At 42.6% G+C, this 72,089-nt stretch overlaps 1 protein-coding gene across 3 annotated transcripts; it reads left to right on the forward strand.

Annotated features, from left to right (window-relative positions):
• Positions 1 to 18,351: 18,351 nt before the first annotated feature.
• Positions 18,352 to 51,061, forward strand: LOC147603691 (uncharacterized). 3 transcript variants are annotated; one of them, XM_086796494.1, is made up of 9 exons: positions 18,352 to 19,398; positions 25,703 to 26,440; positions 26,827 to 26,922; positions 27,005 to 27,085; positions 27,182 to 27,416; positions 35,326 to 35,486; positions 35,607 to 35,891; positions 35,983 to 36,236; positions 50,604 to 51,061. In XM_086796494.1, the coding sequence occupies exons 1-8, from the start codon at positions 19,075 to 19,077 to the stop codon at positions 36,031 to 36,033; spliced, it is 1,971 nt and encodes a 656-aa protein (XP_086652620.1). In that variant the 5' UTR covers positions 18,352 to 19,074; the 3' UTR covers positions 36,034 to 36,236; positions 50,604 to 51,061. The 3 variants fall into 3 exon arrangements, with proteins under 3 accessions (XP_086652620.1, XP_086652622.1, XP_086652621.1); XM_086796496.1 differs by having other exon boundaries at positions 27,269 to 27,416; XM_086796495.1 differs by having other exon boundaries at positions 18,361 to 19,398; positions 25,706 to 26,440.
• The last annotated feature ends 21,028 nt before the right edge of the window (positions 51,062 to 72,089 follow it).

Below are 72,089 nucleotides of genomic sequence, written 5' to 3' on the forward strand. Positions count from 1 at the left end.
CAATGGAATATGTCAAACATTGCGATGCGTGCCAACACTTCACCATTTCCTAACAAAAGACAAACAAAATAATAGAATACCTATCAAGGCAACCCATGGGCAACTTGATTATTGGAAATGCAAATGAAGGTGGCCATGCCAATAAGGAGAATCATCCACCATCGTCATCTCATGAACCGTGGGAGGAAATCATTATCAAATGCCTCCTTCATTTTATGGAATCGAGACAAAGGAAAATGTGTGACTTATGATTTCACATGCATGGATAGCACTCAAAATGATAGAAGACCTTCTACAAGGATGCATTTGGATAACACTAATGAAGAGAGAGATGAATTCAAAGGGTTAGACAAAGTATTTCTTACCAAATTCAAAGGACAGAGCAATTCCAATGAAGAGATGGGTCAACAAAGTGTACATGTTTTTTTAGCTCAATTCAAGGAGTGGTTCTTACTCATAATTGGCAATACAAAGGAACTCAAAAGAGAGTTTCAACTCCTACCTTACATGTGAAGGCTCCATATGGTGGTTTAACAATGGGACCTACTATTTTGAGATACCCTATGGTCTATAGAAGAGATGAGAAACTAAATTTTAGATTTAGGAATACTTATAGGGGTCCAAATGGTGATGGAAAGCCTTTAAATGGTTTGACCAAGTTGACCAAGTGCAATGTAATTAAGAAGGGTCACATTAATGAGCTCAAGAGCAAAGGTTTATGTTTCAAATGTGGGGAGAAACGGAGCAAGGATCACTATAAAGCATGCAAAGCAAAGAAGTTATCTTTGAGCACGATTCTCATTGAACAAGATAATGAAGGACTTGAGGATGAAATTTTGTGGATTACAACGAGCGTAAAGATGATGATCATGACCATGAGCTTAATGGGGAGTTTCCTTTTGATGCCAGTAATATTCATGATGGGGATTATGATGATGGATTACCCACTACCGTATCCTTCAAGGGATAATGCTACCTTTTGTTCACTCTCCTATGATGGATATGTCAGTTGCAAAGGGACAAATACCTTGAGACTCGAAGCTTTGATAAATGGAAGAGTGGCACATATATTGGTGGATAGTGGTAGCATACATAGCTTTGTGAACCAAAAGTCATTATACAATCTCAAGTTGTATCCTATGGCCTTGTCTTCTTTGTATATGGTTCAAGTGGAAAATGGAGCAAAGGAGAGTTGTATAATGGTTTAAATGATGTGGGTGGCATACGCTCTAATGAGTACACATGCAAAGTTGATATACTAGTGTTGGACATGGGGTTAATAGGAATTGTGTTGGGTTATAATTAGCTATCCACACTTGGGACTTTTAACATGAATGCGTAGCAAGGTTTATGAACTTTATCCATAAAGAAGGGTGTGTTACATTGAAGGGATATTTCTCATCTAAGTTGACATTGATCAATGGCATGAAACTCAAGAGAGAGCTCATGAAAACACAGTGTGTTTATGCATTACAACTTTACAAAGAAGAGGCTATGGATGGGGATAAGGAAGTAATGCATGAGGGTATGGCTAAACTCTTAAATGAGGGTATGGCTAAACTCTTAAATGAGTACAAAGACGTGTTTCAAATGCCCCAAAGTTTACCACAAAAGAGAGATGTTGATCATCGTATTGAGCTTGAACCGAATGGATGATTACCATAAAGCAAGCGACAGATAGCAAGCAAAACTTTATAAGTGAGCATTCATAATAATTATTGTTAATATGTGTAAAGAAAGTCGGTTCATTTGCACTATCTAACTTCACAAGGTTCTAAATATGTTTGATCTATCTCAAAAACTAATGTTTATCTTCACTATGGGACAAGTATCAACCAAGTAGAAAGTATGCAAAGAAGGTGTATGGTTCCCTTAAAAAGTTTAAAGAAGTAATTAAGAACCACCATAAGGTCTATATGCATGCTTTCTCCAAAAAGATTACAGCAAAACAGAACCATAATTTTCTCATTTCATCCATGGTTATTCCAATGTAGCAAATGCACATATTTCACCATAGTAGCATCTTCCAAGAGTCAACCAAATAGACAACATGCAAAGAAGATGTATGCGTCTGCTAGAGGGGTTATATGCATCCTTTCTCCAAAAATATTACAACAAAACAAAACCAAAATTTTATACTTTAATCCATGGTTATTCCAACATAGCAAATGCACATATGTCACTATAGTAGCATCTTCCATGGCTATACCATACTATGGTAGGTTTCCTGGACTACATATAGCTTGATGCAACTCAAGCTTAGTGAGAGCAGCTTGGTACATAAACTGATGAACCACATCGCTCAACCCATGCACAACAATATAATACATATGTTTACAAGGCATATAAACAAAATACATATACTTGCAAGGTATATGGAGATCCTTTTTTGCTTTTCTCCCCTCATGAAGCCCGTAAAGTGAGGACATGTGCATCATGGATACTCTGAGATGGTGATAGAGTACATGAGGCCTCTTGCAATTGATCTTGGAGTTTTGACATGAAATGCATGCAACTCATTTCCCATTGTCACATCTTCATTGACCACATGCGCATCCGACACCTTTGCCTTCTCTATTCTTTGTTTGAATTCCTTATTCAACTGCCCGCAACCTCCACTTGACAACTCTTCCTCAAAGGGTCTAACTTGGCTCTACTTGATGATCTAACATGGCTAGGCATTACACTCTCATTGTCTTGCACATTGCCTCTTGTACATTCATTTCTTTCATGCATAAACCCCCTCCATAAATAAATATACCCTTCCATAGTAACACATGTACCAATTCTCATGTAAGAATTATAATGGCCACATTGCAACACACTCAATGCAAGGTCTATTGCAATTTCTTTGTACAAGGAAATATATTTGCATGTGTAGCCCTTAGAGCATAGTGCGTTACATATAATGATTCATAGTAGGAACAAAATCTGTATCATCATGTTGCACCATAAACATTTATCCCCATTGGCTAACATGTATATCCAAGAAGGGTAACCATGTTTGAAGTGAGGACAACTCACCATCCTTTACATGCTCTATAGTCCAAAACTCCATAAATTTTTTATTATAACTCTCAACATCAGCATTAGTCATTGCATTCTTCCAATTATGACACAAAAGCTTATGCTCCTCATGAAAATGTGACTTGATGCATCGACAAGTATGCTCTACCATACTCATTTCCTAGTGGAAGTTGCATGTTCTTTCTTTATCCCACATATTTTTTGGGCCCCCGTTAAATACCCTGCGCAAAGCTAACCAGTTTAATCCTACTATGTCACCTAAATGAAACCATGAAATTATGGTTTAGGATGTTTATTTCTTACCATAGTGTCATTCATTGTCAACCAGAATTGCACGTGAGCTTTTGCATCCTTGCCCTTAAACTTTCATGTAGTTATTGCTAATAGCTCATAGATGTAAGGATTATACACATGATCACCCATAGTGGCCCAACCTTTCACACCATGTACATTATCAAAATGCACCCACATAGATCCAAGACTTCCACCTGGCCGCATTTTATTTACAAGGTCAACCCCAGATCCTGGTCCAATTGTAGACATCTTAATACATATGGTTGACTATTACTAACCTGGAAACAATATACTTTGCAAAAATGGAAATTGTGGCCTCTACGCTTTAAATCAAATAATTGTCCATCCCACATCACCCACATGGCACTCTTTCTTGGCATTATTTATAGCCCTTTTTGTATTCATCTTCTTTCAGTCAATGGAGTTGTTGTTTCAAGCTCTTCTTGTTGGAACATAGTGTCATTCATAGCTTCTGTAGAAACACCTTCTTGGAATTATTTATAGCCCTTTACAGTCATCTTCTTTGAGTCATTGGAGCTATTGTTTCAAGCACTTCTTGGAACCTAATATCATTCACATAACATTTGTAGAAACATCTTCTTTAACTCATTAACATGTTCATGACAAGGTCTTGTGCCACTACAATTTCAATATTCTTACATGATGTGTTTCCACCCAACTAGCTCTCATGGCGGCCATTTCTTTCACAAGCATATTTGAGGCACGACTATGTCCCCTTTCAACAGGATGATCATGCACACCTAATTTTATACTACAATGGGTTATACTAGCCCTTTCATGTGGCAATCAATAGTAAATAAGAGAAGCACACATTTTGGAATCTCTAAATAGTTCTTACATTGCGAAGTTCCCAAGCTTGGATCAATGAGACCAGACAAAGGGGACTTTTGAAGTTTTCCTTTCCACTATGTATCATTAACAAGACCCGTACAGTCTAGGTAGGGGTAGTCCAAATTATTACATCTCAAGTAACCAACACATCTGCTCATCCTCACAACACTACGGAAAAAAATCTACAAGGCACGTTGAATATTTCACCCAAGTATGACCATCTAAGGTTTGGTCCATTCCAAACATTAGGCTAAAGGTTTTCTTGAGGTGATAACTCGAAAGCAACATACCCATTGTATGATGGGGGTAATTAAGATACCCTCTCCATGCTCACGACAGAACTTAATACTATATGCAATGAACTATGCAAAGGTAATTATTGTATCAAGGAAATCACACTCACCTCTTTGATCAACTCCTTATATCAAGAGGATCATCTCTCCCTACGTTCATCCCGACCTTGGGTACTATATATATACTAGTTTGGCAGCCTTAGTTTATCATTTAGTTCATTGTGATCAAGTACTCTTGCAATTAAGACATTATCCTTCTAGAGTCTTTCTAGATTGCCATCAAAGCTCCTTACTCAGAGCACATGAGTGGGTAGACGCCACCATTTTGTAATCAAGTTTTGTACATAGTAATATTGTTTACTCTCCACTTATTTATGTTATTCAGTGCTTTGTATAGTGTTGATCCAGTTGTCGCTATTGTGTGTTCTTACATGGTATTATTGTGTAGTCTCTAGGTAAAGCTTGTTACTAGCAGTTTGTGTTAAATTAGTCTCCAGGTAGATTTAGAGAGATGGCCTAACCTGTAAATAATGCAGCCGCTCATGCCCACCCTCCATCTTTTGATGCTAGGAAGTTAGATGTGATAAATTACACTCTTTAAAAGTCGTGTGTGTATGCTAAGAAATAGCTTTTAACCACTACTCTACAAAGTTTGGGAGCTATCACTTCCAAACAAGAGCTACAAGTAAGCAGAGATGTTGTCTTTGAGATCAGTAGTTGGTATACACCAGTGAAGGCAACAAAAGATGAAGATGTAAGAATTAATGATGCTACCCCACATGTAATCATAATTGCTTAGTGAACCTAGAGAGCCCTCTAGCAATGCTAGTCCACGGTTAGGTAGGTTGAGGATAGGTACACATGTATCATGCAAAGAGAAGGAAAAGGTAGATCAACCTTTTATGCATAATCTATCAGCAAGTCACTCATATGTTAACATACTGATAGATTAATGATCCAATGCTAGGTTAGGTAGGTTAAGGATAGGTACACATGTATCAGCAAAGGGAAGGAAAAGGTAGATCAACCTTTTGTGCGTAATCTATCAGCCCAACAAGTCATTTGTATGTGCATATGTGGATGGTGACTCTAGTGGCTCCAAGCTTAGCCTTGATGAGGAGCTTGGCATTCTATTAGGGGTTACTCCTAGTGCAAGGAGAACCAGGGCTATTTTAAGGACACGTAGTAGTGATCTGGGTGTACGTAGGTGTAGGAGGGTTAGATACCCTATTGACAAGTTAAGATATGATGGATATATAGCCCATCATTATGATTGCATGGTTACAGCAATACAAGAGTTGAGCCCACTTATTTTTAGCAAGCACTTGAAAATAAAAAAAATGGAAAGATTTCATAAATGAGGAGATGGCATCATTGGATACAAATGCAACATGAAAGTTAGTGCCTTTGCTTAAGGAAAAGAAGGCAATTGGATGTAAGTGGGTGTATAAGATCAAGCATAACTTAGATGGATCAGTATAAGGCAAGATTGGTTGTTATGGGTTATACGCAAACCTATGGCATTGGCCATAAGGAGACATTCAACCTAGTTACAAGAATAGCAACAATCGTGAGAGCTATCATTGCTATGGTTGCAATAACAAAGGGTTGGTATTTACATTAGATGGATGTGAATAATGTTTTTTTACGTGGTGATTTGCAAGAAGAAGTATACATGATGCAACCACCAGGTTATGTGATAGTGATGCACACCTAGATTTTGTGTACAAGTTACGCAAAGCCTTGTATGGCTTGAAGCAACATCCAGAGCATGGTCAAACAATATCAAGGAGCATCTTGTTACCATTAGATTTTAGATATCCAATGTAGATTTTTAACTTTATGTAAAAAAGACAGATAGAGGGATCATACTGTTAGTCATTTATGTGGATGACCTGATTATCACTCTAATGATAATGATGCTGACATACATGATGTTAGAAGGCTTTTAAAGCTGAAGTTTGAGATGAAGGTTTGGATTAGCTACGATATTTCTTGGGTATAGTTGTGGTGAGATCATCTCATGGCATTTTATTGTTAACAGAGACAATATATGGCTTGGACATGTTGTCTAAGTATGGTATGATAGACTGTAAGCGTATTTCAGTGCCATTAGAGTAGAACACAAAGCTTTTTGCAAATACAAGTGAGCTTTTGGAGGACCCCACTATATATAGGCGCATAGTGGGTAGCTTAATTGACATGACCATTACTCTTGAGCTATGTTGTTGGGCTTGTGAGTCAATTTATGAAAGACCCTAAGAAGCCACACTTGGATGTGGCTAGATGGATTCTCAAGTATAAAGTCCACAGTTAATTATGGACTTTTCTATGAGCTTGGCACAGAGATATAGCTACATGGGTATATAGATACAAATTGGGCTAATAGTGTCATATATAAGAGATCTACTAGTGGGTTTTATATTTTCTTTTGGGAGTGCTATTATGAGTTGGAGTAGTAAGAAACAACTGATGATTTCCTTATTAAGTACAGAGGCAGACTATAGGGGCGCTACTATGGCAGCTTGTGAGGTAGCTTGGTTTTTCAGAAGCTACTTAGTGATATGGGTGAGCCCACCATGGATAGGGTTATTATCATTATAATGACACCATCAAGGCACATTGAGGTGCATTATCACTTTATTAGGAAAAATAGAGGAGGTCGTGGACGTGGTCAAGGAGGTGGCCGAACAGGTAATCAGAATTATGGCCAGCAGCAGCAACAACAACAGTCCCAGAATAAACAACAACAACAACAACACGCAGGTGGAAGAGGCAAATTCAGAGGCAGGGGGAGTCAAAGAGGCCGTGAAAATTGGCAAAGGCAGTATAATGATGCACGTGAATGCTATTATTGTGGTAAGCCTAGACATGTGCAGGCAGAATGTTATAAGAAGCAGGCTGACATGCAAAATGGGAAAGTGCAGCAAAACAACTATGCATCCAAATAATGAGGATAATGAAAGGTTGTTTGTTATGCAGCATGTCGTAAATGCCATGTTTGAAAATGTTGAAGCAGCACAAAAAGATGATGTGTGGTATGTGGATTCAGGTGCTTCGAACCCCATGACAAGTCATGGGGAGTGGTTCAAGGAGATGAAAAACCTTGAAAGACCAGGTTTTGTGGAAACAAGGGATGACACTGCTCATCCAATTTCCCATGTTGGAGATGTGCCATTGTCTATGCAGGATCGGGTGGCTAGCATCTTCATGAAGACACTTGGTACAGAGAAGCTCCACAAAGGTTAAGGATCTTACTTAGAGTATAAAGTGTAGAGTTAAGCTTGAGGGGAAGTGTTAAGATATCATGCTCAACTAGTGCTATTATGGACATTGATGACCCGTCTAGGTGATAACATCCGCACTTACATCAGTGGCATGGTTGGTGAGATTATGGTTGATATGCTGCCAGTGGTGTATGATGGCAAGTTGTGTGAAAGTCATATTTGGAGTACTCGAGTTATAGCATAGTTATAGTACCAGCTCATATAGTCGAGTTTACACTTATGGACTGACTATGTATGTTAAAGTAGGAGAGTACTTTCCCTTATAATATAAACTCTTTTAGGTTAATAATTGTAGAGAAGGGAAGAAGATAGAAGAAAATTTAGCCCCATCCATCTTTATCTTGTGTCTTACTCTCAGTTGTGTGTGTTTGTTTGCTAACAAGGAACTCAAGCTCTCCCTCTTCCTTGCATTATCTTTAATTCCCAGTATGGCAACCCACATTATTTTCCTCTTGCAAGGTCTCCTTAACAGTACTTGCCTTTCTACCATGACCTTTGTGTAGTCTTCATTATTACCTTCTTAACCAATGTAGAAGTACTTGCCTTTCTACCATGACCTTTGTGTAGTCTTCATTATTACCTTCTTAACCAATGTAGAAGTACGACTTTATTTTTCATTCTCTTTCTTGAACAAAATCAATGAAGCAACACATACATGAATTTCTTAAGAAATCAAACATAGGAATAAATATTGTAATGAAAATTGGCCAAAATCAATGAAGCAACACATACATGAATTTCGTAACAAATCAAACATAGGAATAAATATTGCAAATAAAATTGGCCAAAATAAATTCGAAAAAAATCAAATACTTTGTTGTGAGGATCATAGTATGCCCAAGGGAAGGCCACATTGATGCACGGCCTTCCACTTCGCATTTTTCCTAGCTTAAAGTCAAACTCTTTTGGCAAATGGAAGATGTGGATGAGATTGGTGAGATGTATAATGGCAATGCTCAAAAGTGTTATTATCATTCCCCCAAAGTTTTGAATAGAAGTCATGTCATTGCTCTACAAAGCATTGGAAAGGAGCACAATAAAGAAACCAACAAGGTCATTTCCATCCCAAAAGAGACATAGCAACGGCATATGGTATAATGTTAAAATAATACAAGCATATAATGCATACCCACATTTGAGGCAAGACCTCTCATATAGTTTATGTGTTGCCAACATTACCATAGCCATAAATCTTCCTAGTGCTTTAGCCAATATAATCTTCATGTGATGTGTACAACATGAAGTACTGCCTTCTACTTTTATCAAAGTTAACACTTAGTGCTACCTTCTGCTTCACGTGATGTGTACAACATGAAGTACTAGCTTATGCTTTTATCAAATTGAACAGTTAGTGCTACCTACACAATAAGTAACACAACCACAAGTTGAAAATGTCAAAGTGCATAGCATGACACTAAGGGGTATCCTAGGTCCTTATTGACCCTGGCAAGCTATAGGGCATCATAATAGTGCCCATGTAGGGATACCATACAATCATTACATTTCAGGACACCACATCGCAATAGTTCCCATGTAGGGATACCCTACACTCTCATTGCATGTCACACCACCATGTCTTCACCCAACATTTCATGTAGGGATACCCTGCAATCTCATTGCATGTCAAACCACCATGACTTCACTTAGCATTTCACTTAGGGTAAAGATTGCATCAACTTCATCTTTTGTTGCCTATGTACCATCCTCCTTATTTCATGCACTAGCGAAGGCTAAGTGATTGGGCATGCAATTCAGTCATATGCTTTGCTTGGCTTCGATTGAACACTCGAAAGAGAAGTTCAACACATGGAAAATATTATTGGTGACATCCTTCTTTGGCTTCTGAAAGGCCTCCATGAGACCTCCATGAACCTGCTAGAAGAGAATAGGGTAACTCTCCAATCGACCGCCGGATATAGGAACCCTAGAGCCGACTAAATAGCCCTGGCCGTCCACACATGTCTGGACTCCCCTGAACCGCCCGACTCCCGCCTAGTACTACCGGTGTCCTAACGCTACTTCCCCCTTTTGGAAGAGTTTTCATCTTCGAAAACAAAGGTAGGATATCGAGTCTTAAGAGTACTAACGTCCTCCCAAGTTGAACCATCTTCCGGTCTATCCTTCCACTTAATTAGAACACTATTGTCTAATTATGTGACGAGTTCGCTTCTCTTGAAAATCCAAGATGCGCTCTGGCTCTTGTGGTAGCACCGGAGATTCAATTAAATCTACAAGAACACCCATATCCACCACATTGGCATCTTCGTTTTCGTAGTAGACGACTAACATGAAAAACTAGGTAAACCTTGGAATGTTCTGGCAGAGCTAACTTGTAACTTCACCTACACGCTTAAGTATTGTGAAAGGTCCACAATACCTAGACGAAAACTTTAGCACTTTTCCCGTCTTCAATGCTTGTAATGATCTTGGGCGCGTTTAACATTTTCCTTAGTGAATTTTCAGCATATCATGATGATCTAGTAGAAAATCTTTCACTTTTTGAATTCTCAATAGCTAAGCCTACAGTGGAGAGACCGGGGCTGAAACCCATACATAAGCATGAAAGGACTAAATCTTATAGCGACATGCTTCACAGTATTGTAGATAAATTCTAAAATTGGTAAGTAATCTTTCCAATTTGTTTGCCTTTTACTCACATATGCTCTTAGCATGTCCTTGAGTACTTGGTTGACCCTTTCTGTCTCTGTCTGACCATCACTCGTCGGGGGGTGAGCAATGCTCATACTGAGCATTGTGTGTCCAACCTTTTGAACATTGCTCGACAGAAGTGATTATTAAACTTCTGGTCTCTATCACTGACTATATTGGCTATGGCAATCCATAAAGTCGATAGATATTCTTAATGAAAAGCCGAGCTAGCTCTAGCGTTTTCACCATTGTTTTAGAAGTCAGAATAAACTGGACATCTTGGTCAACCTATCCACTACAATCCAGATGGCATCATGACCTTAGCTAGTTGTAGGTAGACCTACAATTCAATCCATAGAGATGCTTTCCCACTTACCATCAAGGATATCGAATGGTTGTAATAGCCCACCTATCTTAAGACGCTCAACCTTATTGACCTGACATTTTTGACAATGCAAAACATATTCTTGGATGTCCTTATGAAGTCCAAGCCAATAAAATTGCCTTCTCACTAAGGCATAGGTCTTCTTAATTCCAGGGTGACCTGCACTTGGACTATCATGACACTCATAAAGTATTTGGTATCTAGTGTCGGAGTTCGAGGGTACACACACTCTTTCTTTGTGTAACAAGTACCAATTATTGATGGAAAAATGCTTCCAACGATAAAGCTCATCCCTAGAAAGAGAAGAGTTGGGTGTGGAACTATCATCTACACTCGCTACTACGGACTGGGAGGGATCCCTGTGTGTAACAATTGTCCACACCTTTGCATATCATTAATCATGTTCGCACTTGCATGTGAGTGAATCTAAAAATTCACTTTTCAACTCCTTGAAACTCAACGAGTTAACTTAAGCGTGCGACTTAATGCATCAACCACGACATTGTTTTGACCTTTGCGATACCTTAGTTGAAAGTTGAATTCTTGGAGGATTTTTGCCCAACTGAGCTTTACGACCTTTCAAATCAGTTTGAGTTGTCAACCATTTGATACTCTCATGATCAAAGACAATCTCAAACTTAGCACCATAGAGATAATGTCTCCACTTGCCTAGAGCATGAATGATTGCATAAAGCTCATGCTCATATGCATAATAATTTTGTTGAGCTCTATCCAACTTCTTGCTCTCAAAAGCTACCGGTCTTCCTCCTTGTTGAAGAAGCACAACACCCACTGCATGGTCACTAGCATTTGTTTCAGCCACAAATGGTCGATTAGGATCTACTATTGCTAACACAAGTGCGATAGCTATGGCAACCTTAAGGTGATCAAAACTTTATTATTGGGTAGCACCCCAAACAAATTTGTGACCCTTAGTCTTTAATCGGTCCGTCATAGGAACCGCTAAGTTAGCATAATCTTGGATGAATTTGCGATGGAACCCTGCCAATCCAAGGAATATTTGTAATTCCTCCAAATTGGTTGGATGAGGCTACTTAAGGATTGCCTCTACTTTCGCAGGATCCATTTGAATTCCCTCTGCTGTAAAATTATGTGACCCAAATAATGGATCTCTGAGGCAAAAAAAACTCGCACTTGCTCTCTTTAGCATAAAGTGCATTTTGCCTTAGCAATTCAAACACTAATCTTAAGTGTTGCAAATGCTCTTCCTCTGTGCGACTAAAGATCAAAATATCATCAAGTAAGACAACGAATCGACCAAGATACAGGCATAAGACGCTATCCATAAGTGTCATAAACATAGCTGGAGCATTAGTTAGACCAAAAGGCATAACTAAAAACTCATAATGCCCAAATCTGGTACAAAAAACTGTCTTAGGCATATCCTCCATGTGGATGCAAACTCGATGATAGCTTGACCTTAAGTCAATCTTGCTAAAGTATCGCACACCTTGCACTTGATCAAAAAGCTCATCAACTCGTGGTAATGGATACTTATTCTTTATTGTGATTGCATTCAAACCATGATAGTCCACACATAAATGTATAGACCCATCTTTCTTTTCACCAATAAAATTCGTGATGCCCATGGCAAATTGCTAAGCCTAATGAAGCCCTTGGCGAGGTAGTCAGCAAGTTGACGCTCTACCTCACTGGTTTCACTAGCGCTAAGCCTATACGGAGGCTTGCAGACTGGCTTTGCATCCTTGAACACTTCAATGGTATGCTGGAAATTGCGCTCAGGGGACAAATGAGACGGCAAGCCACTTGGAAATACATCATGAAATTCATGCAAAAGATTTTGCAAAGAATTAGAAACTTGTTAAGTGAGCTTAGGAAAAATTTTAGTTTGTTCTTTATTATGCATAACACTAACATGTTGTTTACATATGACAGAATTGAGAGATTCAATACTCAAACTGGACTTAAAATCACCACCACTAGCATCATCGTGAGACAAAACTGAAGGAGACATGTAACACAAAAAGAGATTTTCTATTTCATGAGCATGTACAAGGCGGTCCACTTCAGCAGAACAAATGAGTGGAGATGGAGGCACATCACGTTCACCTTGCAAAAACGAACTTGTTTACCATTGACCTCAAAACCAAAAGTATTATCTAAATAACTATGAGAAAAAGATAGCCCTAAATGAAACAACCATTCACGATCCAAAATAACATTAGCTCTCGTAATATGCATAACTTGAAAATCTAAGTACATTTCATGTTCCTAAAATACTAAGTGGTACTTGCTTAACCACTATGTCCCATACATGCTTATCATGCCCATTAGCAAGAGATACCATGTATTTATGATTACTAGGGCTTTGTGGTAATTTTAATTTTTTAACCAAATGATAATTCAAAAAGTTATGTGTAGCCCCATTGTTAATCATGACATGAACTCTTCGTTTGTCGATGTGTCCATGCATCCGAACCAAGTCATAAGGCTCGAAAGAGGGTACCCACATCGTAGAGGTTAAAAAACACTCATGCGTGGCATCGGTATGGCATACTTGAACTTCAGAAAACTTCTGAGAAGCTTCAAGTGGCAAGACTTGCACCGTGTACACCGCCTTACTACTTCCCTTATCAACATCTTTGCCACGGTTCTTTTGACAATTATGTTTATCATGATCAGCAGCCATGCAAATAAAACATAATTTTTCCTTTTTAGCAGTGATAAGGGACCCCTTGGCCCCTTGGTCTTCTTACCCGCATCATTACCTTGTTTGGTCCCCTTCCGTTTGTTCCCCTTAGAACTACAGAAGTCGGATGCTCCAACCCAAGGTGTCTTGGTCATGTGTTTCATCTCAATATTATCATCAAAGATTTGTGCACTTTTAATGGCCTCTTCCAAAGTTTTAGGATATTGAGTTTTCACCTTAGTTTTATATTCATTATCTAAACCACGTAGAAAACCTCATACTTTCTGTAAATCATCCAAACCTTCAAGCTTGAGAATTATCTTGCGATACTTGGAAATATATTGGGTCAACGTAAGACCTTCCATCTTACAATTGTCCCAAGCATCTTAGTTGCGATCTTCTCGTTATCAGGTAAGAATTCTTTCTCAAAGAGTGCCTCAAAAGTAGCCCATGTCGTAGGTCGATCGCTCTTACCAGACTTATCCACCACTTGTAGGCCTTGCCCTCAAGCGTGAGACTTGCCTCAAGTGCACGAACAGCATCATCAGGAGAACATTTCAAAAGATACAAGTCCGTCCACTTTTGTAAAAAAGTGTTCACTGCATCTTTATTATGCTCTTTCTCTTCCCCGCGAAACACAGGAGGCTTTATGCTCTTGAGCATAGCTACCAGTTCCTTATTCCCGAGCGTTTCGGTGTCTTGAGTTGACCCCCCAGGAGTAGATGCCCCTGGAGTATTAACTGGGACACTCCAAAACCCTGAACTAGCACCAACTGCCTAAGAGTCTCTTGCATGGTTTGTAAACTTTAAGAAAGAACAAGTAAACTTTGCTCAATATGCTGTGTGCGTAATTCTAATAAAGTATGTGCATGTAAATCCACAAATCCATGATCACCCGCATCCAAATCAGCCATATTGGTATCCAAAGATGGATGATCGCCATGCTGCTAACCCTCGGAGTGCTCGGAGTCTTCTGAGATCATGGTAACAAATCAAATTCAAGTGCAATCAATTTCAAGTGCAAGATGAAAATGAATACCTGACCAAAACCGGCTCTTGATTGCTCTTGTGGACACCCCTCTATGCTGGAGTTGCGGTGATGCTTCTCCTTCCACCCGCCGATACGAGAGAGATGCGTCTCTCCTTCCGCCGATAAGAGAGATACTTCTCTCCTTACGCCTGTGAGAGCACAGAGAGATGTTGGCTTTCTCTCCACGGCATTGCTGTGGACGCTAACAGGAGAGAGAGAGAGAGAGAGAGAGTGAAAAAAAAAAACTGGCCGCTGCTCTCTGTTATTTCTCTCCACGAATGGATACAACAGCCTCTGTTTTTTTTTAATAAAGATTTTTTCTCAAAAAACCTTGGCTGCCGTGCGCTTTAACAGCACTGTTGTTGTGTGAAGCTTGTGTTGGCCAGCTATGCAACCCGTTGGCTGGCCACTGCTTTTCGTTCCTCTCTTTAAAAAAGAAGAAGAAGAAGCTTGGCCGGCTCTGTTATCGTGGCTGCCTCTACAACACTTCGTTGGGGTCGGCTATTGCAAAGGCTGAAAGCAGCCGTGGACTCTGTCAAAGAAAGAGAGAGAGTTTACTCTCACACGACTGCGTGTGATAAAAATTATGTCCACTCTAGGTGCTACGAATTAAAGAGAAAAGCTCTTCGCATAGTGCTGCTGGCTGTATGCACCTTCTATGAGTTTTCGCAGAGAAAACGGAAGATGAGGAAGAACCATGCTGTGATGTGATACCAGTGAAAGGCCTCCATGGGACCTCTATAGTGAACGTGGGACCTCCATGAACATGTTAGAAGGAATAGGGCAACTCTCCACCCGACCGCTTGATATAAGAACCCTAGCTTGAACTTTTGACGATTACACTCTATGACGAGATCAGAGTGGTAAACAATTCAACTTCATCGGTCTCATCAATAGTCCTCGGGTGTGACTGATGACTGGACTGTAGTGATCGGGGATCAAGCAATGACTAGTCATGCACGATCAGTCGTACTGAGATGACTGGTATATGCATCCGATTGTAGGATTTAGTAGGTGCGAATGATCAGACTTCTATAGTTGCTCGTACACGATTGATCGTACTAACGACTACACTTATTGCATTGTCAGTACCCACGCATTGACTACCAGTCTAACATATTTCCTATATTTTTGTGCATTCAATGTGCACGCCCCTCAATATTCTCTGTTAGATGTAACATCATAATTCCCCATTTAGTTGATTCTTTTACCATTTATAGCTCTGCAAACCAGAACCACCCCATGATTTGAAATTTCACTCCACACTTGCTCATTTCTGGGCAATCGGACCTCATGATTAAACTCTAGACCTAATGATTGGACTTTACAGTCCAATGATCATACTTTCCAATGAGCCAATTTTGCCTGTTTTTTTCTGTATGGTTTTGCCTTTACCCCCTCTTTTGGGCTAGATTTATCACCTAGACCCCGTGTTGAATAGTTTGAGGCTTGACTTGACGGCACAATATCATCAATTAAGCATCAAAATCCAAAAAAAGCAAGAATTTCTTACAAAATTTAAAAGTACTGAAGTAGCCTTATTAAGCAAAAATTGGACAAAATTGAAACAATTAATGATGAAATTGGTACCTAGGGAGGTCGTTGGATTTCAACCTAAGCGCATGGAGGGTTGCCCATCCTTCTTCCATCACCCATTGATAACAATCAAGAAAACAAAGGACACCAAAGAAGAGTAAGTTCCATTACATCATCCCACTGATATTATACAAGAGGTGCCGATGTCCAAGGGGGAGTAGAATGCGAGTGGTAGAGTGGAATAGAACCACTTTATTGATCCATTGTTTGTTTTGGTTTGCCCATGAGTTGCAAAACTTGTGGTTGATTGACTTAATGTTGAGATTTGGAGTGATTAGTGTGGTGAAAGTGTGATTAGAGTAGGAATTTGAGTGCATTTTGCTAACTTTCTTGCTTGTGATTAACTAGATGTGGAGTGTGATTGAGAGAGAGAGAGAGAGAGAGAGAGAGAGAGACATGAGAAGAGAGGAAGATTACTTCGAGTATACACACATACAGAAGCATTCACACATGCAAGTAAGCAACTCATCAACTCATGAAAACATGTTCCAGATACAACTCAAGCCTTATATGAGTTAGCTTTTAACACAATGGTAGCTATGCCTTTGGTAATGTATAATGTGAAACACCTACGCTAGAGCGAAAAGGTGCATAAAACAGTGGCATTCATTATCTCTTGGGTATTGGTTGCTGGTTTTTTTTACGATCTCTATCCACTTGTTTGTTTCCTCTAATTCAACCGAGCTTTCTTGGCGATTTCAAACCATGTGAGTATCTCATGTTTCTCTTTCTCCTGTGCCTTTTGGATGTTTTTAACTTTTGCTTGGACCTCCTTTGTTTGCATGAGGAATTGGGCTTATAAATCCACCACTTTGGATTTCTAGCTTTCCTCTTGTTGAGTGAGCTTTGTTTCAAGCTATCTAATGTGGGTGTTCTTGCCATCTAGTTTAGTCCTCAGGGCTTCAATTATTTTCCTAAGTGTTGCAATCTCTGCATGATGCAATGCATCAATGCATTCCTTCAATTATTTTTTGATGTTATTCGGGGCTTGATCCCATATGTTTTTATATGAGAGAGGTACTCTCTCATATAAAAGCAAGAAAAGGTACTCTCAAGAAAAGCAAGAAAATTAAGAAGGAAGAGAGAGAGAGAGAGAGAGAGAGAGAGAGAGAGAGAGAGAGAGAGAGAGAGAGAGAGAGAACCTATACAATGGTTACCGTATGTATTTATAAATTAGCATTAGCATATATATATATATATATATATATATATATATATAGAGAGAGAGAGAGAGAGAGAGAGAGAGAGAGAGAGAGAGAGAGAGAGAGAGAGAGAGAGAGAGAGAGCCTATACAATGGTTGGCGTGTGTATAAACTAGCACACACACATATATATATGCTAGTTTATACACACGCCAATATATATGCTAGTTTAGTATATATATTCGAGCCGACGCCTGATTATGGGTAGGGCAATTCCTCTCCGAAAACCCGCTGGGTTTGCAGAGTTTTTAGTGGGTGAGCCCAAAGGCAAGTCCCATAGTACCTGGGCCGGAAACCCGCCGGGTTTGCAGAGTTTTTAGTGGGTGAGCCCAAAGGCAAGTCCCATAGTACTTGGGCTCTTTCGGGAGTTCTTGGTTGCTGTCGTGCCCAGTTATTGGGTCTTCCAAAGTCATGCCTTAAGGAAGTAACGAAACCGTTCTCACGACCGAGACGACAAAGCTAATGACAAAAGCGTTTCTCTGCTCGAGTCTTAGAGATCTGACCCCGGCTCGAAAAATAAAATTTAGTATATATAATATATAGCCTATACTAAACTAGCATATATATTGGCATGTGTATAAACTAACATAATTATCTCTCTCTCTCTCTCTCTCTCTCTATATATATATATATATATATATATATATATGCTAGTTTAGTATAGGCTCATATATGCTAGTTTATACACACGCTTACCATTGTATAGGCTAGCATATATATATATATAATTATTGGTAAAAAAAGAGAGAGTTTAAAAAAAGTTTTTAATTTCGTTTTTAAACCGAAAAAACCGAGCCTTGAAAATGAGAGGAAAGGGAAATCTACCGGTCTAGCTAGGCCCATCAAATGAAATAGGAATTAGAAACATATGAAGGGCAATCTACCCGTGGGAGAATGAAATAGGAATTAGAAACATATGAAGGGCAATCTACCCGTGGGAGAAGGGAAATCTACCGGTCTAGCTAGGCCCATCAAATGAAATAGGAATTAGAAACATATGAAGGGCAATCTACCCGTGGGTCTAGGCCCACGATCCATCCTTACACATATGAAGTGAAATCTCGTCAAGGGGCGCAACTGTTGAGATTAGTGTAGAAGATATAGATACCCTAGGGCCTAAGGTCAACAGGAAAGCAGGCTTTCATAAGCGCGACTCTCCTCCTCTTTCGCTTTCCACTGTCCTGTACTTCCATTAGCTGTCGTCGTCATCATCATCGCCAGTGCTCCTTCTAGGGTTTCCCTTCACCCCTGTGCAAACCCCAGCAGAGTTCCTGCCCAGTACCCAGAGCTTCGCCTGCAGTGCTCTCCATCAGCAGACATACTGCAGTGCCCGTACCATTCCTTGCCTCTCCAGTACGTGCAGATTCTCACATTCGAGTTTTCTTGGTTTTCCCAGGGCCTTTCATCTGCTTTTGTATCCAGTTAACTGCCATCCTTAGGGTTTTTCTTCTGACGCCATCGCTGCTACGCGGATCGTCATCGTCAGGTTTTTTCTTCTCACGCCATCGCCTGCTACACTGATCTTTATCGCTAGGGTCTTCAATGTGTTGCCTTTCGACCAGAAGGATGCCGTGCGCTCACTCACGTCTGCAGACCCCCGCGCTGGAGGGAGCTCTGCACATCCAGAAGAAGGGCGGCTGCATTAAAATTTCGCTTCTCCAGATCGCGCTCCTGGTCTACGCAGCAGAGCGAAAAGCTCAAGATTTTTCTGCATCGAGGGTTTCTTGATAAGTTTCATTCGATCTCGTTTCATTTCATCGCAAAGCTTTTGCTCCACAGGAAGTGGAGATGCCGGCTTCTACAGGGTGGGGTAAACCTGAGGATCTGGTGGAAAATCTGAGCTCACTGGACACCACAGCGAGGTTGAAAGCTCTTCGGGATGTGAAGAATCAGATAATTGGCAACAAGACCAAGAAGCTTTCTTACATAAAGCTAGGAGCGGTACCTCGTGTGGTGGAGATTCTGGCCAGTGACACTGAAACCCCGCTGTTGGTGCAGTCTGCGGCTGCAGTAGGTAGCTTTGCATGTGGAAATGAAGCAGGTGTCAAAGCAGTGCTAGACAGTGGAGTCCTCCCGCACCTTCTCAAAATGCTATCCTTTGGGGACAACAAGGTAAGGTTTACTATTTTGAAATTTTTGATGTTACTGACATTCGATTCTTGTATCAGCTGAAAATCAGGTGTCTGTACAAAGCAGATTGTAATCCTTAAAAGGGGGAAAAGGTACAATAAAACCCTCATGTGATATGAACAACGAAGAAAAAAGGGGGGCTTCCTTTCTGGCTGGCCACTCTCAGATGGAGGCTACATTGGAGAGGAGGGGGACTGGCTGTACGGCGGAGTCCCCTCGAGTGAAAAAGGGGCCCAGGCTGCAAATGTGCAAGAAGAGGGCTCAACTCTGCTGCTTTTGGTCCCTAGGTGCTCCCAATGTCTCCGGAGGGTGTGACTTGAGGTTTGTCCAAATAAATTAGCTAAGAAAGGCACGGTTTAGAGCTTCAAAAGAAGCTTTGCCTTTTGAACAAGGGAAACTTACACAGGTTTGGAGCCTTCAGGGCATGAATTGCAGAAAACGCTCTAGACTCTCCATGCCTTGAAAGGTATCAAGATGGGCTTGGTTGTGTACTCGTAGGCTTGCGGGGATTTGGAAAGTTGCTTGGAATGAAGGGCATTGAGGTAGAATGCCTGTAGAGAAATTGTGCATGCTGTGGGAGCTTTTTTCCTTGGGATGCCTTTTTGGTTTGAACTTGAGGATTTCTAAAAGTATATACGCTTCTTAAGGAGTAGCCGTATGATGTTTCAAATTTTGTAGAAGCTTGGTTTTTTACATTTTGGCACTCTCACTTGCAAAGCTGCATACCATCATGTGCTCCATTGTTATGAGTAAGGGTGTCCAGTGTTTCTTGACCCTCCCCACTATGTCTGTGATCATGCTGCTATGCAATAGCCAAGCCGCTGGATGTTATTTGACCATGAGTTTGTCTATGTTGCTCATGTTCACTCGCTTCTTATATACACCTGAGCATTGCTTGAAGGTTCCCTTACCTTGTTAGCTTAACCTTTTCGAAGATGGTCGGTTGGTTTGCCCATGTCATGTGCATGCGGAGGTAGGGTGTCACATGTGTTAGAATAGTGTGCATCTCTGTGTTATGGGGCTGTGCCTATTTATTAGGCTTTATTCATTTTTTCTCCTCTTTAGTAGGTCGTGGGCTGTTGGCCAGCTCTATGAGCAGTTGGCAAGTTCCTTTGCATCACTATAAAAGGGGTCTTCCATTATTCACTTCATGTAATCCAATCCAAGCACTTTGTACAGCTCCCCTTGCTGGCTATTGCCATTGTAAAGCTTCATGCTATAATAAAAGGTGATCTTGTCAACAAGCTCTCTCTCTCTCTCTCTCTCTCTCTCTCTCTCTCTCTCTCTCTCTTTTCTTGTCTATGCTTCTGCCTGTGCATACTCCAACATGGTATCAGGTTGCTTAGGATCCCGGCTGCCCTCATCTGCATTTCAACTGCCTCTCGTGCGTTTTCTGGCTTCTGAAGGTGGCTGTGTTTCTGGCTCCAAAAGGTGGTTGTGTCTTCTTCTCTGCTGGCTGCGTTTTTGCTGCTGCACCTGCATTTTCAGCATCTTCACACCAGCGTTTTTCTATTGGAGGTGCTCCTGCCCTGTGCAACCCCTGCAAGGTGACAAGGTGCAAGCCCAAGTGGCTGGTGGTGTAGTGGCTGCTCCTGTGTTTACAGTCAGGATAGCTTTTCTGGTGAGGCTCATAAGACCCTTCAGGTGCCCTAACAGCCCCAAAATCTTATATATTTATATATATCTTATAATAGCCTTAAAATCTTATAATATCTTATGTCTTATATATATATATATATCCTATATATCTTATATATATATATATATTATATATATATATATATATCTTTCAATAGCCCCAGAATCTTATATATATATATATAGGTACACACACACACACACACATATATATATATGTATATATATACATATATGTACATATATATATACGGTGCCAGGGGGGGCTGCGGGGGCGTCACGGCACGGCACCGGGGGGGCTGGGGGGCGTCACGGCACCGCACCCGGGGGGGCTGGGGGGCGTCGTCTACTCGCGCGTGGTGCAGCCTGACAAGTGGCCCCGGGCCCCGGCATCTCTGCTTCTTCCCTGACTTCCCCTCCCGCTGATTGGTCCTGGTGCCTTGCTTCGTTGAAAAGTGCTTGAGAGGAGTCTTGGAGTGTTGAGATTTGTGTACTTTGGTACTGTGGATATGGATCCTCCCTTACGAACAAGGATGACAAGTTGGATGGAACCAACTATGCCCGTTGGAAGCTGAATATGCAGATCTGGTTCATCCATAAGGGTTTGTGGGAGATTGTTTAGGGCAGTGAGAAGAAGCCCGAGCATCCTCAGACCCCGAGGCGTTGGACCTAGGTTCAAGAGGATGAATTCCTTGCGGAATTACAAGATTGGGAGGATTGTGATTCGAAGGTGCATTTAGTGCTTGTGCAGACCATTACAAAGGAGGTCCCACCGGCCGTGCAAACTCTTACTAGTTCACATCAAGTATGGGCCAAGTTGGAGGATCTCTTTGCTCGAGATTCATCGATGCGGGCAGTTACTTTGCAAGGTAAACTCTACAGTTTGTTATTTCCTGTTGGCAGTTCTATGCAATTGTTCCACATGAAGGGCAAGGCTATCCATGACCAATTACTGGCAATGGGTGTTGCTTTGTCCTTTGCTCAATTGGTTGCACTTATTCTCACCAAGCTTCCCCCAGAGTATGATGTGGTTTCTCGAGCTTTGCGGTACCATGTCACAACCACTTAATTGGATTTTGATGACCTTAGCTCTCTTCTCTTTCGTTTCTCAAGGTAAGATCAAGGTATATTAACAGTTCAGATTAGGCACTTACTTCAGTTCAGAAGAAAGGTCGGAGTCGTTGCTTCTCGTGTGAGAAGAGAGGACATCTGACTAAGGATTGTTTGTCCAAGAAGAAGGACAAAACCCAAGGCAAGTCTTCATCTCAGAAGAAGGGCAAAGACAGGCCATAGGCCAATGATTCAGATACTTCTAGTAACTCATCTAGGGCCAATGATTCAGATACTTCTGGTAACTCATCTAGGGCTCCCAAGGTGATTCCGGCTCGGGAGGACCAAGATGGTGTACTTCTCTAGTAAACATGTAGTTTTCCCCATGTGCTTCCAGCCAAAAGTGGCTTGTGGGTGGGAGATGGGTTGGTAGCAGCTCCATTTTTTGGTGCATGGGAACAGTGAGTCGGAGTTCCAAGCATTAAAAATCTGGCAGTACAAGGTCATCTTTGGTGTAGCAGAGACTATGGACATTCATTGTTCGAGGCTTTTGGGACGTGATGTGTTCACAATCCACTGTTGGGAGATAATGGGTGTGGTATGTCCAGCAGCTCATCATTCTATTCTTGGAGTTCACTGCACACTTGTGTGGGAATTCGGAGCCAAGCAAAGTTCTTTTCTATTCGTAGTGGCATTGTGTTTCGAGGAAACAGGTTGACGGGTGCTCTCTTCAAGGTAATTTCAGTGCAGTACTGGAGGGTCCATGGTTGCATCTTCATCAACTTATCTTCTTCAGACTCTTGCACACATTGAGCTGCAGAGGGGGTGTTAGAATATTGTGCATCTTTGTGTTATGGGGTTGTGCCTATTTGTTAGGCTTTATTCATTTTTTCTCCTCTTTAGTAGGTCGTGGGCTGTGGGCCAGCTCTATTAGCAGTCGGCTAGTTCCTTTACATTACTATAAAAGGGGTCTCCCATTATTCACTTCATGTAATCCAATGCAAGCACTTTGTACAGCTCCCCTTGTTGGCTATTGCCATTGTAAAGCTTCATGCTATAATAAAACGTGATCTTGTCAACAAGCTCTCTCTCTCTCTCTCTCTCTCTCTCTCTCTCTCTCTTTTCTTGTCTATGCTTCCGCCTGTGCATACTCCAACAACATGGACGTGCATTTACTTTGCAGTCATCCAAGGGGCAAGTTTCGGGGGCAGGTTCGGATCAGATGGGCAGTGTTTGGGCAGCCGGACAGTGGGCAGCCAGGCGCCCATGGACCAGCTATGTGTGGACAGCAAACAGATGCATTGTATGTAGTCATGGGGCTGTCTAACTGGAAGAACAGCCTACCAACCCTGAAATCACCTATAAATACGCAGGTCGAATGTCATTCTCAAGTGTGAGAGATAGGTTTGTAGACCAGAGTCTTAGGCAGCAACAAAGGCAGCTCATCAGCACTTTGCATAGTCTTGCATAGACAGATCTCAGTTTATGATTTGTGACATCATTGTACATATTCATGTTTTGGCAATATACAATAGTTTAGGTCTACATGGTCTTCTCTATTGTGTGTGTGTTAAGTTTGATTAGCGTTAATCTATCTGCATTCCTCAGATTAATCTTATCAATTTCTGTAGTCAGGTTACATTAGGGAGTCCTACATCAAGTTTGTGTTAAGAGTTTGCATGCAACTAGGGGCAATCTAGGTCCTTTTTTGCATGTAGGACCTTGCATTAGGTTTCTTGCATAGCAATCTTGCATGTAGATTGTAGGTCTCAGCCATAGGTGCCAGGTCTTGCATGTAGATCTTCTTAGGCAGCAAACCTTCAGATTCTCTCTGTTTTGGGGGAGAAGTATGTGTTTTTCTTCAAGAGAGCAGATTTGTGTATTCTTTAGGTGAGGGAGAATCTACAAGAGGTCAGTGTCTTTCTTCACGCAGGAGGGAGCGGGCAGAGAGTTGTTTTCAAGGAGCAGCAGCTGTGGTTTTCCTTCAAGAAGGGGGATTTGTGTATATTGTGATGGCAAGCTGGGCAGCCTATTACAAGGCTATGGCCAAGGATGAGTCCAAGATTCAAGAACAAAATGTCAAGAATCAGAGTTCTTCATGAGACAGAAAAGTAAGGAATCAAGTGGCTTGACATTTTTTGGAAGTTTTGGGAAGACCATTTGGTGGCATGTCACATAGAGATCCAAACACGAGTTTCTGAGGATGCTGGAGAGCTTTCGGGACCGGAGGAGTAAGGAGTGTAGACCGGTGGAGGATCCTGAAGAGGTCCCAATGTTAGTGGCAGTGGAGTCAAAGCAAAGCACAAAAATTACTCTCAAAGGACTAGTAGAAGCTAGAATTTGTGGTTACCCACTCTAGTGTCTGACAGACCAGTGCTAGGAGGCCATCATTGGGGAGTAAGAAATCCGGGCAGAAGTGGAGCAAAGGTGCATCATGTGCCCCAGTTCTCCCAAGTTTAGCAAAAGGGGATGCTTGTGCCCAGGTATGGTGGCACATGGACATGTGTTTACCCTGCAGGCAAGTTCCACGATTTCTGAAGTGTATGAACCTGGATGTAGGAGTATTAACCATGGACGTGTGCTTACTTTTACTTATGTATCTGTTTGGAAGACAGACCCCATTTTCATAAAAGCTGACCATTTCCATCCTAGCTCAGCTTGATGCTATTGTTGTCTACATCTTCTTTCTTGTCCCTCTCTGTTTTATTCTCCCTTCGTCTGTGGGAAAACCTCAAGTCTCTTGCATCAACTTTAAGAGCATCTAATGATTGTAGCAAAAGACTGACAAGCCAAACTCTTACAATCCAACCTGATAAGATTAATAAAGTAAATTCTTGGGAGGGTAACAATGAATAAGATGGCTCTGTTTTTGTTGTAATGTTTTTGATATACGAATTTGCCATATCAGCAGACATGTGATCTTTTGCACATTGTGGCATGCTGACTTTTTATGTACCATTTTTTTCCTGTTTGGTTTGGTTTGAAGTTTTTCCAGTAGACTGTCGCAAAGTCAAGGTAGCACTTCTACCTTCTTAAGTGTGGTAACTTGAAACTTCCTTCCACATGCGTAATTCTTTGATATTCCAGTAGTTTTTAAGTGTTGTATGATGGTTGCCATGGAAGGTCACATTCTCTGTTTTCTTCCAGACCAGCTTTAAATTGTGATTAGCTTGTGACTGTTGAGTGTGACATCGTCTATTGCAGTATTATTAATTATCTCTTTTGAAAAAGTCCGTTATGAAAATATAGGCAGAGTGATTAAAAGGTTGTATTGTTGTGCGGTTTTGCCATTTTGTGACTCTACAAGCTACAAACAGCCTGCTGTGTTTGTCCAAGCATGGAAGTCGAGCTGTTAGTAGGTCCTTAGTAGTAAAGAATTGTGACCTCTTTAGTCCTCTGAGGAAGAGCGGCAGATTTCTATGTTGGTCAAATAAGTATATGTAAAACTCTTCTGTTATTTTCTATCTATTTATGCATCACTCTTTTTTTGGCATTTATGCAGTTCTGTAAGTTTTGCGCTGACAGACTAAACAATCAGAACCTGTTTGCATGCATTAAGTTTGCCTTGGAAGCTCTAATTCAAGTTGTCTGTCTGCAGCAGGTAGTCGAGGCTTGTGCTCGCACCTTAAAAATGATATTTCAGTCTACTCTTGCTCCAAGGAATGATATGTTAGCAGGGCAACAGATGGAGCTACTATTAGCTCTTCTTAGTAGTGGAAATGAAAACGTAGCAGAAGTTGCAGCTCATGTTCTTGCAAGGTGTTGTGAAACCCCAGATCATCAGCAGGCGATTGTTGAGGCCGGTGGTATGCAGAGTTTGGTAAGCCTTCTTTCTGGATCTACAAAGAGGAGGGAAGCTGCTCTGGATGGGCTCGCTGCTTTAGTGAGGAACAATCCCCAGATTTCACTGAGGCTTGTAGCTATGGATCGAGGAATAGCGTTGGCCTCCATTATCAAACTTGTCAAAGATAAGGCACCAAAAACACGGCTTCTTGCTTGTATGTGCCTGGCAAATGTCAGCAGATCGTGTCCTTCCTGCTACCCACAGGAGTGGGAAATTCGGGGAAGCATGCTGGCTGTCGTTGTGAAGCTGCTTGAAGAGTCAGGGCAAGTAGGAGAAGATTCTCCTATTGTGCTAGCAGACATTGTTGCTAACAACGAGGAACTACAAAGGGCAGCATACAAGTTTGATGCTATTGTAAAGCTTGGTGCTTTGTTGCAAAAAGGCTTTCTTCCAACAAAGCAGCTGGAGGGTGTACTGATGGCGCTTGCAGAGCTCTGCTCACGGTTGGAAGATAGCCGGAGGCAACTGCTTGATCAGGAATCTGGGAAGAATGTATGCTACCTTTGGCCATCTCCGTGTTTTTCCAAGTTATTTGATACTTTCCACTTTCCAAGTTATTTGATACTTTCCACTTTCTACCTTTGGCCATCTCAGTGTTTTTCCAGGTTATATGATACTTCCCACTTTCTAACAATGCTTTTCATGAAGAGTGATCAAGTGGTCTGATGCTTCATTTTAATTAGCATAGCCAGAGGGGTTTTTCTATTCAATCCTGCAAGAAGTTCTGTCAATTAATGGGCAGCTATTTGCCCTTCTTTATGATAGACAGCATGGCTTCACATTATTAGATCATCATTGCTATCGTGACAAGTTTTTTGCGGGGAACGCTTTACTTTACTGGGCCGGATAACCCAACTATTACCTTGTTCTCTCAACAGGTGCAAGCTGCAATCATATCTGCTTTGTCCCATCCATGTGAGGGTGTGAGAGTCGCGGCATGTACCTGTATTAAGAGTATATCCAGATCTGTGAAGGTTGGGCAGTCTTATTTTAGATCTTAGTATGTGCAGTTGGCAACCTTTTTCCCTCCCTTTACTCATTTGATTTTTAAAACAGAACCTTCGAACAAGCTTATCTGATGAGCGGCTTGTGTTTCCTCTTTTCAATCTGCTGGATGACCCTTATCCTGTGGTTCAGGTCAGTTTCCAAAAGCTGTGGAGTATAGTATATGCTTACCATTCAACTGTCTTCTTTCAAGCGACTGGTTTATCTATTTAAATATGAATATTGCAGGTTGTGGCTTTAAGTGCAGTCAGTAATGTTGTACTCGACTTTACTCCTCATAAATCGGTATTTTTTCAATGTGGAGGTGTAAGCCAGCTTATTCAACTGGCTCGCTCAATGGATTCGATGTTACGGTTGAATGCAGTTTGGGCTTTGAGAAATCTTCTCTATTTAGCAGACATGTCAGTGAAAGAAAAAGTAATGGCAGAGTTGACTGTATCCACACTGACCAGTCTGATTCACGGTAAGCTATTTGTTTTGCTATCACTGAATTTTCACTGGTTCATTTATTGTTGAAAGAAGAGGGTCTGTTGACCAGCTCTACTCTAAAGGTGTATTCAAGTGCTTCATACCATTTTGTTGGTCATGAGTTTTGGCAATGAATGTCCCAGTAGCAAACAGAGGAGATTATGTTCGATGGTATGTTGTGTCAGTATACTTTAAAGACAAAGGATGCTGAACAATGTCTAGAGTGTCATGATGGGTTTTGTAGTGTCCAAGAACCGGGATCATGAATGAGGACCTTTCTGTCTTTGTTGAAGGGCCTTTAGCTAACAGTGTGAGGATACATTGAAGATGTAAATGGAATAATTGCGGTGCTACTGAGAGACGCCACCTCTTTCCTCAACCAACACTTCTTGAGAATCTCTGATAATGTGAACTTTGAAAGAGGGTCCAGCCTCCATACACAATTGTACACAGCCTTGTGTGGTCAAAAATCAAAAGCTGGGGAAATCAATTTTTTTTCTTCTAGGAAAAAGATCCTTCTATTAGTTACTGAGAAAACCGCCAAAATGGCTACAAACAAACTCGTCCTCGAATGTGAAACGAGAGTCAAGATGCATAAAAGGGGAGGATGCTCTTCTCCTCCTCTTGGAGGAGAAGGCTATCTCATACAATGGGGGAGGTGGTCTGTAATGCCAAGTGGGCTCGGCCCTGCTGTCAGTGAGAAAGGGACCATGACGTTAGATCCTTAGGAAGGCCTCTCGGCGCTTCCGCATGCGGTCCGAGCCACCCTGAAGCTGCCCCCACTAACCACGGAGGGTATGAATGATATCGATCCAAATGCTTCGGATGGACTCCACTGGCGGGGTTGGATGGAATCCACTGATGGGTGCCTTCGATGGCTTCGTTGCATCGAGCTCTCCATATGTGCCACGCCATAATACTACTGCAAATCTCCCATCTCTGGCAAGAACCTGGTGACCAACGACTTGCGGATGGAGCTGGTGCTTGGGACCGGCATTGTACAAATGTGAAGGTGAGAGACCTAAAGGGCTAGTCCCCCACCTTCCTCCTTATATGGCGTGACAACCATGGCCTCAATGGTGCAAGCAACTGTGCCCCACGTAACAATACGGGCGGGGCCCCGATCCATACTGCTGAGCCTTTTGGCAATCCCAAAGACAATGACACTGAGGCTCTTGGGGATGGACGAATCTCGGACATAATGCTGGTCTATCCCCAATGGCCAACCATGTGCCAAGTGCCAAGCCCCTATGTGCCAATTGCCACATGAAAAGGGTAATCTTCCGCGGTCGAAAACTATCCCACACCGCTTCCAAAAATTTCAGAGAAAGTGTAGGGGGAGGTCCTGGGATTGCCAATGTCTTCTTGTTTGCTGGAGTACCCTCTACCTCTGACATATGAATCCTGCGACCTAGTTGTGCAGTGTAAGCAAAAAAGGGGGTGGCAGGCGTCTCCTCACTATCCTCTGGATCTTGCCATGTCCACTCTCCTGGGTCCCATTGGAGACTTGTGAGAGGCCGGCCCTCCCAAATCCATGACCATCAAAGTCTCTCTCTGGCATAGTCACATGGAACGTTGTTCCGGAATGCAGGGAACGTGGGAATGCCATGTAGCTTGCATAGGGAGCGTGGGAACGCTTGGGAACGTTTGAGTCGGCTAGTCACATAGCGGCGTTCCGGGAGCGCTTGGAACACGTTTTGGGAACGCCTAGACTACGTTTCGGGAACGCCTGAAACACGTTCCATGACGGCTGGTTTGAATGGAGCGCTCAGCGGACGCGCACGAACAAAAAGTTAAAGCCACGTCATTCGTAGTTTTTTTGCCGTTTTTTGTTATTGCCACCTCTTCCTAGCCACGTCACTCATTAATGAGCGCCTAACCAGCCTGCAAGCGGCGGCTAGCGGCCACCCACACAATTGGAAACGTGCCGCACGCCCGCACAATTGGAAACGTGCCGCACGCAAGTCATTGGCCAACCACACAAACTCGAAACGGCGCACAAGAAATACAGCCACACAAAGTTTGAAATGGCCTACACAAGAAATACTTCAAAACGGCCTGCGCGTTGCCATGGAGAAGAAGCGAAGGCTTGCACTTGGTTAAAGGGGATTTTTATTAATAAAAAAAAGAAAAAAGAAAAAAGAAACGTCTTGCCACCTTGCGTAATGACTTCTCTAAGCTCTCTCTCTCTTTCTCTCTATTTAAGCTTGCCTTGTGCAGTGCATCAGGCAAGTCTAGAACTTGAAGCCTTCTCTCATTCCTATAGCTATGAAGTTACATAATGTCCACATTTTCTATCTTGCAATCTCTCTCTCTCTCTCTATTAACTCACTCTACTCTTTAGAGTTTAGAGTCTAGACTCTCTCTCTCTCTCTCTCGTACAACTATCTAGTATCTACACTATAATCTCTCTCTCTCTCTCTCTCTCTCTCTCATAATGCCTCCCAAGGGTACCAAAAAAATTAAGAAGGTGAACTCTTGGTCACGGTGGGATGAAGTGGATGTCCTTGAACAGGGTGTTGGAGGGGGAGCTAGGAGATGGAAATGTCGCTATTGCAATATTACCAAAATCGTGGGAGCTAACCGGGTACGAGGACATCTTCTTCATGAAGCTGGCCAAGGAATACAGCCTTGTGGAGCCATCCTTGCGGAGAAAAAAAGGGAGCTTGAAGCCAAGCATAATGCTGTCCTTTTTCATCCTCTCCCTCGAAGGTCTATGGCTGCAAACCCTTCACTCTTTACTACTCCTTCCAATCCCTCTCAACCCATGAGCTTCTCTACATCGATTGGTTGCAGTTGTTGCGAGGGTTTTTTACCATGACCATATTGCATTCAATGTAGGAAGGTCTCCCTACTTCTTGGAAATGGTTCGCCTCATTGTTGAGTTTGGGCCTACCTATACTCTCCCCTCCTCGGAGCGCCCTTTTATGAAAGGAGAAAGAGCCATTGATCTTGCCATGCAAAATGTCAAAGAAGGTTGGCAAAAGAATGGTGTCTCTGTCAATCAGTGATGGATGGAGTGATAGCCGTTCTCGTTCTATCCATGGCATTATGGCCTACTTTTGGGGCAATGCTTTCTTTTTGTCTTCCCATGATGCCTCTCCAATAGGCAAATCTTCTGATGCCATTGTGGAGGAGTGGGCAGAAGCAATCGAGCAAGTTGGTGCTACGGACATCATCCAAGTCATCGGCGATGGAGAGAACTCAAATCGAGCAGCAGGTGAAAAGCTTTTGACAAGGTACCTGCACATCACACTCACTCCATGCATTGCACATGGATTGAATAATCTCTTGAAGGACATTGATGCCCTTCCTTGGGACTCCTTGTAGCATTTGATGGAGTTAGAAGATGGTTGCTTCTTTAAGTGCTAACCTCCCTACCTTGGTCCAAAACCGTGATTAGAGAGACTTTGTGACTATGGCACAGGAGCTGACGGTGGTGAGTCTTGCTGCAGCGTGGATGGCACTTGTGTGAGTAAGTGTGTGAACAACCTCTTGTAGCCGTTTATGTGTGTATGTGATAAGCAGTGATGTCATGGGCACTTGCCATGTGTCATTGCCCGAGTGTATGTTGTGTCAAAAGATAAGGCTCTAAAGCATATAAAATCATTGTACTCTTTGAAGCTTTCAACATCATTAAAAAAGTATCTTTGAGTCTGTTCCTCTCTTCTTTCAGTTTGTTACATCTCTCACTCTCTCTTTACTACTACAGATTTCAGTCTAATGCCACCAAGGAAGACTTATTGAAACCATAGTTGCCCATAGTTCATGAGCACCGAAGACTTGGCTTATCTCATTCTGAATGACTTCATGGTAGGAGGGAGAAAAAGCCCCTTGCTTGCAGAAATAGATCTATTCACAGAAGCACTATAAATGATATAAATATTTGGTATTCTGGGCTTATGATTGATAAACTCAACAGCTAGGTGGGATGTTTTTCCTGGAAACATGGACAAAACTATGTTGCTTCATTGAGCACACTATTTCAGGGTAATACATGCCTCCTTTGCAAACATCTTTAGAAGCAGCGTGTACTCACCAACGAAGCAGTGTGTACACAGCAATTGTGCATGTTAAGGCAAATTGTAGACATTGGAACTGATCCCTCATGTGGACCTATCATTTTAATCGTGGTTGTGGCATGCGCTCTGAAATTGATCTTCCTCTATTTGGAAGAGCGTGAAGTGAAGACATTCTAGTGGATCAAGGCCAAGCTAGTCATTGAAAAGTGATCCCTTGATGAAATCTTTTTTTTTTTTCTAGACTGATTTCTGTCTTGCCTTCAATGACCATTTAATTTATGTTACCTTGAGTTTTTTGGGATATAAGAAATATTTTTCTACCTCCAATCTGAACATACAAAGAGATAAACTTGATGGTCTGATAATCTTGTTGCTCCATCGACGGGCTGTGCTGTATAGTGCTATGGCTTAGTCTACTCATCTCATGTTGCATATTGAAATCATCTTGACATGCTGGACCTTGAAAATACATGATTACCAGTTTGAACACACAATATGAGGCATGATGAATTTGATAATGCATGGATTTGCTATTAGACAGTCTTTTTTAAGTTTGATAACAGGCTGTGTTGTCAAGTGCTATGGCTTAGTCTACTGATCCCAATGCCCATGTTGAATATTAACATCATCTTGATATGCTGGACCTTGCAAACATATGACTACCAGTTTGAACACAGTATGAGGCTGTTAGCATTATTCATCTCATGGTAGTGTGCCCAAGTTGTGTATCAGGGGTGCCCAGATTTATCCCGGGCAGCACTTTATTTTTTTCTCATGTTCAGGCCCTTGGTTGTAGGGTTGGCGACCCATTATCACATGTTTCTTTTTGTCCAGTCGGGGGTCTTTTTCTAGAGCCAATCAGCTGGATCCACAAGGAGCTATATAAGGCCATGCTCTTATTCACTTGGAGATACCTTGACAGGGGCTTCCAAGCCCGGGTCCTCCCTTAGGGGAGTTGCTCATCATGCCCGCACTTACGGGGACCACCCCTTGCACAGGGCTGATTGTATCATTGCTTCTTCTTCTTTATGCAGATTTGTTTTCTTTCTCTCTGTGCCTATGTCTCACGCTTTCCGCTCCGCACTTTTGACATGGTATCAGAGCACCGGGTTGAGGCTCTTCTACAGAAGGTGTTTTGGTGTTTTTTTTGAGAGAGAAGGATTTCTGCGTTTTCTGATACTGCTGGTTGCAGAGGAGGGAGTGTTTTGGTCTTGTCTGGGGCGGCTGAAGGAGGTACAGGGCAGCCCCTACTTGCTGTGTTTTGCAGGTCTGGGGCAGCAAGCAGGGGAGATACCAATGGCTGCGTTTTCTGCAGAGTTGGGGCAGCAGGCAGGGGAGATACCTATGGCTGCGTTTTCCCCCCAGAGGAGGTGCTGAAGGTGCTGTGCTTTCCTCTTCCCTCTCTTCTTCTTGGTACACGTGCTGCCGACTGTTTGCAGCAGTGTTTTTTGCATTATCTCATCTGCGTTTCTGGAGGCAGTGGAGGCAGGTGTTCTTTTCAGGACTAGTGCCTTCCCACATGGCCTTGAGCCCTTGCTCGGCCAATCTTTGCTTTGTCAGAGTTTTAGACTCATGGGTGCACACTTGGATTCACATCCTGGAGGTGTGTGTGGAAGACAGTTAGTCCTTTCTCGACAGCAGAGGGGGTCTATGAGTGTGCCAGTTCAGCGTAGTTTTGCTGGTGTACAGGTGTTTCCTTTAGGTTCTCAAGGTGTTCACCTTGAGAGGGGGATGTGGTTACTTGAGCCACGCCTATTCCCCAGGCTGGATTACAAGGTACAGGCACAGGAGTCTTCAGCGGTAGGATGAGCATTGATTTGGGAGCTTGGTGTACAGGTTGATATCGGCATTCATGCAGAGGTAGGCTAGGTCACTTGGTGACGAGAGCTGTTGTCGAGGTTCACAGGTACTTGCTCAGTTGTTGCAGGATGGGAACAGGATGCATGGAAGGTGTACAGGTTCATTGGGTACAAGTAGGTACCAGTGGAGCAGCAGTTTGGAGCAGATGATTGACATCAGATTGTGCTTTGGGATGAAGAGTTGTGAATGTTTGGTTCCACATGGACACGTGACTAGTTGGTTGGGAGCTTGCCAGCTCGGGGTGTTAGGTTTTGGCAGGAGAGCTTTCTTGAGCTCAATGCCATAGTTAACACCAAAGAGCTCAGGGGGTGTTGCCATGTGATTGGGTGACTCATAGGGGTGTGTGAGTAGTAGTCCCATCACGCGACGGCGAGTTATGGATACAGGTTTTAAAGGTTAAGTGCCAACAGGATTGTTAGCTACAGTGCTGGAGGTATGTTTCTTCCACTTGGAGTGTTAGCAGGACAGAGAGGTATCTTGGACAGAGGGATACATGGAGATCCGGAAACCTAGTATCTGGAGATTGGTGCTCAACAAGCTCAGAGTTGGAGGCTTGAGTACCAGGGTTGATGTAGACATTGTGGGCCTCTAGGGTGTCTAGAGGGGGTGCCAACAAGGAGACAGTTTGGCGGTGTTCTCTAAGGAGCAAATTTTTTCTTGGAGGTAGAGAGTCAGACGACATCCTTTCTTGGGCTGAAGAGGGAGCACATTGTGTGGATTGGTGTGGTACAGATTGGGTTGGAGATATGGACATCTGGTGGTTCATTTTTTGGATTTTGCTGGACTTCTGGATCGGGAGCAGTTTCTTGGAGTACGTGGCAGAGGCGGGAGCAGATCGACTTCTCGACTTGCTCTGGAGGTTTTCCTTTTCCAGCTACTTGGGCCGGTTTCTCTCCCAGTATCTGAGAGGGGGTTTTAGCATTATTCATCTCCTGGTAGTGTGCCCAAGATGTGTATCAGGGGTGCCCAGATTTATCCCGAGCAGCACCTTATTTTATCCTCATGTTTAGGCCCTTGGTTGTAGGGTTGGCCACCCATTATCACATGTTTCTTTTTGTCCAGTTGTGGGTCTTTTTCTAGAGCCAATCGGCCAGCTCCACAAGGAGCTATATAAGGCCATGGTCTTATTCACTTGGAGATACCTTGACGGCATAGTCACAAGGGAACGTCGTTCCAAGCTCTTGGAACGGGGGAACGCGTTCCATAGAGATAGCCGTTCCCGTTCCCGTTCCAAAATGGCACCGCAGACCATGTAAGAAATATAAGTGAACTATGTATCATGTAGAACACATCTATGCATTATCATGGCCACTACTGAGATGGTTTGAGGTTCTTTCTTTACTATGCCTCTTTCCAAAGCATTTACAGATACATAAAGTAAATTTATAAACACATTTATGCAATGATGTGGCGTTCCTGATTCCGTTCCCTTTTATTCAAGCTTTTCGTTCCCGTTCCAAACAGTCATCCGTTCCCCAAAACGTTCCCGTTCCCTTGTGACTATGCTTGACGGGGGATTCCAGGCCCGGGTCCTCCCTCAGGGGAGTTGCTCATCATGCCCGCACTTACAGGGACCACCCCTTGCACAGGGCTGATTGTATCATTGCTTCTTCTTCTTTATGCAGATTTGTTTTCTTTCTCTCTGTGCCTATGTCTCACGCTTTTCGCAGCGCACTTTTGACAGAGGCCTGGATGAATTGTATAATGCATGGATTTGCTATTAGACATTTAAAAAGACAAGCTTGGATGTCTCCTCTTACAACTTACCTGGGCTTTCCATAGAATAGTAGTGCTTGATATCATACATCAATCTGTGCTTTTTTGCATCCTATCTGTGCTAGTGTGTTGCTGGAAGTCTGGCTATGTCTAGACATTGCTCGTTTGAATTTCCATGTTGTTGGGGTTTGAGTGTATTTATCAACATGGTAGGAAAGCTTTAAAAACTAAGATATTTGAAGCTTTGTAATGCTTTAATGGGAATGGTAGCTGGCACATCTGACACCAAGTGTGCATTGTAATTAGATTCGGAAGAGATGGTTGAAGAGCAAGCTTTGGCTTTTGTGCGGAATCTTGTGTACGGCAGCGTGGACTCAGTGCAGCAGGTGTTTCTGGAAGATAGTGCTATTCTGACTGCAGTGGAAAGGCAGCTTTGTCTTGCCACAAGACCAGAAGTCTGCACTCAGGTTTTCAACTTGCCTCTGCTCTGCTGCATTATCATCATGTAAACTTGGAAGCCACAGCAGATTTTCTTCAATTGACTCGTGGATTGTTTCTTATAAATTTTTGGTTGGATGCCGAGCCAGGGGGTTTATGTCTTGAGCAATATTGCTGCTGGTAATGAGTTCCACAAGGAAGCTGTTACAAGTTTTGTGGCACCTATTTCTCCTGGAGGCTGCAGTGCGTCCCCTATTTTGAGATTTTTGCAGGACATGGGCAATCCCCAGCTTCGTGTTGCAGCAGTTTGGTGCGTCATGAATCTAATCTATCCTGATAGTTCGGGTGCTGCGATTCGTTTAGCGAGGCTCCGAGATACTGGTATAGAGCAACAACTGCTGAAAATGGTGGATGATCCTTGCGTTGATGTGAAGGTTAGCAACTGTGTGCACTGTGATGCTCGTGACGGATCATCCTTTTCTCCCCCAAAGAATGCTTGAAACAGAGCTGTGCTGTGGGCTGCAGGGTCGTGTGAAGACAGCTTTAGAGCATTTTACAGGCATGGCCAATGTCTGAAAGTTTATCCTCTGTTCAGGCTGGTGATGTCACCTCCAAATTTCAACTGAATTTCCAGAGTTGAGGTGCATGTATAATTTATATCTCATGGAGAGGAGGCAATGCTTTAGCCAGTTAGAAACACACACCTGATGTCTGCTGCCATATCTTTTGCGGTTGATCAATCGTGGCTGGCCTTGAAAGTCTGTGATAGTACCTAATTGGTAAGCCAAGCTTCTTTTTCTTCCCTAGAAAGCTTTCCACATGATTAATTCTCAAAGGGGACGGAAATAAACCTCTATTTGCTAATACAAACATTATACAACAAGAGTAAGAACTTTATAGAGGCATGGTTAAGCAGATTAATTGCATGTGTAGTCAGTTGCTGTATGCTGTACCTCACCCTTTCAAGGGTGATGCAGTTTTAAGTACACAGTTAGAAGCATGCGTGTGCATACAGTGTTCTTTGTGGGGTATCTAGGTGGACAATGGATAGACCAATTATAATAGATTAGCTTGAATGTAACACCACGGCGAGGTATCCACTCTCTCAATTTGAGTTTAGTCTTTGCGTGTGTGAAAGCCCCTGGTTCAAAGTATGCCAAGAAGAGATTCTTTGAGCTGGCAGTTTTGATTTTTAAATTTTTAATGGTGCAGAAGCCTCTTCTAATTTGATCTAGAAAGACGTCTTTTTAATTTTTAATTTTTTGCAAAAAGGAGACTTCCATGAAGCTTGAATAAACCTAACAAAATAACGGCTGGAAGCTGGAGCAAAACAAAAACTGCTTTTTAAAATGATGTAGGTTGATCTCAACCAATATGGGCACAAAGGTCCTAAGAGAGTCCTGTGGGGGTCGTTGAGAAAAAGATCCCTTGATCTGAGTCCCTCATGAAAACAGTGTGCTTTGTATACGCAAATCTGGAAGGTCCCTGTATACAATTCCATGTGGCCATAAGAGTGAATAATATCACCCCATATAGTACAAATGCACTGAGTGTTGTATATTGAGTGCCCTCAATGGCCTTTGTGCAGCTGGCCTTCCAAATCTGCCAAGCTGTGATACTAGCAATGAGCTCTCAAGTAGTATCAGTTCTCTGCAAAGGTGGTCTATACAGGGTATGAGGAATATCCTGTAGCATGCAATGTTGGGCCACACCTCTGCATATATCATTATGGCTGTGTCCTGATTCGTGCCCTCAAAAAATATTGTGGACCAGACCGAGCGAGCCAAGCAATAGTAACATAAATGGTCTCTCTCCTCAATCTGCACATAAGTTGAGCCATAGAGCCCCAAATCTTCTGAGCAGCTCTACACCCACAAATACAATGTTGCACCGTCTCAGAAGCTACTTGGCATATGGGCACGTGGGGTCTACTCCAAAAATAGCCCTTCACTGATTAGTAGGAAGGCCACCATGTAAGAATAACCGAAAGAAGTGAAAGATCTGGCTCTTTCTATATGAGTGCCAAAGTCTGTGGCAAAATCTCCTTTGAATCAATGGAGTGATGTTATAACTTTCCGAGTGTGGCCTAAGAGCAGGAGTCCTTTGAATTTGCCCAAGTAAAAGGACCCTAGCATTACGAACGGTGCAGCTGAAAAAAGGCTTACTCTTCATAAAATTGACTTCATCAATCCACTCCCACTCATGAGGATCCCAATGAAGATATCTGATAGGCAAACTACTCTCACTGGACGAAGGGCAGTGCTAGGAATAATCTCTAGCATGTCACATTTCAACAATCTCCATCCTAGCTTGATTTTATAAAAAACATGATCTCCCTCCTCATCTTGATCCAGCAAGGCTAACACTTGTAATGGCACTCCTGCCCTAGAGAAAACTCCTAGCCACCTAGGATGATGTTGATCGTGAAATGTGCCAGTAATCCACTCATGAGGTATAGCTGCATCAATTTGATTGATTCGTCTAAGACTCCCTTTGAGGTGCTCGGTAGATACAAGTCTCCATTCCATAGGGAGACTTAAAAGTTTTCCAGGCAGTAACTGTCGATGCACGTCTCTCTGTTAGCATATTCATCCCAAGATTCTACTCTTTTATGGTGCCCATTTGGTCCCTTTTGCATGGCCCTTGCTTGTGGGCTGGCCACCCCTTTTTCTAGTATTTTTCTGGGATTTTTCCCAGCCTTTCTGGCATTTTCCAGTCGGCCATGTCCAGTAGCTCTAGTCGGCCTGTTTTGTAGCTCCAGTCGGCCAGCGTTCCCCTACTATAAATAGTGGGTGCTGGCCTCTCTTTTCTCATTCAGTCTTGTACATATTTTGCTCCCTCACTTATGAGACTTGTAGTGTCTCTTGCTTGGGATTGTTTTGCTTCAGTATATTCAGCATAGTTTTCTCCATCTCTCTCTCTCTCTCTCTCTCTCTCTCTCTTGCACTCTCTGTTCAGCACATTCTAGTGCCACTCTGCTTCCACTCTGTGCACTCTTTCATGGTATCATCGCTCCAGATTTAGCAACCTCCTTGCTGCCCCAGTTTCAGCACTGTTTTCAGCACCCTCTCCTCTGCGCTTTCTCTCAGATTTGCAGCCCTTTGCTGCTGCGTTTTCTGGACAGTACCTGCTGGTCACTTCTCTTCCAGATTGGCTTCACCAATTGCAGCCATCATGTATTTTCTGATCAGCGTTTTCTTTCCACGTGGAGATTGGACATAGGCAGCATGTTTTTCTTCAAGAGGACAGCAGCCTTTTGTGCTGTGTTTTCCTCTCCAGTGTGCTTTCCCCTTTGCAGAGGGGGTCTCTGGTGTTGCAGGCTTTGGTGGCACTCTTGGTACCTGTGGAGGACACTTCTTCTTCAGAGTCTGTGCATTTTTTTTTTGAGATTGAGCCCAAGCTTTTGTGATGGCTGCATCGACTTCTCTACATATGTTTGTTGAGTCTGCCAAGTTGAATGGTTCCAACTACACCCTATGGAAGGTGAAGGTGAAATCGGCCTTGCGTGGCGTGGATCTTTGGGATTGGCTTGTTACACCGGCCAATGCCACCCCTCCCACCCTTACTTCCGGTGGTGCGACTCAGGCACAGATTGATATTTGGCAGTCGAATGATCGACGCGTTTTCTCCTTTCTGATGTTGAACTGTCAGGATTCTGTTCCCTCTCATGTGCGTACATCAGATGCTGCACATGAAGTTTGGAAGGCTTCTGACAAGAACTCCAAGGATAAAGACAACAAATCTTCAAAGAATAAGGACATTGAATGTCATTATTTTGCAAGAAGGGTCACAAGTCACCCCAATGTCACAAGAAGAAGCGTGATGAAGCAGCAAAGAACTCTTCCTCAACGGCGGTGTCTCAACCCAAGAAGGATGATGGCATTCTTCTCTTAGGAGGTACTCGGCGTATACTTGCTCTTGTGACTTCTCAGTCACGGTCTTGGATTGTTGATAGTGGTGCTACTGCTCATATGACACCCCATCGAGATTGGTTCGAGGACTTCACTGCTAGATCAGGTGAGATCACTCTGGATGATTCTTCTTCTGTGCCAGCGCATGGTCATGGCAGTATCCCCATCTTCCGTTCTGACGAGGACAAGAGGTACTTCTTTGACGTTCTATATATTCCAGATTTGGCTTTTAACCTTTTGTCAATAAGTGCTCTTACAGCTCAGGGTGTGGAGGTGATCTTTTCTTGTTATGAGATTACCATTCGTGATAAGGCGACTGGTAGCATCTTGGCTCAGGGAGTCCAAGATAGTGGTCTCTACAAGTTGACCGCTCTGCTTTCTTCTGGTGCTTCTTCTGCTCTTTGGCATGCTGGGTTTGGCCATTTGAGCTATCAACTTCTGCAGCGAGCTTCGAAGGATGGGTTGGTTGAGGGATTACCGATCATCAAGGCTCCGTCTACTGCTTGTTCCTCTTGTTTACAGGGGAAGCAACACCGAGCCGCCTTTCCGAAGGAGGCGACACACAGATCTTCGACATCACTTGCTCTCATTCATGGAGACTTATGTGGTCCTATGAGTACCGCGTCTTTGAGTAAGGCGTTGTACATGCTTGTGATGGTGGATGATTTTACCAGATATACTTCGGTTTTCTTTCTGAAGACCAAGGATAAGACTTTCAGCACTTCTGTGATTGGAGAGCTCAGGTGGAAAAAGAGACCGGTCACTTGGTCAAGGCTCTCAGGACCAACGGAGGGGGTGAGTTCACATCCCAGGAGTTTCAGCAATATTGCAAGACACATGGCATTCAGAGACAGCTTACTACATCATATACTCCATCACAGAATGGAGTTGCAGAGAGAAAGAATAGAACCATTATGGAGATGGCCCGTGCTATGCTTGAGCATTCTTCATTACCTCGATGTTTCTGGGCTGAGGCGGCTTCCACTGTTGGCTACATTCAGAACAGGTTTCCTATCGTTGCTCTTCTTGATAAAACTCCATATGAGGCTTTCCATGATGAGAAGCCCTGCGTTGTTCATTTTCGGATATTTGAGTGTACGGCGTATGTTCATGTGCCTAAGGAGCATCGCTCCAAGTTGGACTCGAAGTCTTAGCGCATGACTTTTCTCGGATACAGCACTGTGTCCAAGGCATATCGTCTTTATGATCCTCAGGCTGTTAAAGTTGTTGTGAGCCGTGATGTGGTGTTTGACGAGACTCCTACATCTTCAGAGGGGGGTGGTGAGCTTCTTCTCCCTTCACCTCCGTCTCCGCCTCCTTCTCCCCGTTCTTCTGCTCCGGCTACGTCTGTTACACCCCCTGCTCCTCCTCCGGCGAGTTCGAGCAGATCTATACCTGGTTGGTATTATCAAACAGTTTGTGATTCTGGGTTACGTGAGCTTCCTTCTGCTCCTCTGCCTGGTTCTCTTCGGCGTTCTTCCAGAGTTACAGGGAAACAAATTCATGAGGGCAACATGTTTGTTAATTATGCTCTTATGTCTACTATCATTAATGGTGCTTCTGATCCCACTTCTGTAGACGAGGCTCTTTCACATAAGCCTTGGCGTCGTGCTATGCAGGCAGAGCTGGATGCTATCGAACGGAATGGCACTTGGATTTTGGTGCCTCGGCCACTGCAGCGTAAGGTGATTGGTATGCGTTGGATCTTCAAATCGAAGTTCCGAGCTGATGGCAGCTTGGACAAGTACAAGGCGAGGTTGGTTGCCAAGGGTTATGCTCAGCGCCCTGGTGTCGGCTTCGATGAGACCTTCGCTCCGACGGCCCTGATGACTACTATTCGTACTGTTCTTGCACTTGCAGGACATCATAGATGGCCCGTTTTCCAGATGGACGTCAAGTCGGCTTTCTTGAATGGAGAGCTTACACAGGAGGTTTATATTGATTAGCCGCCAGGATTTGTTGTTCCGGGCAAACAGGATCATGTGTACCGAGTGAAGAAGGCTTTATATGGTCTAAAGCGGGCTCCGCGGGCTTGGTACCAGCGGATTGATGAGTTCTTCAGAAGCTCGGCTTGCATCGTTCCCACGCAGATTCGAACCTTTATATCCTTCTTGAGAGGGGGTTGATTGTTATCATTGTGGTCTATGTTGATGACCTCATCTGTATAGGTTCCTATTCTGTGCGGATCTGTTCTGTTATGGATGCTTTGGAGACAGAGTTTGAGATGACGGATCTTGGCCTCTTGCATTATTTTCTTGGCTTTGAGATTTGGCAGACCTCGAAGGGCATTTTCTTCTCTCAGCAGAAGTACACTCGAGAGATTCTCGACAGATTTCAGATGACTGGGTGCAAACCAGTATCTTCTCCTATGGATATTGGTGAGAAGCTTTCTTCACTTGATGCTTCTCCAGGGATTGATTAGGGACAGTATCGGATTCTCGTCGGTTGTTTGGCATTGTTGACCTACTCCCGATTGGACATATGCTTCGCAGTCAGTTTATTGAGTTCCTTCTCATCCAAACCCCGTTAGCAGCATTGGCGGTGTGCTCTCAGAGTGCTTCGGTACTTGCATGGCACTATGGATTTTGGCATCTTTCATGGCCAAGGACGCACTCTTGTTGGATGGTCTGACTCAGACTGGGCTTGAGATCCAAATACACGGCGTTCGACCATTGGTTGTGTTTTTTCACTCGGGTTTGGAGCCATTTCTTGGAGCAGTAAAAAGCAGCCTAGTGTGGCGCTTTCCTCTACCGAGGCGGAGTACTGTGTAGTTTGTTATGCTGCATGTGAGGCGATATGGTTGTGGAGATTATTGGAGGAGCTCGGATGTCCTCCTACCGGATCTACTCTTCTTTGGTGTGACAATCAGAGTTGCATCGCCATCGCCAAGAACCCTGTGTTTCATGCTCGTACGAAACACATTGAGATTCAGTATCACTATGTTCGTGAACGGGTTCTTGCTGGAGATTTGCGTCTGGAGTATTGTCCTTCCGTGGAGAATGATGCAGATTTGTTCACCAAGCCGGTTTCTAAGGCTTCCTTGGCTCCTCATGTGTGGGCTGGCCACCCCTTTTTCTAGTATTTTTCTGGGATTTTTCCCAGCCTTCCTGGCATTTTCCAGTCGGCCCTGTTTTGCAGCTCTAGTCGACCAGCCTTCCCCTACTATAAATAGTGGGTGCTGGCCTCTCTTTTCTCATTCAGTCTTGTACATATTTTGCTCCCTCACTTATGAGACTTGTAGTGTCTCTTGCTTGGGACAGTTTTGCTTTAGTATATTCAGCATAGTTTTCTCCATATCTCTTTCTCTCTTGCACTCTCTGTTCAGCACATTCTAGTGCCACTCTGCTTCCGTTCTGTGCACTCTTTCATCTCCCAACCAGGCCACTGCATATATCCAGATGCACTCAAAGGTTGTCCAGCCTCATATCTAATGAGGTCATTCCATGTAATGGGCTGTCTATCAGCCTCATACATTGATGTAGGAAGCCTCTGTCTCAAAAAAGGTCTCGTACTATTCCAAGGTCTAATAATGGCAGCTATAAGTGGAGAAGAAAGTGGCCTTTACTTTGCCTTGTTGAAAATGAAAGGTGAACTGAGCATCCAAATCTCCACCACCACGAGGTGTACAATCGGAAATGTGAAACATTAAAAAATCCTTCCAAGGCTCATTACATGGGAGGAATGCTTTGGCCGCTAACTTGCAAAGCAATGCCTTGCACTATATATCCATATCTACAATATTTAACCCCCCTTCATGTCTGGGGCGTATAACAGTCTCCCAAGCCACTCTGGCCCGGGTGTCTAGTGAACCATCCAAACCTGACCAAAGAAAGTTACGGACCACCACCAAAGCTCTGGAGGCTAGATCCAATCTCCTAGAACTCCAATGAAGAAGTTTCTTCCTAATGCTCGTAAGTACTGGTACAAATTGTTGTGCAAGCGAAATATCAACCCCAACTTGACACCCCAAATATTTGGTAGTACAACCTCTGCCAATCCAAGTAAACCCGAGCTGTGCACCCTAAGTGACTCTTTGGAGTTGCTAATCCAAAAGCCAATTGACTTATGCTAGTTAATGAGAGCCACGCAGCCAAGCAAAACTCCCCCAAGCAATCCGAAAGGAACATAAACATATGTGTGAGGCCGCGAGGAACATAACAATATCATCAGCAAGTTCAAAGTCAAAAAGCTCATCGTCATGGTGCAAGGGCAGACCCAAACCAGAAACTGCAAGAGTGGAGTGAAGAAAATGCTCATAGCCTTGGCAACAATGAAATAAAACAAGGGGGATAAGGGGCATCCCTATTTTATAGAGCGACAGATTCGGAAGCGATCACCTCTACCACCATATGCAAGCACACTACTGTGAGCATACCGATACAAGAATGAGACACCTCTGATCCAATTCTAAGATAATCTCATACATCTAAGAGTTCCTTCAAGGAAATCCCAATCAACTCTATGGTAATGCCTTCTCAAAATCTAGTAGTAAGTTGGCTAGGGGCTGGTTGCAGTCCTTAGCCCATTCAACTGCCTCCCAAAAAGAGAAGAAATTATCAAAGATGCTTCTTCCTTGAAAGAACCCATTCTTCGAATCATGAATGACATCTTGCAAAACCGGATGCAACCTCATGCTTATTGCCTTGGCAAGTATTTTAAAGGCAATCTGAAGTAATGTGATAGGACTCCATTGAACAATATTTGTCTTATCACCACCTTTTGGGATAAGGTGAATAAGATCCTTAGTTAGAGAAGAAGGCATAATCCGTGTGTTCCACATTTCTTGAAGGGCCATAGTGATATCCTCTCTAAAGTCATCCCAAAATGTCACGAAAAGGTGAGTGAGAGGTGATCATCCCCTGGATACTTATGGTGAGGTAATGCATGGAGTGCTTGCTTGAACTCCTCAGAGGAGAAGGGGGCATCAAGAGAAGTACACATGTCCTCCGTGATCGTCTGATGCAAAGTAGACCAACGTGCTCTATCCCTCAGGGGTGTATAGGGCTTTGCAGTAAGAAGGCGGCAATAAAAGTCAGAGGCAATCCACCTTAAAATTGCAGGATCCAAGTGAAGTGTGCCCTAAGTATCCTGCAATTGTTTCACTTTCTCTGCTATGAGATGGACCATGAGTAGCAAACAAGTGTTTATTGCATTTGCCTTATTTGGGTCCAAAAATGACTGTTGGGTGATATTTTGTTCTTTGCTCCAGGGAGTGTTTTGAGTGCTTTCTTTCAAGTGGGGGGTATGTCACCGCAGTGCATGTTTTGTCTCGAAGAAAACCATAACCCTAATTCTCAAGATTGTTAGAACGAAGATCTGTTTGTGTCATTACAAAGAGCTCGTTGAGAGGAGTAACTTTGTCTCTTACAACATCTTTAAATTCAAAGTGGTTTGAGAGATTTTTAGGAGGATGACTTTTTGCATAAAAAGTCAATAAAGTTGCTTTTAAGTTGCTTTTTAAAAGCAAGTTATTTTTTAAAAGTGCTTTTTAAAGGCAAAACTTGCTTTAAAGCAAGCCTAAGCCGGCTCTATATAAGTGAGGCATGGGGGAGGGCTCTAGTCATAACCACATTGTGGGTTTGAGAGGCAGCGGCCAAAGAAGCCTTCACTCGTGGGCCTTGGGTGCTAGTGCATGTGCGGGAGCACTCCTAGCCAAGGATACTTGGAGCGAGACCGGTGAAGAAGTAACCAACTTTGTGAAGAGTAAAGAAATACCTGTGGGGGTGCCAGAGCAGTTTGGGACCACCACATCTCTTGTGTAGGAGCAATCTAGCTCCCCCTATCTACATTTTTCTCTATTTTCTCTCTCTTCAAGTTTAAGTGATTTAAATTATCTTTAAGCGCTTGTGTGTGGTGAAGTTATTGTTTACCGCCCATCAGTGGTATCGTCGGGGTCGCGTTAACTTCCTCAAAAGGGCAAGCGCCGCAGAGGGGCTGGGTAGCGGTGAAGCCCTTGGCACTACTGCCGCCCGAGCTGGTGGCTAAATCGGGCAGTGAAACACCAGGCGGGCGGAGCACAGGTGTCAAGGAGCAAAGACGAAAGTGTGCAGGTGACGGAAACAGACAATTGACAGAAGCGCACAGACGTCGATGGAAGTGCAGCCGGCGATTGAACTCCGCGAACAGGTGTGTAGAAGGGGGCAACGCTACTCTGATACCACTTTTAGGGCTAGGGTTGCACACAGACAAGAACACACACAGAATAAACAGTAGCAAGCACACTCAAGAGAGATGGTGATTGATGCTCACACAAAGAAGATAGCATACAATGTGTGGAGCTTGGGGGTTGACTCCACAATATCAAAATACAATAATTCTGGTGTCCTTTCACACCTAATATCCAAGGGGAAAAACCCAAAGGGAGAAAAGTGCCCTTGGTAAGCCCTTGTTCACTTGTGGTACTACTCATAGCATATGTGCCAATAAATGGAGATATGTACTTGTACTGGTTGAATGCAGAGCTAAACCTGTTGTACCATTCTATTGCATGAAGACCTGTGGTTTTTGGGGAAGAATCCGTACCCACACGGAGGCATATGGATTATATTGTTTGCTTAGCATTTCTATAGCTTGTGTACCAACTGAATTTTATGGTTTTCTCATGTTGGTTGTGTTATGGCATTTATATATGGATAATCCGGCATCTCTTGTGGGGAGAGTAAGGCCCTCAAAGCTTGTAGATGATATTTTTTCCTTGGGAAATAAAATACTCCAAGCGGGAGGTCGGCCCATTCTGGCCTCTATGCAGTGTCAATTGCACATGAAACTGGCCTCTGGTAGAAACGAAAGTGCGGTAGACTAACAATTACCCAAACCAATTGTAGTCCAGCCAATAAAACAAATATATGGGAGTTAGAGTGCTCCAACACGTGAAGAAGGACACCTATTGGACCCAAAGCTTGGCGCCCCTTTCGGTATTTATTTATTCAAATTCAATGGAAAAGTTTAAATGAGTACATGGCCATTCATGGCTTGTATGTCTACATGTCCAATCTGCCAATCCTCTGGACCTCTTAGCATTGAGGTTACACACAGCTTTGTGTCCCAAAAACACCACACTGTTATCTCCTCTAATCTGCCAAGACAGTTCATCCATGAGGCCTTGAATATGCATCTAACTGACCCATGCACATAGCCACCACCTCAGCCATAAAACAGTCCACAAGCTCTTCCAAATCAGTCCAAAAACTTGCCTTGTTTCCACCCTCCGAACTGCCAAACCCTTCCTCTCACAAAGGGCCAGAGAAACGACTCTGAAACAGTCACGAGCCAGTGAAAAGAGAGACTTAGTTTGACACTTCTACAGTCCCACCTGCTCACAAAGAGAGAGAAACTTACAGTCCTTGTGTCGCTTTTCACAAGAGAGAGGAGGCGTGAGAAAAGCCCTGTTCTGTCCTGCAGAGCAGCCTGCAGTCCAGCACCCGATTCAACGCGCGAGAGAGAGAGAGAGAGAGAGAACTTGTGGGTGAACCTGCTGTCCAGCCCTGCACTTCCTCCTACAGTCCACGCGCCTGTGTCCAGCTCTGCCTGTATGTACAGCAGCGCAGCCCGACAGCCAGCCTCTTGCCAAAAGCAAAGGAGAAGGAGAGATTCAGCTGGCGCCTGTATATACTGTAGCACAGCAGCCAGCCAGCCCTCCAAAAGCCAAGGAAAGAGATATTCAATTGGCGCCTGTGTGTGTACTGTAGCGCAGCAGCCAGCCAGCCTTCTCTCTCCAAAAAGCAAGCCAGTCAGTGCCTGTGTATATTCAGCTGCGCTTGTGTGTATTCCAGCGCAGCCCACCAGCACCTTTTTTCAAAAAGCAAGAGTGAGAGAGAGAGAGAGGAAGCGTGCTAGCCCAACTCTCCAAAAGAAGTGTAGGCCCTCAAATTAGCCAAGCGGAACCACACTGATAATGAAGGCTGCCCAATATAGTAAGATATCAGCCATGTGATCCAAGTAGAAGTGATAAGTACAATATGGCAAGATCAGCGTCCCAATCTCTCTGTGCCATGTATATGTAGCAACATTCACTGCAAACCAATGGTGTAATAATAGTCCAAGTTGTATACCACTGTGAACCATACACAACCACAACATCCAATGTGACTAGTACGCATATATCATAGAAGTCCCATAAGCAGATGTACTGTCAGCTGTCAGTACCTTCGGGTGAGACAAAAGCTACACCAAGTGACCTCTAAATGACATCTGAGCCTGTCTGTATCAAGGGAGCGGAGGTGCTACCCCCCTCTTGAGCATCAGGCAATGCTCCAGACCTATGCTCTGCTAAACCTGAATGAGCCGTAGCAAGAGTCGGCTCCAACTCAAAGGCATCAAGATAAAGCTGCAATACCTGAGGTGAATCTGCTAAGTCACCCTCCTCCATCCACTTCGCATCCATCGGTGAATAGTTCTTGAACTTCACAAGATAGCGACGGGAAACTTTACCTCGTATCTTTCTTTCCTTATGTGCTAGTATCTGCGTGGGAATGAGAACCTCATCAAGTTCCTCCACTTCCGGCTGAGCCTCATCTGATACATCCTCAAGCACATCCCCATGGAAGGTAGCAGACTCACAAGACCTGAAAAGGTTCATAATAGCGCATGCTCAACTTAGGAAATAAGTGCTCTTTACCCTTCATCTTTTTGAGCCTAGCTTTCTCAAATCGCAAAAGAACCCAGTCACCCAATGCAAACTCTAATGCACGCCTGTGACGGTCTGTTGCCTTCTTTTGCATTTGTCGAGTTTTTTGGAGTGCCAACTTAACTCTCCTATAAGCTTTATCCATGTTCTCCACATACTGGTCAGCCTCAAAGATCTTATCCTTTGTGTGCAAAATGGGTGGTACCTTCTTCCCTCCTTCCACAATCTCAAAAGGCGCCTTGCCCGTCGAGGTATGGATGGTGTTGTTATAAGCGAACTCCACCAAAGGAAGATACTTTTCCCATTGTTGCTTGTGCTTTGACACATAGCACTTGAGAAGATCTAACATTGCGGGATTAGCCTCTTCCAATTGCCCATCTGTCTGTGGATGAAACGATGATGAAAACTTGAGAGTTGTATCCATGTTGTCAAACAACCCTCTCCAAAATAAACTCATCATCCGTGGATCACGGTCACTAATGATAGACTAAGGCATGCCATGATACTTGAAGATGTTTGCCATGAACAACTTCACCATGTGATCAACTTTGATCTTCTTACGCATGGAAATGAAATGAGCCTGCTTACTGAACCTGCATATGATAGTCCAAATGCCATCATTCCCCGTTTGTGTCCTCGGAAGATCAAATATAAAATCCATGGCAATGCTCTCCCATGGTGTATAGGTAAAGGTTGAAGTAACCCTGGTGTCTTCTGACGATCAAACTTCACCTTCTGACATACGATGCATTGCCTAACAAAAGCATCAACATCTCTTCTCAAGACAATATCACTTTGTGCACGAGTTGATCATGGATAGCGAGGTTGAGCCGGTCCTCCTCCTCAACAACAAAATTGTGTGGACATCTTCACAAAGGCTCTTGGGAGAGAGATGTTGAAGTGGGCGACTCGACATTGGGTCAAAGAGGTAGTTTGCTTGCAGGTGGACAAATGAGTTTGCACATTGGAAATCAATACTCCACCCTCGTCATTGTGACACTGGCTGCTCTATTTTATAAGGCATCCTTTATGAGGAAAGACACTTTGTGTTTGAGCATACCCGAATGCCCGACAATGCTCAATTTAGACATTGAGATTGGCCATAGGTGGTCGGATGGTTAAGAGACCGCTTATGTAAGGTTTGACACCATTAGATACATTTAAGGGTAAGTTGGTAGACTGCACTCAAAGGGTAGAAGGAGATCTTTTTGGGACATATCGTCCTTTGGTTACGGGGCCCAAACGAGTGCTCAGTCAGCCTCAGATGGGTTTAGAAGCTGCGCCATAACCTGTGCCCAGTCAGGTGACGTGGTGGGTTCGCTTCAACTGGAGTAATTTCCCTTGGGTACTATATATAAATGGATTTGGCAGTGTGATGTGCGATTGGCTTATATGTCACCTCCGTTTTCCATATGATATCACCATTCAGTGTTCTATGGTCGGACTCTAGTATTCATGGCCCAACCCAACAGAGAGATTGCAAACATGAGGCCGGCTACCTTTCAAGAGGAGGTAGTAAATAACACTACTGTCATGCGTGTGAATGCATTTCTGTGGGGGGGCAGAATGCCTGTTTGAGGTAGGGTCAAATCATTCATTCATGAGGGGGAGGGTCAGAGGAGAGCAGAGGCTGCAGTGCGGACTCTGGTATTCATGGCCCAACCCAACAGAGATTGCAAACATAAGGCAGGCTACCTTTCAAGAGGAGGTAGTCAATAACACTGCTATCATGCATGTGAATGCATTTCTGTGGGGGGGCAGAATGCCTGTTTGAGGTATGGTCAAATCATTCATTCATGAGGGGGAGAGGGTCAGAGGAGAGCAGAGGCTGCAGTGTGGACTCTGGTATTCATGGCCCAACCCAACAGAGATTGCAAACATGAGGCAGGCTACCTTTCAAGAGGAGATAGTCAATAACACTGCTATCATGCATGTGAATGCATTTCTGTGGGGGGCCAGAATGCCTGTTTGAGGTAGGGTCAAATCATGGTGACTCATGTGAATGTTCTATGGTCGGACTCTGGTATTCATGGCCCAACCCAACAGAGAGATCGCAAACATGAGGCTGGCTACCTTTCAAGAGGAGGTAGTCAATAACACTGCTATCATGCATGTGAAGGGCGGCAGAATACCTGTTTGAGGCGGAGAGGGTCAGAGGAGAGGGTCAGAGGAGAGCAGAGGCTGCAGACATGGCTCTCTGGATCTTCAGCATGCAGCTTCCATGAGTGTTTTTCCCATTGCTCTTTTGGGACAGCAAGTAACCCTTTGTTCATCAAGAAGTTATGCATTGTAGTAAAGTTGTACAACACACAGCTACAGATCTAATGTGCTTCCCATTGTATAAAGTCGTTCATGTTTTGGTAATATACAGGAGTAGGTTAGGTAAAGAGTCTCTCTTCTTCTATCTACTTCAACGTGTTTTGATTATGCAAGTTGATTAGTGATTGATTAGCATTATTCATGCTTAGCACTCACAATCATGACACAGAGTTGCGAGCATTAGAAGCAGGGCAAAGCCTGTCCTAAAGTTAAGAGTTTGAGATTGCCTGTCGCTGTTATTGGTGGACTTTCACAAAATTGCTGATAAAAAAACTGTTCCTGATTTGCAGTGTTGGAAGCTGGCAGATAGTCAATGGTTGTGTGAGAAATTTAGATGTTCATTTGGCAGAGTCCTCGTGTAAAATTGTTGCTTACGTGATTGACTTATTTGAAGACAAAATCTGAAGACAATCACAATTCTTCTCTCTCTCAAGCTTCTTAGTTTAGGTAGCAGGATGAAGGTAAAGGGTATGGCAGAGAGCTGCCTTTCTGGTATGAAAAGAACTTTTTGCATAGTTGAATGGTGGGACAGTTTTCAGTTATGTCAGGTTTTGTGGATCTGGTAGCAGTTCTGCATAGGAGGAGAAGCTAGGGAGAAGAGTATGGTTTGTAAGAGGCACAGGGTTTGTGCTAAAAGCACCATCACCCTTTGTAACATAAATTCTTATGTGTGAGCTGTATATTATCCCCTGACTCTTTGTTTGAAATGGTGCCCCCTAGTCTAATCCAAGCATTGCAATTTTGTCAAGGTTGTCTTGCATCTTTAGTGTTAAGGATCGATGTTTAGCTCTTGTAGCCGTTTATATCATTCTGTTTTTAGAGCTTCATACACATCGTTTGCACAAAACTGCATGCAAGATCTTGAAACAATGATGCAATTATTTGCTTTTTCGGATCTTGGTACCATCAGGACAGTTGAAATGGTTTGAAGTTACTGTCACCATACATCTCTCTTTTCAAATGTGCAATGTTCAAGGTTATTATTGATAAAAGAAAGTGTTATGAGTGAACAGAAGGTTGAGACAAGATATTGACACATGAATCCATCCCCAATAAATGGCTCTCTGTTTTCAGTACTTTATCCAAGTTTAAGAGAGATAAAAGCTGTTTTTAATTAATGCATGGGAGTCAGTAACTTGTGTCTTCCCATCTAGTTAGCTCCATGAAGGTAAGTCGCATATTTCACCTCTTCAAGTTTATAGCTTTTCTCGAAACAATTGTATTTGAAGGAGCTGTGGTATAGCTGGTGATGCTTTACGTTTTGCAATTGTCTTGAATAAAGTAGTGTTTTGTTTGCATGAATAACAACCTAAGAGCCTTCCAAAACTTATCTTTTCCCATAGTAGTTTCTTGCTCTGAAATGACAACCCCTAGACTAGCTTGGCGAACAAGTAGCGAGGAGGGAACTCATTGGTGATGTCATAGCCCATACCTTTGTGACCAAGGATTGGAGCTATGATCCAGCTGACGTTGCCTTATATTTTCGGAGTGTCAAGAATTGAGAAGTAGTGTGTTAATTGCATGAGTAACTACCTAAGAACCTTCTTAATGCTTCTGTTTTCTCGTAGTAATTTTCTGTTTGGAAATGACTGCCTATAGACTAGCTTGGCAAGCATATGACGATGAGGCAACTCACAAGTGATGTCATAGCCCTTGAAATGATACCATGTGTCCCTTAGTCTCAATAAATATGGCAAGCAATTGAAGGGAAACACATGCCATCTAGCATTTGCTTTGAAGGGAAGCACATGTTGTCTAGCTTTTGCTTTGCCACTTCCACTTTGATCAATAGGATCGAACCAATTTAATGGGATAATATAATGTTGTCCATATATTGCCAATGGACTCAACACCATGCTTCAATGATGAGATGCATTATAAGGCCAATTCTACCAAATGTAGATAATTCATCCATCTCTTAGGTTATTGTCCATAGGACGCTCCAAGAATATCTTCGATTACGTGGTACACCCTCTCTAGTTGGCCATTGGTTTTCGGATGATAGGTAGTATTAAGATCTAGAGAGGTATCCACAGCTTCGAAAAAAGCAATCAACAAGCAGGATGTGAATTTAACATTTCGATTTTTGACTCTCCTAGGTAATACATGGAGTTTGAATATTTCCTTCAAAAATGTTTTGGCAACATCAAGTGCAGTATAAGTTTTTTTTGGTGGAATCATATGAACGGCCTTCATCAAATTATCTACCACGACTAAGATGGAATCATATTTTGCATTTATTGAGGGTAATCCAGTTATGAAATCCATGCTTATGCACTTCCATTGCATTTGTGGAATGTCTAAAGGAAAAAATGAACTTTTCTTTACAGCCATGAAAGTCTATATATATTTGCGGTGTCCTATTCCATAGGGCTATCATGAGCTTCATTTAGAATGCTTTTCTTATGATCTCTATCTTCAAGAACACATATCCAACTATTAAAGTACATGTATGCATCCTCTAAACTGAATCCTTGAAGTTTTTTCATTTCTTGGGCCTTCTTACTTTCCAGCCACACACAAATGCCAAATAATCCTAGGAGTCGCTTCTATTGGTTATCACCTATCCCAGAATCATAAACACTCCAAGTACCCGACACGAGCCACGTATGTCTAGTACCAGCACATACACTATCCTACCTCCGTTTCACTTCGGAACTACTTCATGTCCATCACACTAATCCTCTAGGAGCACACCCACGTTCAGTTGAGAGGAGTCTTGGATGACTTCTTTCATGTGATGGACATGAAGGCGGTCGTCATTTATTCCATAATCATGTGCTAGGAGCATACCCATATTTGGTTGAGAGGGATCGTTCTTATTCATCACTAAGAATCATATAATTTGGTCTCTTTAATGCAATTAAGAGTTTCATTCTAAGATACGACTTTACACTTGATTAGGGATAATAAGGTACTCTCAATCTTCTTGATTTAATTAATCAAGATTTTCTCTCTCTAAAGGTAAGTTTTCTTAGAAGAGATTGATTCAATCTATTCACATTTACACAATTTGGCTTCCTAAAGTCAGTTCTATAGTTTTGGACTATTCTTGAATTTAATCTTCCATTAAACTAGGGTGATCTTCCACCTTGCTTCTATATTTCTCTCTACATTAACTTTGGTCACCCAAGAGTGTAAACCCTAGCAGCCACACATAAGAGGCAAAATGTAACTCTCATCATTCATCCTTTTATGCATAAGCTAATAGAGTGCTCTTCTTCTCTACCCTCTTATACTATTACTTGCTTGCCTTGTGCTTGTTTGAGCTCTTATCTGTGCTTTCTTGCATGTGTGTTAGAGAGTGAGTGTGTAAGATAGAGTGGTGAGAAGGGTCGAGCTTCCATTAGAGTGCGACGGCGAGGGCGGTGGAGTGAAGCTTTTGGGTGTGGCTGCATGGAAACATTGTCTCTCCTACGAGAATCTAAGGTAACCAGCTTTCACGAGATGAGTGACACATCCTGACTGTGCATTTGTGTGCTAGGCCATGGTATACTAGTTTCTCGATTGAGCTGTTAATGCTCCTGAGTGTGGCTGGGCAAAGCCCCACGACATTGGGTTGTTCCCTACGCTCTTTCTATGGCGCCAGGGCTTCCCAAGGATCACCTGATATTTCATCCTTTAACACTATGAACCCTAGATATTCAATTCAATTGAGTCAAAGAGACTCTTATTGAGCTGCTAGTTATTGCATTATCCTCGTATTGGTGCAGCATGAAAGAATTACGTCGACTTGCAAGGCTAATATAGATTAATGTGTTGTGAAGACTTAAGGTTTCATTGGGAGAGGTTTGTAATTTGAAGGAAAATTCCACGTGATGGGTTGTACCATTGACCAGGCTTTTGTCCACCATGGCCCCCCCATCAAGAGATGTAATTGGAAACTTGTCGATGGTGAGGCTCTGGTGCAAAGTTCATGAGTATGCATATGTACTCATGGAGCAGCTGCTACATTAACTTTGCTAAAAGAATAGTAAGCTATAAGCTTAACAAAAATGTATTAGCTATTGAAGGTCGTCGAGAGTTTCTTGTGGTATTCTACCATTTGTAGGTAGGCCAGTTGTGTGACTCTCCCTTTTTTTTAATGTCAATATGTGTCTGCACGAAAAAAATTAAAATTAAAAATTACGTGAACTACCTAGTTTACGTTGTGAAACAGGCCCGCATGAAAAAAGTAAAAATTAAAATCCGTGAACTACCTAGTTCACGTCGTGTAACAGGCCTGCGCTAAAAAAAAAAAAAAATCCATGAACTACCTAGTTCACGTCGTGAAATGGGTCTATTTCATGTTGTGAAACAGGCCCATGCGAAAAAAAAATGTGAACTACCTAGTTCATGTCGTGAAACAGGCATGCATGAAAAAAAAATCCGTGAACTACCTAGTCCACGTCGTGAACTAGACCCTTTGGAAAAAAAATCCGTGAATTACCTAGTTCACATCGTGAAACAAGCCCGCATGAAAAAAAAATCCGTGAACTGCCTAGTTCACGTTGTGAAACAGGCCTGCGCGCGAAAGAAAAAAAATCTGTGAACTAGTTAATGTCGTGAAACAGGTCTATTTCATATCGTCTGTAAACTACCTAATTCAGGTCGTGAAACAGGTCTATTTCACGTCGTGAAACATGCCCGCGTTAAAAAAATCATTTAACCATCTAGTTCACGTCGTGAAGCAGGACCACATGAAAAAAAAATGAAAAAAAATCCTTGAACTACCTTCACCTCATGAAACAGGCTCGCATGAAAATTTTAAAAAAATCTGTGAAATACCTAGTTCATGTCTCCCGAAACAAGCCCGCACAAAAAAAAAATCCGTGAACTACCTAGTTCATGTCTATGTGCATCAATTAATATGTCAATTAATTTATATTTAGAGATCAATCAAACTCTTAATTTTAGTCTCATCTCTTTATGCAAAATTAAGCAAAAGAGAGTGAAATTCCTCCAATTAATGAAGAAATTGGTGTAATTAGGTGTTTTGATGCATCTAGATGCTTTAAAAATTCTCAAGAACACTAATTTCGACCTCTTACAAGATCGAACTGGACTCCAAACAACATATTTCCTAAATTTTTTACCGCTTGAACTGAATTAATCAATCCTTAATGATAAAAATAAGTCGATTAAGAAAGATTAGTCAATTTCAAGAGTTTTTGAGAAAGTTTTAAATGATTAAGCTACTCCTAATGCTTGCTAACACTTTAATGCATACAAATCTAACAAAAAACACAAGAATTAAGCAAAAATTAACGATTTTCACTCAAACTAAAAAAGAGAGCTAAAAATCACTAAAAAAGAGAGCTAAAAATCACTAAAAATGCATTCTATTGCATTTTTTTATGCAATGGACGCAAACAAAGCCTAATACACTCTATGTGCAAGTGCTAGGAACATTAAAAACCAAATTAACAACAACAAAATAATAATTTAAGCAAAAAATTAAGCAAAAAAGTATTCTTTACAAAATTTAAAAAAAGAGAGCTATTCTTCACCAAATCACTATCAAAACCACATCTTTTTCATGGTAAACCATTAATGAAGACAATGAGAAATGGGTATATGTAGATTAAATAGCAAACAGATGAAAAAAGCCAAGGGATGGCTTCCTGGCAACGACGCCAAAAATGTTATGGCTTACCCGAACCCCCTTCGAAACACTCGTAACCCTTGAGGTCTCCAAGTGAAAAGATGCAGGGGGGAAGAGAGCTTGAGCTCTTGCAAGCACACACACACACTCACAAAACCGTAATAGAGAACACACAAGGTGAGAGGCTGAAAATCTTCTTCTTCTCTACTCAACACTCAACACACCATATACAAGAATAAGAGTACTCACAATATGAAAGGTACTCAACCAATACATACACGGGTTCTCTATAGTGTGAACCCGACTAAATGAGTTGGCGCTATAACTATGCCAGTCTCTAGAATGGCTGTCACACACCCTGTCATCCCACTGGCCGCATATCTCCCATGATCTCACCAACCATGCCAGTGGTGTAAGTGTGGGGCCTATCCCCCAGGCGGGTCATCAGTGGTGGCCACCGCCTCACTAGACGAGCTCGATATCTCAACACTCCCCCTCGAGCTCAACTCCATCTCATGTACACCAAGCGAAGCCCTGAATCTGCGGAGCTTCTCTGTACCCAATGCTTTGGTGAAGATGTCAGCTACCTGATCCTCTGTGCTGACATAAACAAGGTCAAGGTCTCCTGCTAAGACCTTCTCTCTGACGAAGTGGTAGTGGACCTCTATGTGCTTCGTACGAGCATGAAAGACTGGGTTCCTGGCCAACTGTATACTGCTAATGTTGTCACAAAAAATGACAACTTGCCTATCCACTAATAGACCCAAATCTGCAAGTAGCTTTCTCAACCAAGCTACCTCACATGCTGCCATAGCAGCTCCTCTGTACGCGGCCTCTGTGTACTGGATAGAGCAACCGTAGGCTGCTTCTTGCTGCTCCAAGTCACAGCAGCACTCCCCAAAGAAAACATGAATCCACTGGTAGATCTTCTATCTGAGACACTACCAGCCCAATCAGCATCTGTGTACCCATGTACACATATCTCTGTCGTCCCAGTCTCATAAATAGTCCACAATGCAAAGTAGACCTCACATACCTTAGTATGCGTCTCACTGCATCTAAATGCGGTTTTCGTGGAACCTGCATAAACTGGCTCACCAACCCAACAGCATAGCTCAAATCTGGTCTGGTGATCGTCATGTAGATCAAACTTCCTACTATGCTCCTGTACATAGTAGGATCCTCCAAGATCTCTCCTGAATCTGCACTCAACTTGCCATTCTGATCCAATGGCACAGAAATAGGCTTACAGCCTGTCATATCATACTTGGACATGTCCAAGCCATACTGTCTCTGCAGTAATCCAATACCATGTGGTGACCTAATCACCTCAATGCCCAAGAAATATTTGAGCTCCCCCAGATCCTTCATCTCAAGCTTCTGTTTAAGCAAGATCTTTACATCAAAGATCTCTGCATCATGGTCCCCCATAATGATCAAGTCATCTACATAGATGACAACAAGCACAACTCCTCTATCACCATGTCTCACATACAATGAGAAATCTGCATTGGCTACATGAAAGCCAATAGTGACAAGATATTCAGAGATCTTGTCAGACCATGCTCTTGGTGCTTGCTTTAAGCCATACAAGGCTTTCTTCAACCTGCAAACATGCTCGGGGTGACCCACATCCTCATAACCAGGTGGCTGCAACATATACACCTCTTCTTGCAAATCCCCATGCAAGAATGCATTCTTTACATCCATCTGATGTAAAGACCATTGCTTTGACGCAGCCACTGCTATCACAACTCTCACCGTTGCCATCTTGGCAACTGGGCTGAAAGTTTCCTCATAATCAATCCCATATGTCTGCGCATATCCTTTGGCTACCAATCTAGCCTTGTACCTGTTTATGCTTCCATCACTGTTATGTTTAACTTTGTACACCCACTTGCATCCAATGGCTTTCTTGCCTTCAGGCAATTGCACTAAATCCCAGGTTTCATTTTCATATAGTGCATCCATCTCCTCATCCATAGCTTTCTCCCAACACACATTTCCAACAGCCTCATCAATGCATGTGGGCTCAACAACCTGCACAACCTTTGCCATATATGCATAGTGATGTGCCACATAACCATCATAGGTAAATCTCTGCACAGGGTTCTTCACTCTCCCTGATCTTCGTAGCTTTTCATTCATGGCTTCCATAGCCTTCTTTACACCAGGTGTTCTCATAGCTGGGATCCCAAGCTCCTCATCAAGGCTCATATCTGAGCCACTAGACTCTCCATCAAATGAGAATGCCTTGCAGAAATGTCAGGCATACCAAGGGGCTCAACCACTTTCTCTTTTCCTTTACGTGATGTACTAATCACATTTGCAGGGCTGGTATTATGACGCAGCCTGCCACTCCATGGTCTATCAACAGACCCACTAGATGAGGACTCTCCTGGTCCACTCAAAGACTGTGATTGCTGACCTGCATTCTGTGCAACCACACTTCCACTCACATCAGCCCCAACAGCTTCTTTTTCAGCAGCATACCAGCTGCTCATCTCATTAAAAACAACATCCCTGCTTACCCTCAACTCACGTGTAGCAGGGTTATAACACCTGTATAACACCCTCAACTCACATGTAGCAGGGTTATAACACCTGTATCCCTTTTGCTCAAGGGAATATCCAATAAACACACATTTTTCAGCTTTTGGATCTAGCTTAGTTCTCAGCTCATCTGGCACATGCACATATGCAATGCATCCAAAGACTTTTAGATGAGACAAATCTAGTTTTCTGCCAGTAAACCTCTCCTCTAGAGTTACATCATGTATAGCTGCAGTTGGAGTCCTGTTCATGATGTATACTGCTATAGAAATAGCCTCAGCCCAATAGCAATGCGGCATATTCTTCTCTTCCGTCAATGCTCGCGCAATCTCAGCAATGTGCCTGTTTTTTCGCTCAGCAACTCCATTTTGCTGCGGAGTGTATCTGCATGTGAACTGTCTCCGAATACCATTCTTCTTCAAAAATTCAAAGAACTCATTGGAGAAGTACTCTCCCCCTCCATCTGACCTTAGGCACTTTACATATTTCCCTGTTTGCTTTTCAACCAAAACTCTGAAATTCTGAAAGTGAGTGAACACCTCACTCTTCTCCTTCATGAAATATACCCACACTTTCCTTGTGTGGTCATCAATGAAAGTCACATAATACCTGCAGCCTCCCATAGATATGGTCTTCGTAGGACCCCATACATCTGAATGCACAACATCTAGTGCATTTCTGCTCACATATCTGTTACGTGGAAACACATGCTTTGTTTGCTTCCCAAATTGGCATGCTTCACATATTTTCGACATACCTTCCACTTTAAATTTTGGCAGCCCTGTCACAATTCCTTTTGTCTGCATAGACTTCAATCTCTGCACATTTACATGTCCAATCCTTTTATGCCAAATGTCTGTGTCTGCAACAATTCCTGAACAATTTGCAAACATCGCAGCACTCATTTCAGGCATGTCTACATTCAACGTAAACATTCTGCCCACTCTGTTGCCTTTTGCAACCAACCTGCACTTGTCTTTGAAATCTTCAACATAACATCCATCAAGGTTAAACCGAACCTGCAAACCCTGCTCAATCATCTGGCCAACTGAACTTGTCTTTGAAATCTTCAACATAACATCCATCAGGGTTAAACCGAACCTGCAAACCCTGCTCAATCATCTGGCCAACTGAAACCAGATTCTTTGTTATGTTCGGTACATGAAGTACATCTGTAAGGTACTTCACTTTGCCATCCTGCATAGACAATGGCACATCTCCAACGTGGGCAATTGGATGAGCAGTGTCATCCCCTGTTTCCACAAAACTTGGTCTTTCCGGGTTTTTCATCTCCTTGAACCACTCCCCATGACTCGTCATGTGGTTCGACACGCCTGAATCCACATACCATACATTATCTTTTTGTGCTGCATCAACATTTTCAGACATGGCATTCACGACATGCTGCATAACAAACAACCTTTCATTATCCTCATTATTTCTGCTTGAGGATGCATAGTTGTTTTGCTGCACTTTCCCATTTTGCATGTCAGCCTGCTTCTTATAACATTCTGACTGCACATGTCCAGGCTTACCACAATAATAGCATTCACGTGCATCATTATATTGCCTTTGCCAATTTCCACGGCCTCTTTGACTCCCCATGCCTCTGAATTTGCCTCTTCCACCTGTGTTGTTGTTGTTGTTGTTGTTGATTCTGGGACTGTTGTTGCTGCTGGCCATAATTGTTGATTACCTGTTCGGCCACCTCCTTGACCACGTCCACGGCCTCCTCTACCTCGTCCTCTTCCTGAACTCGTGTAGAAGGCATGTTGCTCTGAACTGTTTTTGCTTTGTGAAGACTGTTGGTCTTCACCCAAGCTCTTCTCAGCATAGACACCAAATCTGTAAAGTTGGGAATGTTTTCCCGAGTCTGAATAGACGTCTTGAACGCCTTGTATTGTGGCCCGAGACCACGTAGATAGACCTCCACCTTATCATCATCATCTACTGACACACCAATAGATGCAAGGGATTCCACAATACCCTTTATCTTCAACGCAGTCATTCACAGACATGCTCTTTTTCTCCACAGTATGAAGTTTATTCTTCAACTGTATCTTACGTGCCTTGGTATTTGTTTCATAGAGCTTTACCAAGGTGTCCCATGCCTCCTTGGGGGACTTGGCATCCTGAATGTGCCCAATCATGGTGTCCTGTATGCTAATGGAGAGCCAATACATAACCTTCTTGGCTCCTTGGTTCCAGTCTTTAAACTCTTTCACATCTACAGCAGTCGGATTTATATCCGGTATCTCCGGTGCCTCTTCATGCTCACCTTCTATGTAGTCCCAATAGCCTTTTCCCATCAGGAAATTCGTCAACTTGAACCTCCAAGCATGAAAGTTATTCTTATCCAGCTTCTCAGCCACAATCTGTGTTATGCCATCATTAGACATCTTGCCAAACACACAATTTCACCAGAAACTGCACTCTGGTTTTTCTGCACAAACTGCTGTATTTTCTGCACAGCGGTAATGTAGTACTCTCAAATGTCACAACCAGTGACTTCAATGTGCATACATACACCCAATGGCAACTGCAGACCTCTTTGCAGCACCCACAGTGTCTGCACAGTCACTCTGTCTTCCTGCAGTTCTTAAAACATAGTTCTGCAGAGAAACGATGACTTACCTACAGTGCTCGCAATCGCCTGCTTTCTGAAAAACGAAGGTCCAGACGCGCCTGAAATGTGTTTTTGGCCCGAAAATCATAGTTCGATAGGACTGTATAGTTGCCCTATAGCTTTACTTCCGCGAAGAAAGCTCCTCAATCAGAGACCGTTTGCCGGTGCCTCCCGTAGAGCTCCCGACAAGGGTGTAGTCACCAACACAATAGGGAAGAGTAGTTGAAGCTCTTACCCTCGTACCGCTTCCTGTGGTTCTCTTGCTTGCAGCTCAGCCCTTAGCACGAACCAGGCTCTGATACCATGAAAAGATGCAAGGGGGAAGAGAGCTTGAGCTCTTGCAAGCACACACACACACTCACAAAACCCTAATAGAGAACACACAAGGTGAGAGGCTGAAAATCTTCTTCTTCTCTACTCAACACTCAACACATCATATACAAGAATAAGAGTACTCACAATATGAAAGGTACTCAACCAATACATACACGGGTTCTCTATAGTGTGAACCCGACTAAATGAGCTGGCGCTATAACTATGCCAGTCTCTAGAATGGCTGTCACACAGCCTGTCATCCCACTGGCCGCATATCTCCCATGATCTCACCAACCATGCCAGTGGTGTAAGTGTGGGGCCTATCCCCCAGGCGGGTCATCAGTGGCCACCGCCTCACTAGACGAGCTCGATATCTCAACACCAAGTTCCACAACTCCTTTGAGAAGCAATTCCACCGTGCCTCCCATAACAAGCGTTGTTACATCGTCGCATTGCACTACGTGTACTCGTCCCGTAGCTGCTCATCACCATCATCCTCCCGCACTCGTTGCTCACACTAAGGCGGTTGCTCTAATCCTATGCGTGATGCAAGCTCTCTCGCATGTAAAGATCGTGTGGGATCTCCGATCGTTGGTTAGCCTAATCATGAGAGAGAGAGAGAGAGAGAGAGAGAGAGAGAGAGAGAGAGAGAGAGAGAGAGAGAGAGAGAGAGAGAGAGAGAGAGGAAGCAAGAGGGAAGCAAGAGAGAACAAGTGATTAGCACTAATCATGCCTAAATCATAATCCTAATCACGCCCAAACCCTAACCCTAAGCATACCACACATGCTAGATTAGAGTTGCAAGATAGAGGGAGAGAGAGAACACTCCACTTGTATTGCACAAATGGGAGAATGAGTTACAAACAAGAGAAATTGGCTTTTATAGTTCCAAGCCTTTTCCTACTAAGCCGCTCACCGGGACGGGAGTAAATGACCCAGGGTGCCAAAATATAGTTACAAGGATTTTCTCTATGGTTTGGCCAACTGACCAAGATCGTCTTGTCTGTCCTTTGAAGCTCAATACTTGGGAGCGTCTTTAGAGCATTTTCCTCATCAAATGACAGGATTTTCCTCATCAAATGACAGGATTCTCTATGGTTTGGCCAACTGACCAAGATCGTCTTGTCTGTCCTTTGAAGCTCAATACTTGGGAGCGTCTTTAGAGCATTTTTCTCATTAAATGACAGGATTTACAATATAGCACGGGCGCGCATTACATAAGTGTGCAAACATAGTTATCATAGAAATGTGTTAACCACCAATATGTGTTAACATACTCCCCTTCCTAAAGTCGATCGCGTCCTCGTGATTGGTGAGGGGTTGTTGAGGCACGCAAGGAAGTGTCACACTTGGTTGGTTCTCCTGTCTCTCCGAAAATGAGAGGGGGTGGGGAGTTAGTGAGATAGAAACAAGTTAGTGAGATAGAAACAAGTTAGTAAGTTACTGACGATTAAGTATCCAACTAATTTGATTGACTCTTATGAGTTTGCTTTTTTGTATGTGCCCAATAGTACTCTTTATTTTGGTTTTATGTATGTGTGGGTTTTTTTTAATCACCTTTGCATGGTGGGACATCCTCATTAGAGGAGTCAGAGTACTTGAATGAGTAGACTAGCATGGAATACTTAATGACCAGTATCCCAATGGTAGGTGGTATGATTAAAGAAGAGTTAGTAAAACAATGGGGTTAGTAAGGAAGTGGCAAGGGAGGAATTACGGAGGGACAAGGAGGCAATACACATGGATACTGCTTGCGCTTTGAGATGATGTATGTTGATGGTGATGTTTATGAAGCTCTAGCATCTTTGTCAAGACACTATGATGGGTATCTTGGCTCTTGTGGATGTTGAGTCATCAATTGATTTGGTGAGTGGCATTAATCCACTCTTTCCAATGATAATCCAGCCTTAGAGTGCGCCTGCATTTATAACATGAAATCTACACTCCAACTCGTTATTTCCAATAGATATTTTAGGAATAAAATACCCAACACTCATGAGATGCATTTCATGTGAGATTTGACAATGTAAGTGTCTTCTTTTATTAGTGTGGGTTTTCCAAGAGCTTTCCACGCCTCCAATAATATGAGGATTCTCGTTCGGGAGTCCAATCCATATTCTTGGTATGTTGAGTTCTGGTGGTGGTAGTTTAGGGGTAGTGGAAGACTTACCAGTTATTGTGGGAGGTGAGGGTGTACCCTTTGTGTGGAAGCAGTTGGTGGGGGCAGAGGATCAGAGTCGATACGCTCCCCATCCCAGAGAATCATAGTTACCTTGCCCTAGGGAAGCTCGAGGGTGGCTATGTTGTCAACGGAGTTGATTGTACTTGTAGCGTTCCGGACCCAACTTCCTCCAAGGATGACTACTTCATTTGTTTCACCTACGGGAACCACATAAAACTTATAAGCCAATGGGTTAACGCTACAGTATGTACAGTTTATGTAAAAGACCCACCAAGATAAGCTTGATAGTGTGGACACTTATCCACATTCCTCTATGGTTGGGTGGTGAGACCACGAGCTTGGAGCCCTCCTTGGCTATGGCACTATATAAGCTCGGCAATGTGGAAACTTTTCATCTCTCATTTTTTCTATAGGGTCTGCCTGCCTGTGTGTGGAAGAGGATAAACTTGACAAGCTGATGTAGCATTATATGGTAGTGATGTGTGTGAACACACTTAGGACCGTCAGGGCACTTTTTCCCTCACTAGGAGGTTTTTTTCCCGTGCGTATGTACACCCTCTCATCTACTCATTTTGGGGTGTGTACTTATCTTTTGTATCTGGCACACATTTGTTCATTCTAATCTAGTGAGTTTGTGTGCTCTCAAGCTTCTCTATCTTGTGTGTGTGCATTGTTGCAACCCTAACCCTAATTCCAAAAATTGGTATAAGAGCTAGCTTCCTTGACACTTGATCTAGTAGTTTGTCTTCCTCCTCTCACGATCCTATTTTTCTGTCTCTCCGATTGAGATACCCTCTTAGGAGAAGAAGGTGTATAATGTGGTGTGCTGCATACAAAGTATATCGCATTTTGGGGTCCATAGCGCGATTCCAGCGCGTTTTGGGCATCGCAAGGTTTCTGTGCAGACGTTCTGGAGAGGCATCATTTTGGATTAGTTTTGCTCGATTTTGGGTGTTTTGGCTATGCAACGGCAAAGATTTGGTGTGCAGAAACATCTACAGTGTCTTCAACAACATCGACCATCATACTTTCGTCAATAACACTCTATTCTCTACTCTGTGCTATTTTTCATACACTTTGTAGGTGATTTAGTCAGTTGTTGGCAACCATTCGAGGTTGCATTCAGTGAATAGTGAGTACTTGCAGTGTGTTGAAAGATTTTGCACTGTGTTGAAAGATTTTGCATTTGGTAGACAATCAATAGTCAGTAGTGATGTATTCAACATGTTCTCTATTGAAGACAAACTTGATGGGACTAACTACCCACTGTGGTCCTATATGATGAGGCCTGTACTAGCCTTTGGAATGTGGTCAGTGGTAGTGAAACGCATCCTGTTTCACAACTACCAGTGTAACCAAGTGCTGCAGGTATATATGAAGTAAAATCTGATATAGATGTGTCTCCTCCACATGCAACACCAGTACCTCCCACTGTTGCTCAAACGAGATGGGATGGAAGAGATGCACAAGCACATGCATTGCTTGCACTTTCTGTGAAAGCGAAGCATTATTCCTCATATTCGGTCATGTAAGACTTCAAAATAGGCATGGGATGCACTTGCTGCATTATACCACGTGTGCAATGAAGTACATGTTGTATATCTGGGCAAACAGTTGGAGTCTGAGCACATGAATGAGAGAGACTCAATGGATAGTTTCTTGACTAAGATCAAAGATTTTAAGGAGAAGCTCTCTAATGTGGATGAGATATATCATGATAGTACATGGTGCCCACAATTCTCAATGTATTGCTAGATTCTAATTAGAGTTTTGCCTCTACCCTTAGACTCATGGGATGAAGTGAAATCCAAATGCCCTTACATTTGATGAGTTGGTTTCAGTACTCTTGCAAGAAGAGCAGTCTAGGGGCAAAACAAATATGTTATGCGAGTTCGTGTGACCAAGCTTTTGTTAGTAGCTAGAAAGGCAAAGTTCCATCATATTTGCCCATGATTTTAGAAATCTGGTACGGTCGTATTTTTGTATGAGTCATTGAGGCCATATGCCTCAAAACAGATTTTGGTAAGTAGAGATGTTTTTGTCAAAAACTTAGTTCAGCCCATGCTTTCATATAAAAAATAGCAGAATGCATTCTCACAGGACATGTTTGATTTGCTCCTACCTTTGGTTAATGGAGGGTCGGCATATGTAGAGCAATTGAATGCTCAACCAGGTCCTTAAATTCAACCTTTGTAGGTGCAAAATCAGCTTGCAAATCAGCCTCTTGATGAGTCAATTATTGAGGATGTAGTGAATGAGGAGAGAGTAGCCATAGAAGAATCTAGGTGTATGCCAAAATGGCTTGTGCAGACATTGAGGGACAGCAAGTTGGCAGCTTCCTTACCTAACAAAACTCATGCAGGTTCTCATCATGCAGATTATTCTCATGTGGATCATGTTCTCATTTCTACTTTATGTAATGAGGAGGAACATGTTTTCTTTGAGGAAGCACATGATGATGATCATTGGATGCATGCTATGCAGGATGAGTATAACTCTATACTCAAGAATGACACCTGGTATTTGACAGATCTACCTCCTGGTAAGAAGGCCATTGGTACTAAGTGGGTTTACAAGTTAAAATGCAAAGTAGATGGTAGCATTGATCGCTACAAGGCTAGACTTGTTGCAAAGGGGTATGCCTAGCAAAAGGGAATTGATTACGATGAGACTTTTGTACCCACATCTCGTATGACTACCATTAGGTGTCTCATTACTTTGGCAGCACATCATGGGTGAAATGTACATCGGTTGGACATTAAGACTGCATTCTTGAATGCTGATTTACATGAGGAGGTGTATGTATCGCAGCCTCCTGATTTTGTTGTGAAAGGAGAAGAGTCTAAAGTATGCAAGTTGAAAAAGGCTCTTTATGGCCTTAAGCAGGCTCCTAGAGCATGGTATGAGAAGATTCATGCATACTTGGTTGCAAATGATTTTTGCAGCAGTCCAACAGAGAGTACTCTCTATGTGAAGAGGAGTAAGGATACATTTTTGGTCATCGTTCTATACGTTGATGACATGCTGCTCACGGGACCCAATATAGATTAGATTTCAACCTTCTTTAAGGTTGATTTGCAGTCATCTTTTGAGATGTCAGATTTGGGGCCCTTGCATTACTATTTGCGGATTCATTTTATACAATGCAATGATGGCATTGTTATGCTGCAGTCTAAATATATACAGAAGCTATTGAGGAGGTTTAATCTTGAAGACTGTAAACTTGTGACTAAACCTATGGAGACAGGTACTCGACTTAGTCTTTGAGATACATGAGACTCTTTTGATGTTGGTTTGTATCAGCAGGCTGTTGGATCCCTTCTTTATGTGTGCAACACGAGGCTAGATATACAGTATCCGATATTACAGCTAAGCATATTTATGCAAAACCTATGGAGACAGGTACTCGACTTAGTCTTCGAGATACATGAGACTCTTTTGATGTTGGTTTGTATCAGCAGGCTGTTGGATCCCTTCTTTATGTGTGCAACACGAGGCTAGATATACAGTATCCAATATTACAGCTAAGCATATTTATGCAAGGCCTAGGTACGAAGCATTGATAGGCTATTAAGTGGATTTTTGCTATTTACAAGGCACTCAGTATTTTGGATTATTTTATCCAAAAAAGGGGGGTGAGTCACAACTGCATACTTTCAGTGATTCAGATTGGGCTGGATGTTATGACACATGAGTGTCCACCACTAGTGGGTTTTGCTTTTGCCTTGGTGATTCATGTATATCTTGGCTCAATAAGAAGCAGCCTACAATGGCCACTTATATCTGTGAAGTTGAGTACAGGATAGCTTTTACAGCCACAGTGGAGTGTGTGTGGCTCAGATGTCTTATGGCCGATTTGGGTGTTGGAGTCGTTTAGCACTACGATTTTCTTTGACAGCCAGAGCGCATTAGCAGTTGCAAGGAACCCAGTGTTTCATGCTCTCACTAAGCACATTGAGGTGCATTACCACTATGTCAGGGAAAGACTCTCTACAATAGAGATTAGCTTGGTCTATGTGCCTACACATGACAACATGGCAGATTTATTCACAAAGGCTCTTCCTTTTGTGAAAAGTTCAAAGCTTTTCATAAAGCTTTGGGCTTACTGCCTTTTCAAGATTGATCAGCCATACCCTGTACATGCTCACATCATCACTCCAGGGGGGATTTGTAGCATTATATGGTACTGACGTGTGTGAACACACTTACCACCGGGACACTTTTTACCTCACTACTAGGAGGTTTTTTCCCCTGTGCGTATGTACACCCTCTTATCTACTCATTTTGGGGTGTGTACTTATCTTTTGCATGTCAATAGATTATACTCTTTCAATAAGGACGTATGTAGATCCCTACTAAGTTCTAATCTCGGTGCTAGTGATGCAGTGTTATTTCCATCTTCTTGTGTATATTCAAGCATGCTCCTTTCAAGGAAGTCATGTTCCGTACAATCTCTCTCCCAATCACTTCTACTACATTTTAGCCTTTTTTCTAATGGCAAACCATTGTGCTTATCTACTTCCTAACAAAACCTTGATGCACTTTCCCACGTCATAAATAACAACATAGAGACATGAAGTTGATTATAATTGATGTTGTTAAAGAGGCCAAAGGTAATATCACCACCATTGATACAAAAAGATAATTAGCAAAAGCATTTATGTGCCTTATGATTGCTAGTACAAAAAGATAATTAACATAACATTTAAGTGCTATGTGTCTCTACTCTACAATTCAGTTTTGTGATTAGAGCCCCAAGTCTATTCAAAGACACCTTAAGTCTTGTTATTTCTCTCCCTAGTTCCTCCACATGACGTCCTAACTTACCTTATTACTCTTTTATAATAGCAATTATCTTATAAAGTCCCCCTTCATGTGATAAAAGTCTTATGAGGACAACTAGCGCTACAAAGCCCCCCTTCCTGTGAAACCAAAACATGACCTTCTTAAGTCTCATTATTTCTCTCCTTGGTTCCTCCACATGACCTCCTAACTTAACTTGTTGCTCCTTCATAATAGCAATTATCTTATGACAACTAGCACTTTAAAGTCCCCCTTGTTGTGATAAACCAAAACATGTATTCAGATACATGTCTTCAACAATCCCCTTAATGAGAAGATTGTTTGTTACAATAGTAGCAAATGAATCTCTCATAATTCTACTTTCACCACATTCATTTGCAAAGTGGTTTTGCCAAGGTCACCCAATGTACCCTTCGTATTTGCTACACGAGAGTTCATATTGTTGATCAAATGAACTAAGCTCTTTGAAGAAGTTGGGATAACCCTCACCTTCATCACCTTTGCAATGCGCAAAATTTAATTTGTCAACCTTTAAAATGTAGCCATTTATATGGTAGTGATGTGTGAACATATAGTTATAATGGACTAATGCACTTTTAGGAGGTCTTTTTCCGCAAGTGTATGTACATAATCTTATAAGCTCGTGTAAGTGTCTTTATCATGTCACTTCACTTGTACTTCAATCACTTTTATTTTAAGTGTTGTGCTTCTCTCTCTCTCTCTCCTTTCTTGCAGCATGTGTGTGTGTGTGTGTGTGTGCGTGTGTTGCTACCTTTGTCTCCACTCCATGTGATTTGTTTTCCTCCCTTGAGACTGCTGGAGGCCTAGTCACATGTGCAAACAACTCCTTATATCCAATGAAAAGAGTTGGTAAGGTTGTTCCCAATGTTGCAAATGGGGATAATCACTATGTTAGAAGTATTATTTATGCTAGGCATTAAAAAGAACTTGATGTTAGTCTCTGCCATTGCTAGGACATGCCCAATGGTCAGATTTGTTGATGACATGTGTACAGTTCATGATCGGAGCGATGTAGATATCACTCAAGTATGTGGTACTCTAAGCCACGGGCTTTACAAGTTTGAAATGTATGAGAGATTGACATATAATGCTTATGCTATGAGTGATGCAGAGCTATAGCATTCCCACTTTAGTCACTTGAATTTTGGTAGATTGTTGCGCTTTAAAGCCTTAAAAGACAAGCGATGGTGTCAGAGTTGCCAGAGCTTAAGGCCTTATCAAACATGTATGTGGGGTGCATTTTGGAGGCAAGATGTTGTTGAGATTCAAGCTCGATGTCAACTTGTGCTAGTTGCATTATGTGCTGGCATGTTAGGTAGTAACATGTATGAGACATAAATGACCGCGCCCAGCTGGTCATAGTGTGTGGACATTAGCTAGGGTTAGCTGTGTGTGGACACACAACACAAGTAGTGTGTTGCAGATATGGATGATGGCTTTATGCATTGTGTGAGAAGGGAGATGGCTTTCCTCTATGGCTAGGGTTTGCAATATACATTAGGGTTTGCTCTTCTGTGTGTGCTCCCTCTCTCTTGATCTATTTTTCATCATGGTATCAAAGCTTGGTGCTCTCTAATTAGGGTTTATGAGTGAGAGTGAGAAGAGGGAGAAGAAGCTGTGAAGAGAAGCTCTGAAGCAAACCATTGGAGCTGTGAAGCACACAAATACTCAACAAATCTGAGAGCTAAGGACCACGGGTAAGCAAAGCTAAATACCCTTGAGTTGATTTGCACATGATTCAAGCACAAACAAGGCAAATTAGGGTTGCCCAAAGCAAAAGAAAATTATGGTTTTTGCAAGCTTTCCATTGGAGCTTAAAAGCAGTGATGTATTGTGCAAATGGATGCAATCTAGCAAAGGAACATGTATGTGATAAGGATTAATGTATTGGCAACTCATGTGCAAACCCTAGAGTAAATCTGGAACAATATTGATGCATTAAAATAAGAGAAAAATTCTAGTTTTGAAACCTCCTCCAAAACAATGAGTATATGCTCAAAATTGAAGCGATTTATCAAATCAATGCATTAACTTGTTGGCAACCTACCTTAGGTCATTGCTAAGGCTTATGAGCAATCATTTGTGTGTACAAACTCTCCAAAAACCCCTACAAGCAGGCGGCGGTGAATTTTGCAGGCTAGGAGTGCATTCTTTGCAAATATAGTTCACAATGTTGAGGTCTTTTGATGCCAAATGGATGATATGAATGCATGGGAAGCTTAGCAATTGGATATATATTGAAGCAGAGAAGAGCTTTGCAAGTTCAACCTTGAGCAACATGAAGATTTGAGCTGATTAATGAAGGTTTAGTAGAGCTATTAATAATGATTAGTGAGATAGTGAGTGATTAATCGACTAATTACTCACTTGTTATTCACAACTAGACTAATTCCTTTTACACGGAGTTAGTACACATCATTGCTAAGATAATGAATGCCTAGGCTCTCAATTTGGACAAGGATTAAAGAAATTAGAGCGGGATTAATACTAGTTTTTCTCAAAACAGAGAAGGAGATTTGAAAAATTTAACATGTACGCACATTGGTTGGTGTTGATATGCAACATTGAGCTTGTTTAGGTGTCAAAGCAAGTTATCCACACTTGATTGAACCACTACATTGCAATATGAAGCCTTGGAAAACGTGCCACAACAGGGTACTTTGGATTGTGTATGCCAGTTTAATTTGGATACAATCAATTTGGATTCAATTTGGATTCAATTTGGATGCAATCAGTTTAGATTCAATTTGGATGCAGTCAGTTTGGATTCGATTTGGATGCAATCAGTTTGGATTCAATTTGGATGCAATTCAATTTGGATGCAATCAGTTTGGATTCAATTTGGATGCAATTCAATTTGGATTCAATTTGGATGCAATTCAATTTGGATGCAATCAGTTTGGATTGATGCAATCAGTTTGGATTCAATTTGGATGCAATCAGTTTGGATTCAATTTGGATGCAATTTGGATGCAATCAGTTTGGATTCAATTTGGATGCAATCAGTTTGGATTCAATTTGGATGCAATCAATTTGGATTCAATTTAGATGCAATCAGTTTGGATTCAATTTGGATTCAATTTACAATCAGTTTGGATTCAATTTGTGGATGCAATCAGTTTGATTTTCTACATCAACAGCAGTGAAGTTCGTTGAGTACTTTGGAGTATCTGAAACACTTATTAAAGTGTGGTTGAGCTGAGGAAGGCTCGTTTGCAGATTTTGGACGTGTGCTGAAGGTGCATTTGCATTGAGCAAATATGTCAGATAACCTAGTACAGATTGTGGGTGAAAAGTTGGATAGGAAGAACTTCCAGGCATGGAAGTACAGGATTTAAAGCTTTCTGAAAGGAAAAGGGTTTTGGAACCTTGTTACAAGTGCATGGCCAGAGCCGGAACTACCCCAACAACCTACACAACAACAGGTTGTAGCTCATAAGAAATGGTCAGAGAGAGCATACAAAGTCTTGCATTACTTGTCTATATGTATCTCGGATGCTATACTCATACATATACATGATGCTGAGAATCCCAAGGATGCATGGGATACATTGGTAAAGCTGTTTGATACAGACACTAGTGCTCATAAGTCTCAGTTGGAGACAACAGATTCATAATGTAAAGCACAAAGGAAGGAGCATCCATGATTATGTACAAGAGATAAAGAAGTATACAGATGCATTGGCAACAAT

This window comes from Cibotium barometz, chromosome 63 (genome assembly GCF_041138505.1).
Source record: "Cibotium barometz isolate CiBa-2024 chromosome 63, ASM4113850v1, whole genome shotgun sequence".
Classification (NCBI taxonomy): domain Eukaryota; kingdom Viridiplantae; phylum Streptophyta; class Polypodiopsida; order Cyatheales; family Cibotiaceae; genus Cibotium; species Cibotium barometz.

Bases quoted from the DNA above. Each gene is read 5' to 3' on its own strand.
- LOC147603691 (XM_086796494.1), top strand. From the start codon at position 19,075: ATGCCGGCTTCTACAGGGTGGGGTAAACCTGAGGATCTGGTGGAAAAT. The intron at 27,417-35,325 runs GTAAGCTATTTG...CATTGTAATTAG, and splicing joins ACTGACCAGTCTGATTCACG to ATTCGGAAGAGATGGTTGAA. The intron at 35,892-35,982 runs GTTAGCAACTGT...TGTGGGCTGCAG, and splicing joins ATCCTTGCGTTGATGTGAAG to GGTCGTGTGAAGACAGCTTT.